This window comes from Arachis stenosperma, chromosome 9, assembly GCF_014773155.1.
Source record: "Arachis stenosperma cultivar V10309 chromosome 9, arast.V10309.gnm1.PFL2, whole genome shotgun sequence".
NCBI classification, from domain to species: Eukaryota; Viridiplantae; Streptophyta; class Magnoliopsida; order Fabales; family Fabaceae; genus Arachis; species Arachis stenosperma.
In genome coordinates this window covers 4,214,592-4,286,680 of record NC_080385.1, presented here as the reverse complement: position 1 = coordinate 4,286,680, position 72,089 = coordinate 4,214,592, and the positions used below count along the sequence as shown (strand labels likewise).

At 31.0% G+C, this 72,089-nt stretch overlaps 5 protein-coding genes across 8 annotated transcripts; 1 reads left to right on the top strand and 4 right to left on the bottom strand.

The window, feature by feature from the left end:
- Positions 1-526: 526 nt before the first annotated feature.
- LOC130948886 (uncharacterized) lies at positions 527-5,893 on the bottom strand. Its single transcript, XM_057877756.1, has 4 exons — positions 5,642-5,893; positions 2,925-3,303; positions 1,450-2,442; positions 527-1,350 (listed from the first exon to the last, which is right to left on the bottom strand). Exons 1-4 carry the CDS (start codon positions 5,891-5,893, stop codon positions 527-529), a joined length of 2,448 nt encoding a protein of 815 aa, XP_057733739.1.
- A 21,009-nt stretch (positions 5,894-26,902) lies between these two features.
- Positions 26,903-31,039, top strand: LOC130951861 (RNA-binding NOB1-like protein). Of its 3 annotated transcripts, none has more exons than XM_057880602.1 (6): positions 26,903-27,264; positions 28,227-28,590; positions 28,886-29,948; positions 30,124-30,292; positions 30,379-30,495; positions 30,654-31,039. In XM_057880602.1, the coding sequence occupies exons 2-6, from the start codon at positions 28,248-28,250 to the stop codon at positions 30,801-30,803; spliced, it is 1,842 nt and encodes a 613-aa protein (XP_057736585.1). In that variant the 5' UTR covers positions 26,903-27,264; positions 28,227-28,247; the 3' UTR covers positions 30,804-31,039. The 3 variants fall into 3 exon arrangements, with proteins under 3 accessions (XP_057736585.1, XP_057736587.1, XP_057736586.1); XM_057880604.1 differs by having other exon boundaries at positions 28,183-28,590; XM_057880603.1 differs by lacking the exon at positions 26,903-27,264 and having other exon boundaries at positions 28,159-28,590.
- Positions 31,040-32,667: 1,628 nt separating this feature from the next.
- LOC130947330 (transcription factor MYBS3-like) lies at positions 32,668-34,235 on the bottom strand. The gene is made up of 3 exons (XM_057875997.1): positions 33,953-34,235; positions 33,264-33,478; positions 32,668-33,120 (listed from the first exon to the last, which is right to left on the bottom strand). The coding sequence occupies exons 1-3, from the start codon at positions 34,224-34,226 to the stop codon at positions 32,875-32,877; spliced, it is 735 nt and encodes a 244-aa protein (XP_057731980.1). The 5' UTR covers positions 34,227-34,235; the 3' UTR covers positions 32,668-32,874.
- A 6,578-nt stretch (positions 34,236-40,813) lies between these two features.
- On the bottom strand, positions 40,814-48,141 carry LOC130950587 (NADP-dependent malic enzyme 4, chloroplastic). The gene is made up of 19 exons (XM_057879133.1): positions 48,024-48,141; positions 47,703-47,823; positions 46,865-46,939; positions 46,584-46,735; positions 46,314-46,419; positions 46,028-46,093; positions 45,853-45,948; positions 45,679-45,750; positions 45,466-45,549; positions 45,282-45,380; positions 45,126-45,173; positions 44,689-44,742; positions 44,506-44,604; positions 44,156-44,245; positions 43,926-44,003; positions 43,445-43,519; positions 43,253-43,343; positions 42,131-42,259; positions 40,814-40,983 (listed from the first exon to the last, which is right to left on the bottom strand). The coding sequence occupies exons 1-19, from the start codon at positions 48,119-48,121 to the stop codon at positions 40,895-40,897; spliced, it is 1,722 nt and encodes a 573-aa protein (XP_057735116.1). The 5' UTR covers positions 48,122-48,141; the 3' UTR covers positions 40,814-40,894.
- A 1,318-nt stretch (positions 48,142-49,459) lies between these two features.
- LOC130950424 (ABC transporter G family member 36-like) lies at positions 49,460-58,703 on the bottom strand. Of its 2 annotated transcripts, none has more exons than XM_057878910.1 (22): positions 58,491-58,703; positions 57,843-58,230; positions 57,149-57,358; positions 56,941-57,025; positions 56,699-56,858; positions 56,534-56,610; positions 56,390-56,443; positions 55,963-56,053; positions 54,769-55,070; positions 53,428-54,026; positions 53,188-53,348; positions 52,991-53,097; positions 52,757-52,913; positions 52,516-52,659; positions 52,269-52,441; positions 51,824-52,156; positions 51,431-51,721; positions 51,123-51,340; positions 50,796-51,023; positions 50,523-50,694; positions 50,151-50,405; positions 49,460-50,057 (listed from the first exon to the last, which is right to left on the bottom strand). In XM_057878910.1, the coding sequence occupies exons 2-22, from the start codon at positions 58,199-58,201 to the stop codon at positions 49,785-49,787; spliced, it is 4,449 nt and encodes a 1,482-aa protein (XP_057734893.1). In that variant the 5' UTR covers positions 58,202-58,230; positions 58,491-58,703; the 3' UTR covers positions 49,460-49,784. The 2 variants fall into 2 exon arrangements, with proteins under 2 accessions (XP_057734893.1, XP_057734894.1); XM_057878911.1 differs by having other exon boundaries at positions 57,843-58,227; positions 58,491-58,675.
- Positions 58,704-72,089: the final 13,386 nt, after the last annotated feature.

The window sequence follows — 72,089 nt, the reverse complement described above, 5'->3', positions numbered from 1 at the left end:
CAAGAGCTTTGTGAATGATGTAAAGTGGAAATTGAGAAAATAGTTCTTTTCTTTTGTTTAGGGTTATTTGTATTTGTTAAACTTTATGTATTGATGACTTTATGTAATTTTATGGGTTATATGTATTTGTTAGACATTATGTAGTTATATGTATTTGTTAGACATTATGTACTGATGACTTTATGTAGTGTTTATAGTTATTTGTATTGGTTAGACATTATGTAACGATGAAAATATTTTATCGTTTATACTTATTTGTATGTGTTGGACCTTGTATAGAGTACTTAATATGTGTTGGACATTATTGATGTATTAGCCATCTGGAGCATGTAATAATGTCTCTTAAAACCTTAATATGATACTACAGATATTTCTCAATTGATGTATTAACCATCATATTATATAATGCTACAGATATGTCATAATACTAGAGTGTCATTAATGATAAGGTTACATATAGCAGGTCATGTTACCTCAATTTGCTCAGTCAGGTTTTATTATACAATATCATATTAAAACTGTGAACCTAGGGGGCTTCTCTGTTGGTATTTGATCCAACAGACCGACGGCATCTGCTTCGACTATGTCCCTCAGCACCACATAGAGTACATCGCCTAGGACGACGTAACATCCTCGTGTCCATCTCATTCAGAAAACGCGTCATCCTGGGCCGACCTTTTGACACCCATCGCATGTACGGATTCGGTATGAACCGAGGTCCGTTGTAAGCAGGCCATGTAGTGGGATTACCCAGTGGCCTAAACCGTGCTCGGTACACCCGTCGCACTTGATCCATCTTATACACATCATGAACATAAAGTCGCCAATCAAGTCGCTGGTTGGCACAACATGCAAATACATGTCGACAGGGGATTCGGTCCACTTGGAACTCACCACAGTCACATCGAAGGCTACGTAGATCAACTGCAAACTCTAGCCCACTTGGCATCTCACGAACCTCAAAGACCTCATTCTGGCGGTCAAAGCAACTAACCTGTATGTTTCCTGACGCAAGTTGGTTTGCATGCAACTTCGATGTCACTATCTCAGAAAACACATGGCCAGCATTGATCCGGGCTTCCGCATCCGCTCTTTTACGGGTGAACAACTCATTTAGTCTGTAGAATGTTGCCTTCACAAGAGCAGTAATGGGAAGATTGCGGGCACCCTTCAATACTGAGTTGATGCATTCCACTAGATTCGTCGTCATGTGACCCCATCGGTACCCGCCATCAAAGGCCAGTGCGTACTGTTCGCGAGGAATTCGGTCTAACCAGTTTGTGTATGCCTCGCCGCGGTCCCTTAAACGCTGGTAACGCACTTCGTACTCCCGCACCGTCCTCGAATATCCTAGCAGATCAAAGCATGTAGAAAGCAAAGTAATTAAAATCAATAGATTTATTTAAGGCACATCTATTAATAATTTGCTTAAATTTAGTAAATGTTTACCGATGTTAACGACCAATTTTTGTAGGTAAGGTGCCTTGAATTTTCTGAGAAAATTCGACTCTATATGCCTGATGCAAAACATATGAAAAGCTCTAGGAGGTGACCAAGCTCCGTTACTTCGTTCGACAGCTGCATTGATGGACTCGTGCCTGTCAGATATTAGACCCACTCCATCCCGAGTAACAACATGTTGACGGAGGTTACTTAGGAAAAAATGCCATGCATCAGAAGTCTCTCCCTCAACAATAGCAAACGCAATCGGAACGATATTGTTGTTTCCATCCTGGGAAACTGCCACAAGCAGACAACCCTTATACTTTTCGTACAAGTGAGTACCATCCACCTGGACAATTGGTTTACAATGTCTGAATGCCCTAATGCAAGGGTAATAACTCCAGAATACACGATGCAGTACCCGAATATCACCCACCAAGTCATCACCTTGATATGCAGGCATAGTCTCAAAATGGACAACAGCTGATGGCTCCTTGTGACACATGGCCTCAAACCATATAGGCAAGGCTTCATACGATGCTTCCCAACCTCCAAATATTTTTTCTATTGCCCTCTTCTTAGCCAACCATGCTTTTCGGTAACTGACGGTGTAGTTGAATTTCGATTGCACTTCTGCTATTACCGATTTTACCTTTAAGGAGGGGTCAACTTCAACCAGTGGCTTTATTGCTTCTGCAATTATGATAGAGTCCAGTTTTGAATGATCCTGTGAAATGGTGGCTGTGGTACAGGTGTGGCTACCATTATACCTCCTTATAACCCAACAGTACTTCCTGCTGATCAAGCTAACCCTGATAAGCCAATCACACCCTGACCCATACTGTGTACACTTGGCATAAAATGTCAACGGCTCAGACTCATAAACTCGGTAGTCTACACTTCGTCGTATGGTATACTCCTTAACCGCCTTAATAACAGCTTCCCTGGAACTGAACTCCATCCCAACGACGAATTCACCATCTGCGACCATAGGAATTTCTGCTGGGACAAATGCCATAAGATAAATTTCATTAATACGCAGCAAATGTAATAAACCAGTATGCTTTAAATAAAAAATTATCAACATTTTATGATATCACACTAAACAACATAAGCACATCAGCAGCAAATGTAAAAAACCGGACCGGACCGGCCGGTTTGACTGAAAAACCAAACGAACCGTGCCGGTCCGGTCCGGTTCATGCCATTTGAACCGTACAATAGATCGAAGCTGTGCCGATAATTGTTACAAACTCATGTAATTTGCTACAACCATATCTTATACAACATAAATATTATTTCCTAATAAACACATGAAGCATATAAAAGAAAAAAATAAATTCCTTAACGGGTCGAGGACCGGTTAGATCCTGACAACTACGACACAGAACGCATGATTAAATAATGCTAAAAAAAAGGGTAAAATCTTCATAACTCAATCAATGTCTAACTACAAAAACACTTATACCACGATTACGTACCTGCAGTCATATATTCCGGAAATTCAGGAACATGCATGGCTTCCAAGTCTAAAACTCGCATGAATGATGGCTCCTCAAACGGCACTTCGTTTGCAAGTGCATTTGCCACTTCTGTCACATCTGGGCACATGGTTCTCTCACCTTGATCTTCATCACCATCTGGAACAGCAAATTCATAGTTGCTTTCGAACTCTTCTTCACTGTCACTATTATAATCTTCCTGTAGAATATTCCGGTCAGCCTCAGATTGTTCGAACTCAACATACAACTCGATGAACGAGATCTGAGACCGGTTTTCAATATACATTGAAAACATCTCCTGCATGCTTGCATCGTCCGTCACATATTTGGATTGATATTGTACGAATCCACCAAACACCTGTATGGGATATCTGTATAGAATACATGATATATTTCTTGCCCTCTCAGAACCAATTTTTTCACAGATTACTCCTTTTAGCTCCTCAAGTGAAATAATAAAAGGAATAACAATATCTACTGGGCTTTCACAAATAAAGTTTACTCCTTCAGCCGTTTCTAACAAAATCTGACCAAAATAAAATAATTTTAGCAATACTCTGTCACTCATTTTTTTCACTCACTATAACAGAAACATAATCTTAGATACTACATTATCAAAATCAAAACTGAAAAAAAGAGAGAGTTTTGAAGAAGAAGAAAGATGCAGCCGTCGAAGAAGAAGGAATACCCAGTTGCTTTCCCACCTACCAGTTCACTTCACCCTTTTATATCACAACCTTTGAGGAACTCGAACCCTACGACTAGGTTAACTTGAACCGAAAAAATTCATTTCTAAGACAGAACTCGGACCATCCGATTTCTTTGTTTCCTTGCCACAAAACGGAGGGTCCGAGTTCATTGATCACCATTTCATTCTCTCAGCTAAGAACTCGGACCCTGCGACTTTCATACCCATTCCTAAGATGTCAACTCGTTAGGTCCGATTCCTTATACTTGAAGTTCTATATGGTTGCCTAACAAATCGGACCGTGCGATTTGTTTATAAAATTTTCAAATCCTATGAACTCGCACGGTCCGAGTTCCTTCGTCTCAAACTGACAAAAATCTGTCCCACATATATGTGTATTCTCCCCTAACTCCATATCCAAGCATAGCACACACATGCCCTCCATAACGATAAAATTGAGCCCAAGTTGAATGTGACTGCAACGGTGAAAAGTGACCTTAAATTTAACCATGTTTTGTGGATATTATTTGTTACATACTTTGTAATTTTTTCGATAATATTAGAGAGAAAAAATAAAAAAATGTAATAATAGTTTTTTGCTCTTTTAAAATATATCATCTATTTGACATTATTTATTCTTATTTAATCAAATTATATTTTTGTTAGATATATGATTAGTTATATCTTTTTTAGTCGCTTGATGAATTTTTAAAAAAAAATTATTTATGATGACATGTTATTAGAATTTTAATTATGATTAAAAGGACGAATACTAATGTGTTTTTGAAAAAGTAATCAAGGAGTACAACGTTTATTGATATTAAAGATACAAAAAAAATTAAAAAATAAGATATTTAATTTTAAAGTTTAAATTTTAAACTCTATTAAATTCTAAATTTTAAATATAAATTATTAGTATAAAATATAATAACTAGAGTTAAGAAATATGGAATATTTAAGAATAAACTAAAAGCTTGAATCTTTTTTAATGCGAGTGAAATTTGGGAAATGGATATTGGTTAATGAAGTGGTAAATCTAAACCGCTAGCCAAGTCTACCCTAATTAATAATCTATAACGTAATTAACTTAGGTTGGTTAACAAGTAAGTTAATTAATTCTATGAATAAATGATGAAATTAGCCCCTTAAAGATGATACGATCTTTAATTTGATTCTCGAAAAAAAATTTTAATCAAATTTATTCCAAAAAAAAAATTTAATTTAGTCACGTTAGTTTTTTTGTCACTTTCTACGTTAATGGTGTTAAAAGAAGCTAACGTGAAACGTTAAATTACATGTCAGCACACTCTTTTATATCTTAATTGATAGGCAACATAATATTTTTATAAAATTTGGTCAAATTAATCCCTAAATAGCAAACTCTAATTCCAAAATATTGCATATATATCCCTTTCTTATAGAGTGTAGTGGCAGTAGTTCAGACGACAATATTTAATGTCGCTGGCATGATAGTTGGTGAAGATGGAGGCCGCGCGGTGGTGGAACTAATCAACTTTGAGTTATTGAAAATGTTTAATCAACTAGAACGAATCCCTAACCCCAAAAACAATTTTTAATTTCAACCAAAAAACACCAACAAAAAACAGAATTTAACAATGGTACAATCCTAACATGAAGTTCAGTAACAAAAATAAATAAATAAATAAAACTTCATTTCCACAAAAACGAATTCCACGAAGAAAATGCGAATCTTGAAACTAAACAACAAAACAAACACTAAACATAAACAATGATAAGAGAAATTGGTAACTACTGCTCTTTTAATATTCAAAAAAATAGAACCTTGATCAACTTTCATGAATCAACAAAGAGTAAAATCCCAACCATACAATCGGTTTTCAGTTCCAACAAAAAATAAATTTTATCAATGGAACAATATAAACAAAAAATTAGTAACTAGAGCAAAATAAAACATTAAACAACGACAATAATGACCGTTGGTCATGTCTTCAATCACTGCGCTGAAACCATTCCTCATTGGGCGAACTTGCAAACACGTTGTGTCGGATATTTCAATCGGTGACGATAATGAAGGCTTGTTCGTCTTCTCCTCAGCGACGTCAAAAATGAAGTGAAACAGAGACGTTGCACTGGATGCTTCAATTGGTGATGATGATGAAGGCTTCTTCGTCTTCTCCTCAGCAATATCGAAAAGAAAGTGAGAGGGAGAGTCTTGTGAGAGAAACACGGACGCCACACCGGATGCTTCAATCGACGACAAGGATGAAAACTTCTTCATCTTCTCAGCGACGTGAAAAAGGGAGTGAAAGAGAGACTCTTATAAGAGAAACAGGGTCTTGTGTGTGACTGTGAATGAATAGAAATGAGAGAGATCAAAACGACGTAATTTCAATCACTATCCCTCATCCTTAAAAACAACATCATTTTAATTCTTAACGTGCCACGTTAGTTTTCGTTAACGCCGTCAACGTAAAAAATAACAGAAGGACTAATGTGACTAAACTGAAATTTCTTAAAGATGAATTGATTAAAAAAGTCTTTCGAAAATTAAATTAAAAATCGTATGATTTTGCAGGGACCAATTTGACTATTTACTCTTAATTCTATCTACTAATAACTGCTAAGTACTTATTAACTTACTAATTTAGCAAACTGATGACTAACTTAATTGCCAGTTAACATATACACTCATGATGAGGCTACAACCCTCCCCAAGTTAAGCAATCCCTAAAAAGGTTTTTCTTTCTTTATTTATTTTTTTTAAAGGAAATTAGCTTCAAAAAAAAATAGTCATAATTATTCTGGGTTTAATGTTTGTAAAATCATTTAATATTTAAAAATACTTTTACATTTAGAGATATTTAGAGATGGTGAAAACTCAGGTGCAGTCGACTTCACGTGAAATTGATAGCTGATAGCCGTTAGATGAAAACTTAGTCAAAATAGTCAAACTATCTAACGACTCTCAACTATCAACTTCACATGAAGTCGATTACACCTGAGTTTTTACTTTTAGAGATACTTAAATATAAATTACATTACAAATATAGGTCTCTCAACCGACCACATACTATTAATCTTGCAATAATATTTGAAAAATAAAAAAAATTCAACTAAAACTATTTAAATTTATCTTATTTAATATTTATTAATTATCGTTACAATTAATAAATACTAATTATATATATACACACTCCTAACAAATGCTTTTGTTTTCTACTGTTATATGGAAATGCAAAATTCAGCATAATTAGGAAATCAGAAAATTACGCAATACTGTTGTAAATTATGGTGCACAGAGAATAACATAACAATTAAGGGAATAATCAAGTGACCATAAAAAGAGGGAAAAAATAAAAACATTAATTAAGAGGGGAAAATAAAATTCCCAATGATTGACATACAAGAATTTTGGCATGCATATAATGCATCTATGTGGTCCTCTTGATTTCCTAACACTGCAATTCTAGAAATGCAACATGTTTAAAAGAGAAATAAGTGTTAAAAGAAGAGATTCTCTCATTATTCTTTCTTTATTCCTCTGCCACAGACACTCAATTCAAGTGAAAAGACAATATATATATATATATATATATATATATATATATATATATAAAAGGAAGTATATATATGTAGATGATTTAACAGTAAAATTCCTATCTACTAAAACATTATGTTATATGGCTATATTGTAGATATGATTATATATTCCTTTTTTAAAAAATAATTTTAAATTTTTTAGACCAAAATAAACTTAACATATTTTGCAATTTAAGCATTATTTTATGACTCAAGAGAAGAATATAATTAATTAATTTAGTTTTCTTTTCATGTCACCCCTTTAATTTTTTCCCATTCCTCCAATGGTGCAGGTTCTTTAGGTTGAATTGTCACATCAGTATGTTTGTAAAGATTATTTGAAAAAGGCTTAATGTTTTGAGTGGGTGGAAAGGGATCAGAATCTAGTTTCTATGTCTTTTATTTTCTTGTCTACCAGATTGTGAATTTCTATTTTTTATTATTTTTTTTATTATTATCTCCAATATTGATAAGGATACCACCCTGGAAAATGATAAATTCCAACATGAATATTTTGCATCAGCAAGCTAGACAAGAACTAGTTCTAAGGTATTATACTATAGAATTTTTTTTCTTTTTAAAAAATACTTGTTTCCAGACAATTGTTGAAATAAATGCTCTTATTATGTAATAATGTTCTAACTGCATAAAATTATGTTTTACAAATTAAAAAACAATTTAGATACTAAATATTTTTTAGAATACTACTATATATAGTCAGTAAATATTATTATTTTTTGTCAGTATTTAGTCAATAATAATTTATACTCATATTTACAAGAATTTTAATTTGCACATAAAAAACATATAGTTTGTACCTGTATTTACCATAAAATTTTACATACATGAATAAATCAATACAGTTTGCACCCATAAACTAGTAAAATTTATTTGTTAAAGATAATTTAGTATTTATGTTAGTCAAAGATGACAAAAAATACTAAAAATTATTAATTCTAAAATTTTTTTCTTTTCCAAAAATTCATTATTAATCAGATAGTTAAATATAATTTAAATGGTATTTTAAGAGAATTATCAACAAGTTAGTTTAATTACCTGTAAAAAATAATTACCACATTAAGTATTGGTAATGTTATAATATAGTGTTTGAAAAAGAATGATTGTTTAATTAGTAGTAGAGTATAAATAAGAGTAATAAAGACTGCTTCTTTCAAATAATAATAATAAAAAAATAATGTAGATTACTACTTGAAAGAAATGTAAATAAAATGTGGCTTAATAACCAAGCAAAATAATATTGTAAGCTGAAAAAGTTTTACTAAAGAGTAAATAGTAATACTGCAACTAATAATACTTGATATAAATATATATAACAATATAATTTGTACCACCCCAAATAGGTAGAAAGGAGAAAAATATCATGTGCCGCAATTCCATTGTTATTCCTAAATAGAGAAATGTAACTTTCACAAGCTGTAAATGATGCATGAGCATCATAAATGCTTTTCTTGGATATTTTTAGAGAGAATTGATAATTTTTGTTTGATAATTATGTGTTTTTATATATTATTCAATTAGTATTTTGAGTGTTTTAATTTTTTGATAATTATAGGTAAATAATAATAAAAAAGGAGCAATGCATGAATAAAGAGAGTTAAAAAAAATATCTTTCAAAAAGCAGAAAAATTGGCGTGCAACACAGAGTAAAAGAGCGTGTCACACGCCTAAATGATTGAAATAACTAGGAGAAGTTGACGTGCCACACACCAGTTCTAAAGCATGGTACGCTGGGCCAACTTCTCAAAGGTCCCCAAAATACACAATTCAAGATTAAAATTAGTATGCAACACGCCAGACATGGGCACACCACACGCCAGGGGGCGTGCCACATGCCAGGCATAGAGCGTGCCACTGATGATTAGATTTTTGACGGTTTAGAATTTTACAAATGAAATCTCGTTGCAAGTATAGTTTCTAAACCAATCAATAATCCTTTCATACAAAAAAGTTGTTTGTCACTAGTACAAACCCCTAAAATTTATAAACCGAAGTATTCAAACCTCGGGTCGTTCTCCCTAAGAATTACAATAAAGTGTCTTGTTATTGGTTGTGAGTTATTTTGGGGTTTTGATATGAAGCATGAAAGATAAATAGCAAGAAAGTAAACTAATGACTAAAAAGGTCTTGGCGAGGGTTGGTGATCAAGGATCTCTATGCTAATCACTAACCACAATATGAGAATTGGCAATGATTAATCTCATTAAATCATCCTCTAACTAGTAGTAAAGGAAAGTCAAATGAGCTATATCAATCCTAGTCCATAATTCCTAACTCTCCACTAATTCAATTAGTGAGAACTAGAGTCAATGGATCCCAATCATCAATCACTTGGACACTAGTAACTCAAGAGTTCCTAAGTTACCTTTCCAAGCCAAGAGTATAAAATTCTACTCTAAAATCCAACCAAGCATTTCATCAAACACTTGGAAGGTATAAAAGAAAAGCATAGTAAAATTGCAAGAAAAGTAAATCTACACTACTCAATTGTAAGGGATTAAACAACAACAAATCAAATGAACATAATTATTATGAATTACCTTGAATTGAATTGAAAGAGAAAGGAAGGAACAAAAGTAGATCTACAATAAAGTATGAGAACAACATAAAGGAAATTACAAGAAAAGAATAGAGGAAGATGAATGTAACAACAAGGAATTGAAAGGTAGAAGTAGAAGAAAGCAAAGATTAAAACCTAGATCTAAGAACTAATCCTAATCCTAATCCTAAAGAGAAGTGAGAGCTTCTCTCTCTAGAAACTACTTCTCAAACTAAATTAAAACTAATGGTAACTAACATATGTTTTCCTCTTCACTCCTTGGGTTAAATAGCATCAGAAATGAGTTGGATTGGGCCCACAAGGCTTTAGAATTCGCTGGCCACGTTTTGCTTTAAGTGAACCAGGTGGCAGCAACGGCGCGTGCGCGCCACCATACATGTAGTAACTATGGCAAATCTTATATCGTTTCGAAGCCCCGGATGTTAGCTTTCTAACCCAACTGGAACCGCATCATTTGGACCTTTGTAGCTCAAGTTATGGTCGTTTAAGTGCGAAAAGGTCGGCTTGACAGCTTTCCGGTTCTTTCATTTCTTCATGAGTTCTCCAACTTTTCATGCTTCTTTCTTCATTCTCTTGATCCAATCTTTGCCTCCTAAACCTTAAATCACTTAACAAACATATCAAGGCATCTAATGGAATCAAGGAGAATTAGATTTAGCTATTTTAAGACCTAAAAAGCATGTTTTCACTCTTAAGCACAATTAAAGGAGAAGTTATAAAACCATGCTATTTCAATGGATAAATGTGGGTAAAAGGTTATAAAATTCCCTAAAATCAATACAAGATAAACCCTACAAATGGGGTTTATCAACCTCCCCACACTTAAACCAAGCATGTCCTCATGCTAAAATCAAGAGAAAGCAAAGGGATCAACATTTATTCAATGAAAACTAACTAAACGCAATCTACCTATATGCAACTATCTACATGAATGCAATTGCTTGGTCAAAATAAATTAATTCCCAAGAAGCATATATAAGCACAAGGGCAAAAGGTATTAACAACCATGCCAAGGCACAATTGAATTGAGCTATTAAATATTTTTACAAACTTGCATGAAAGGAGATGATCATTGGTGGAAACATGTAATTGAGCATCAAACCCTCACCGGATGTATTTGCACTCTATTCGCTCAAGTGTTTAGGGTTGATTCACTCAATTCTCTCCTAATCATGCTTTCTAAGATTTGTTTTTCTTCTAACAATCGACATATATTTCATGCATGCATACAAGTATCATGAGGTCTTTTCTTTAGGTTGTAATGGGGCTAGGGTCAAGGTAGGATGCATATTTGGTTAAGTGAGTTTGAAATTTGAATCTTTGATAAGCTTAAACTTCCCACCTAACCTATGACATCCTATACAATTAAATTCCAACCTAACTACCCATTTTTCACTCTTTCACATACTCATGTATTTCTTTTTAATTTCACAACACTTATGCATTGGTTTTATTGGACTATACTTTGATTTAGGGCATTTTGTCCCCTTTTTATTCCTTTCTTTTTTTTTCTTCTTTTTCTTTCTTTTTCTATATATTTTTTTCCATATTATTTTTTTTCTTTTTCTTTTGTTTTTCTTATTTTTTTTCTATATACAAGAATCTCAATGCATAAGGTTTTACATTTGATCAATACATGAGTATGTATACAATTTCCAATATTTTCAATAACAATACAAAATTACCCTTTTATTCACCCAATGTCCCAAGGTTCCCACACTTGAATGATACTCACACACACTAGCCTAAGCTAATCAAAGATCCAAATTAAGGATATTTATTGTTTTTTGCTTTAAGGCTTGTAATGTGCTAAAATTAAGAACAAGTGGGGTTAATCGTAGGCTCAAATTGGCTAACAAAGGAATATAAAAGGGTTGGCTATTTGGATAAGTGAGCTAATGAAATGATGGCCTCAATCATATAAATGCATGTATACACAAAATAATGGACATAAAGAATCAAATAAATCAAAGATTACATTCATAGAAAGAGAATAATGCACACAAGAAGGAAAATAAGTGGTTATAGGATGTAACCACACCATTAGGCTCAAATCTCACTTGCTTGTGTTCTTAGCTCAAAAATATGATCCACATATATATATATATATATATATATATATATATATATATATATATATATATATATTTCAAGCAAGTTCTATGAAAAGTTTTCACTCAAATCAATTAAGGTGCCCTATAGATAGAAATCTTGAAAATTTTCATTATTTTGACTAAGCTTATTGTGTATACATATGCAAAAATCAAGAGAATGCAAGCAAAAATCCTAAAATCCTATAATGAAATGCAAAAGTGTTGGGATTAGAAACTTGTCACCCAAAATCGTCGAACGGTCGGACGACCTCTCCACACTTAAAAGTTTGCACCGTCCTCAGTGCACTCAAAGATGAGCAAGGGGGTACGACGACTCTCAGGATTGCTACGTGTTCTTAGTCTTGCTTCTGTTATTGCTTGTGGTGCATTCATCATGAAAAACAAAAATATAACACCATAAGGTAGGGTAATACAAAAGCAAGGAAGCATAATTGTTGGAATGAGGTAAATCACTAGAATTGAGTGAGTGAATTAGTGTGACATTAATGACAAATAAGTGTGTGAATTCTAAATTGCGCGGTTTAGAACACACATTAGCATAAAAGTTATGTCACAAAAGAAGCATGCACTTTACTCATTCTACTATGCTTGAGATGCTTTAAGTGAACTTGTAAGGTAAAACAAGCATTAAAGAAGCATGAAAGCATTCAAGCCAAACACATATGGATGCATATAATCATAAAATACAATGCATTAAGGTAAATGCACAACATCATCCATCAAGAGGTTGCCTACTCACAAAATAAGGCTCAAATCATATGGTGGCCAAATCATGTAATTCAAGAAGAGTTACAAGTTCGAAGGCAATTCTCATCACTTGGTATTTTTCAAAAGATAAGCATGAAAAACTCAAGACCAAGTAGCAAAATATAACCTCAATTATAGGATCCAACAAAGATTATCTAAAAACATTAACGCTGAATTAGCATTTAGGCAATAAGGGGGAAGCAATGCATAGTAAACAAAGTCAATAATCCAACACTTATGATGAAAAGAGAGAAAATAAAATGAAAACTAAACTAAAACTAACTAACAAACTAACCGACTAACTAATTAACTAACTAAAATAAATGGTTATCCATGGTGTTTGGAAGTGTTGGATGAGGGGTAGGAGGAGGGAAAAAGAAAGGAGGAGGAAAGAAATAGAAAGAGGAGAAGAAAAGAAATGTGGTGAAGGAAGAAAATCCACGCGTACGCGCGCATGCCGCGCGCGCGCGGATGGTTTATTTCGAGAGTGGCGCGTACGCGTCATGTGCGCATGCGCGCAAGTGGGGTTGTGCCAAAGGCACAACGTTGGCGTGGCGTAGGCATAACTCTCTGGAAAATGTATGGAATGTGAAACTTCTCAATCCACGCGTACGCACGCATGGCGCGCGTGCGTGGCTGGTCCAAAATGCATGATGTGCGCGTACGCGTGAAGTGCGCGTACGCGTGGATGGTGCTCTGTTTTTCAAAAATTTTTTGCTATGTTTTTGCACCAATCCAAGCATTCTAAACCTCCAAGCATCTACCAAAATACCATAAAACCTTATTTGACATGATAAAATACTAATTAAACTCAACCAACTAATCTAAACATGAAATTAAGCTAGTTCTACCAATATGTACAAAAAAAGAAAATGAAAGGATTTTACCATGGTGGGTTGTCTCCCACCTACCACTTTTGTTTATTGTCCTTAAGTTGGACTTATGGGGAGCTCCTCTCAAGGTGGCTTGTGCTTGTATTCATCTTGGAACTTCCACCAATACTTGGACTTCCAATAAGCTTCATTATTCAAGATTAATATCTCCAAGCTTTGATGGAGTTCTTCACAAACCATAGGCTCCCAATGTTGATCCTCATGTGTTTCCGGATCCCATATTTTGTCTTCACACCCATCTCCAAGTTGATTATCATTAATCCATGTGGGTGGTGAGCAAGGTGAATTCTCAACAAAGTGACCAAACATCCTTCTAGGCCCATGTATTCTAGTTATACACCAACCTTTACAATTAATAAGCTTTGAGCATGCAACCATAATGAACCTAGAATGATATTTCAAACCACTAACCATCTCCTTTTTATTCTTAAAGCCACAAATATGTCTTAGTTGACCATCCGTCTTAAGCAAACCATATTCAAGGGGAATAATAAAGCTTGAGCATAAGGAATTTACCCACTTGAATGAGAGAATGGATGGTGGTGGCTTGGGGAGAGGTATCTCCAATGTGCTTGCAAGCTCTACTCCCTTGTTTGCTTCCTTGTCAATCACTACCTCTTCATAAACTTCTTCATTCTCAATCCTTTGTTCATCAACTTCATCTAAATCCTCTCCATCACTCAAGTCATAATTGGGAGGTTGAGAGAAATCTACCTCCACATCACTTTCAAATTCATTGGGAGAAGGTTCTTCAAGTTCAAAGGATTCACCACCAAGAAGATTGGATGCATGATCTTCATCACCACGGAAACTCAACTCTTGCTCCATTCCTTCCAAGTCTTCATATGGAATATGCCTTGGAGGTTGTGCACATTCCTCCTCAACATCAACCTCAATCTTCTTGGAGGGGTTTTGTTCAACTCTAGGTTCCCATGGAGGTTCCGCATCTCCTAAGTCTTCAACCACTTCTTCCTTTTCTTCAATAGTCATAGGCTTCTCCAATTGTTCTAATACAAAGTGGTATTCCTCATTTTCCACCGGAGTTTCCAATCTCTCCTTCATACTATGCTCTTTAATTGATTCTCCACATGTGACCATGGGAGTGCTTTGAGTGCTCAAGCATTGGGAGGCTAAAGTGCTTACTACCTTGGTCAAGGTAGCCATAGATTCTAGTATTGCCCTTTGCATTTCTCCTTGCCCTTGAAGTATAAGGCTAAGGATTTCATCCATTGAGGATTGGAGTGGATAAGAGGGTTCATTGTCTTGGAGAAAGGGTTCATTATAGGAAGGTGGTTCTTCTTGGTAAGGTGGTGGTGTGTATTGAGGTGGTTCTTGGGAGTAGTAATCTTGAAATTGTGGTTCCATGTATGGCTCATATGGTTCAAAAGGAGGTTGGTATGGTGGGTAAGGATCATGGTCATATGGAGGTGTTTGTTGAAAATAGGCTTGTGAGTGTGGTTGAGGCTCATGTTGAGGATATGACTCATAGGCATATGGTGGTGGTTCTTGAAAGTCACAAGGAGATTCACCATAGCCATTGGATTGGTATGCATCATGGAATGGCTATTCTTCATAGTGCATTGGTGGGGGTTGTTGCCATGAGAATTGATCATAAGCATATGGTTCCTCCCACCTTTGGTTATCCCATTCTTGATACACATTCTCATTATAGTTCTCATCACCTACAACATAGTTGTAATTACACTCATAGCCAAAGTGAGAATTCATGGTAGCAAGAGAAAATAAGAAACAAAAATTAGTAAGAAATAATGAAACAAAATACTAAGACTAGCAAAAACTAACAAGTAATCCAAAAATCAAGCTATTCACAATATTCACATATATACAATAACCAATAACACAACACCATTGCAAATCCCCGGCAACGGCGCCATTTTGATGATTAGATTTTTGACGGTTTAGAATTTTACAAATGAAATCTCGTTGCAAGTATAGTTTCTAAACCAATTAATAATCCTTTCATACAAAAAGTTGTTTGTCACTAGTACAAACCCCTAAAATTTATAAACCGAAGTATTCAAACCTCGGGTCGTTCTCCCTAGGAATTACAATAAAGTGTCTTGTTATTGGTTGAGTTATTTTGGGGTTTTGATATGAATCATGAAAGATAAATGGCAAGAAAGTAAACTAATGACTAAAAAGGTCTTGGCAAGGGTTGGTGATCAAGGATCTCTATCCTAATCACTAACCACAATATGAGAATTGGCAAGGATTAATCTCATTAAATCATCCTCTAACTAGTAGTAAAGGAAAGTCAAATGAGCTATATCAATCCTAGTCCATAAGTCCTAACTCTCCACTAATTCAATTAGTGAGAACTAGAGTCAATGGATCCCAATCATCAATCATTTGGACACTAGTAACTCAAGAGTTCCTAAGTTACCTTTTCAAGCCAAGAGTATAAAATTCTACTCTAAAATCCAACCAAGCATTTCATCAAACACTTGGAAGGCATAAAAGAAAAGCATAGTAAAATTGCAAGAAAAGTAAATCTACACTACTCAATTGCAAGGGATTAAACAACAACAAATCAAATGAACACAATTATTATGAATTACCTTGAATTGAATTGAAAGAGAAAGGAAGGAACAAAAGTAGATCTACAACAAAGTATGAGAACAACATAAAGGAAATTACAAGAAAAGAATAGAGGAAGATGAATGTAACAACAAGGAATTGAAAGATAGAAGTAGAAGAAAGCAAAGATTAAAACCTAGATCTAAGAACTAATCCTAATCCTAATCCTAGAGAGAAGTGAGAGCTTCTCTCTCTAGAAACTACTTCTCAAACTAAATTAAAACTAATGGTAACTAACATATGTTTCCCTCTTCACACATTGGGTTAAATAGCATCAGAAATGAGTTGGATTGGGCCCACAAGGCTTTAGAATTCGCTGGCCACGTTTTGCTTTAAGTGAACCAGGTGGTAGCAACGGCGCATGCGCGTACTTTGCGCGTGCGCGCCACCATACGTATAGTAACTATGGCAAATCTTATATCGTTTCAAAGCCCCGGATGTTAGCTTTCTAACCCAACTGGAACCGCATCATTTGGACCTCTGTAGCTCAAGTTATGGTCGTTTAAGTGTGAAGAGGTCGGCTTGACAGCTTTCCGGTTCTTTCATTTCTTCATGAGTTCTCCAACTTTTCATGCTTCTTTCTTCATTCCCTTGATCCAATCTTTGCCTCATAAACCTTAAATCACTTAACAAACATATCAAGGCATCTAATGGAATCAAGGAGAATTAGATTTAGCTATTTTAAGACCTAAAAAACATGTTTTCACTCTTAAGCACAATTAAATGAGAAGTTATAAAACCATGCTATTTCAATGGATAAATGTGGGTAAAAGGTTATAAAATCCCCTAAAATCAATACAAGATAAACCCTACAAATGGGGTTTATCAGCCACACGTCAAAAAGAAGCTTTCCATGACCAATGATAAAAGCTGGCATGCAACACGCCAGGCATGGGGCGTGCTACATGCCCAGTGAACAAACCTCCAGGACACCAATATATGGCATGCAACACGCTAGGTAATAGGGGCGTGTCAATTTTGCATGCGTTCGAAAAGTCATCCAAACTTAAAAGTTGGCATGCAACACGTCAAGCAAGGGGGTGCCACACGCCAAAGAAGACCTCTCAGGACCTTTGATTGAAGCTGGCGTGCAACACGCTTGGGCCAGGGCGTGTCACTCGCCCAAAGAGAAAGCAAACCAAGAGTTGGCGTGCCACACGCCAATACAAAGGAGTGGCACGCTAGGCCAACTCTCCAGAGACTTAATTCAAGGCATTTTAAGCTAGCAAAGTTAGCGTACAACATGCCAAAGCCAAGACATGCTACATGCCAAGTATGCACCTCCAGGATCAAGCAATCTTCATAGTGTGTCACACGCCAATTAACAAGGACGTGCTGTTTCTACACACCTTCGAAGTCTCATCCAATGTTAAAAGTTGGCATGTAGCGCACCAAGATTGAGCTTGCCACACACCCAAAATTATTGCTCCTAGGAACTCAAAGAAAATTGGCATGCAACACTCCAAGATATGGGCATGCCACACCTCCAAGAAGGATGGTCCAGGGCTTGTCAAAACTAGTGGCGCGCCCAAGACCATGAACTCACAAGCATCAATTGTCACTCCAAATTCACATTGCATTATTGAAGGATTGGATCACTAAGTCTTGAACCGGAATCACAATAAGGATTGAATTGAAGATTAATCGTGAAAGATTTGATTTGATTTAATTTTTGTTTTAATGAATATTTTAATTTTGAATTTGATTTCTTAGGTTTCGTTTTATTATTGAGTATAAAAGTTTTTCAAAACTTTGATGGAGGACCTTTGAAACTTTTTTGCCGTTTTTTATACTTTGTTTTTTATTTCAAAGCTTCGCATGACTCACTAATCTCCTTGATTAAGGTTAGGAGCTCTATTGATGCTAATAGACTGATGTTATAACTTTTTTTACTTTTGATTAATGCATTGATATTTTTTCAAAAAAGAGTTTTCGTTCTTCATCACAAGGGTTTGAATCTATTGGGAAATAGTTCTAATCTCAATTGAATTCTAATTATCATATTGAAAAACTTGGTTTTTGGAATCTAGCTTAAAAACTTTTTCTCACAATTTTTTAAGTTTTGAAATTAGACTTGATAAGTGACATTTAATCAACTAGGATAAATTCATGGAAATTGTGTGGCTTCTAAAATCAGTAAATGCACTTCACCTCTTTTCGTAATCAATTAATCAAAGAATTGGTAATTTATTAAGTTAAGAGAAATTGAATTACTAAGGAATTGGAGTTTGATTTCTAATAATTTGCCATATATACATCTTGCATAATTAAAATAGAAAGTAAAAAACATTATTCTAGAATTTTAACATCTCTAAAACCTTAACTCTTTTTATCGTATTACTTTCTCAATAATTACTGCTTGTTATTTAATTCAGGTTTTATGTTAAAAATTTTTAAAATTCTAAATTCTTATTGTCTGATTAGATCCATCAATTAATCATTACTTACTTAATTCTTTAATTTTCGTAAGAACGATAATTTACTCATCCTAATATTACTTTATACTATTTAGTACATGTCCATAATTTGTGGTTTTATAAAAATTTGCATCAGTAAAATAAAACATATACAAATTAAATAATTAATAATCGTAATAAATAAAAGAATATTTAAATAAATTAGCAAACAGAACAAATAGAAAATTAAAGTTAGAATCTAAAGATGTTAGAAGTGGTGGGCTTCATCTTTATTGGCAAAAAAAAAAAAACATTGATTGCACCTAACAAGTATTTTCCTAAAGCATAATAAGGAAGATCCAATTAAGGGTTGAAATAAAAGGGACATGAACATGAACAACAACATGCAAAAGAAGCACTTAGCATCCCAAGAAACGTTGCCACGTATGTGAAAGAATTAGCTTCTGATAGGGTTTCCACGTTGATAGCTTTAACTAGCTAGCAGCTCAATCAATAATAATAAAAATACCCTTTTCATAATTTCATTTCATATTTCATCATCAAGAATAATCCAATTATAAAGCTATAAGCTTGCATTGCGTGTTTGTGACATTTGATGCAATCATGGAAGAGGTTGCTTTCTCGGTGCCTTTAGGGAGGTTATTCTTTTTTTTCTCCTCTACTGGCAGCATCAATTCTATTGATCTTCTTCCCAAACAGAATCTCTGTTGTAAAGACAGAATTATATTGTTTTTGTATATATTTAATTAAACAAAATTATTATGAGAATTATAAAGGCAGCTACCAAAATGAATTACTATATGTTCGTATATATATAAATATATATAATTTAACTTATTTTTAATATATATTTTATATTTTAATATATATTTTATAGTAATAACTAATTTTAATATATATTTATTATAATTGTTAATTAAGTATGTTTAACATATGTTTAAGAATAATTACAATTAGGTATTCATTTTTTATATGTTATGTAATCTTTAGTTGAAAAAAAATAAAAAATGAATAACAACTACAACAGTAATTATTTCCTAAAACATATGTTAAGTAAGGAACATATGTTAAGTAAGGGTGATAGGGGTGGCAATGGGTAGGGTAAAGTAGGGTTTAGAGTCAACCCTAATTCTACCGCGGGTTGAGATTTTTATATAAACCCTACCCTATTTGCGGGTTGAGAATATCTCAACCCTAACACTATCCGCTTTTAACCTGCGGGTACCCATAACTTAATGATAATTTAAAATAGAATTGACTTTTATGTAAAAAAAGTTTATTAAATTATCAATTAATGATCTTCTTTTAATAACTAAGGATCTTTTGTATTTAGTGAGAAGTCTTTAGTTCAACATCCACTTAAAATATATTTTTATATAAGTATATAACATATACATATATAGGGTGCGGGTTGGTCGGGTAGGGTTGAGGCTCAACCCACACCCTATTCGACCCGCACGAAAACCCTACCCGCACCCTACCATACCCGCTGCGGATCGGGTTGGTAACCCTACCCGATCGGGTGGGGTCGGGTTGGGTACCCGCTGATAGGGTACATATTGCCACCCCTAAAGGGTGACAATGAGTAGAGTGTTAGGATTTGGTTGAATTAGTCCCACATTGCTTAGGATAGCAAATGGAGTGGGTGGCCTAGGCTATAAATATGATGCTAAGTTCTCCATTTGTTTTTGCACCAGTCAGAAACACTTTAAGCTTGTATCTGATTTTTCTTTTCCTCTGTACTCTTTTATTAGAGAGTGTTGTGAGGTGTAGTTAGATATTTGCTTTGAGAGAGTGTGGGTGTACTGGGGTGCCGATGTTAGAGAGAAAGAAGTCTATGTGTTGTAACAATTTTCACATAGTGATATTCTCTGGTTGTCATTTGACAACGGCCGTAGTTTTTTCTCCGGTAATTGGAGTTTCCACGTTAAATTCTTGTGTTGTGATTGTGTCTATTTTATTTCGCTCTCAAAGGTGTTTTCTCAAGGGGGAATGGTGTCTTATACCCAACAAGTGGTATCAGAGCTTCGATTCGGTGGGATTTATTCTTAGTATGCTCTGTGGTTGCAGCCTAGTTTGACCTTCCACATCAGAAAAGAATTTTGTCCTGTGGCTTGAGGTTGATATTTGGTTGTTGTTGTTATTGCTGGAAGGCAGTGTGACACTGTGAGAGTGCAGTTTAGAAAGGTTCTGACTAAAGAAAGACCTGATATTTAAGTGTGTCAATTGTGACCCACCTCTCTTTTCTGGGGACCCTTCCTAGTGTACGGTCTACAGTTGAGTTATATTATTCCAGTATACGGTTGCAACAATATCAGGATATTCAAGTGCTGTGAAGCTTGAAATAGAGAAATTTGATGGAAGAATCAATTTTGGCTTGTGGCAAATACAAATCAAGGATGTGTTGATACAATCAGGTTTGCACAAGGTGTTGAAGGAGAAGATCTCTGGTTGCTCTCTCTATGAGAGAAGATGATGTTCTTTAGAAGACAAGAAGTATCCTCATGGTATTACCGCACTGCCATGGATAAGGATAAGTTGTGGCAATTGGGTCCACAATTGCACACGGGCATTGGTTGGCGTTGAGATGCAAGGTGTGTGGCAGAGTTAGGTCAATGGCTGAAGAACTTCCAGGAAAAGCCAATTTGGAAGTTGCACCATGAATTTTCAGTAAGGTTTCGATCTGTACCAAGGCGAAATGCTTGGAGTGGTCTAATTCCAAGTGAGTATACTTTCATGGTGGAGTATGATAGTTCTCTGAACTATGATTGTCGGTATAGACAATGGCAGCAAAGAATTGTCGGTGTTGACAATGGAAGCTGAAAATGTGTGACTATTTCAATCAAGGTGGAGATTGTTAGGATTTGGTTGAATTAGTCCCACATTGCTTAGGATAGCAAATGGAGTGGGTGGCCTAGGCTATAAATATGATGCTAAGTTTTCCATTTGTTTTTGCACCAGTCAGAAACACTTTAAGCTTGTATCTGATTTTTCTTTTCCTCTGTACTCTTTTATTAGAGAGTGTTGTGAGGTGTAGTTAGATATTTGCTTTGAGAGAGTGTGGGTGTACTGGGGTGCCGGTGTTAGAGAGAAAGAAGTTTATGTGTTGTAATAATTTTCACATAGTGATATTCTCTGGTTGTCATTTGACAACGGCCGTGATTTTTTCTCCGGTAATTAGAGTTTTCACGTTAAATTCTTGTGTTGTGATTGTGTCTATTTTATTTCTCTGTCAAAGGTGTTTTCTCAAGGAAAAATGGTGTCTTATTCCCAACATAGAGTAGAGTAAATTTTGGATCCAACCCTTAATTCTATTCGTAAGTTGAAATTTTTATATAAATTTAATTCTATTTTACCCGCAAGTTGAAAAGATTTAAACTTTAATCCTATTTATTCATTCTTTACCCGCAAGTTGAAAAGATTTAAACTTTAATCCTATTTATTCATTCTTTATCTGCAGGTATCGGACCTTCCATGCGGGTTATAAAAAAGATGTAACATTATTATATAATTTGATGATAATTTAAAATATAACTAATTTTTATGTAAAAAAAAAAACATATTGAATTATCAATTAATGATATTCTTTTATTGACTAAAGATCTTTTGCATTTAGTGAAAAATCTTTAGTTCAATATCCATTTGAAACATATTTTTATATAAGTATATAACATATACATATATAAGGTATGGGTTACCACTCCTAATGTTAACTATATTTTAAGAATATATAATATAGTTAAGGACTAATTTTTAGTTAGTTAATATTAATTAACTTTATGATTTAGGTTTATAATTTAGAATTGAATATTAAATATTTATAATTTAAAATTTATAATAAATAAAATAATTTTAAAAAAATTAATTAATATTAACTGAAAAAAATTAATTTTCTGTCATTATTTTTTTTATATAAGGCTTGCTCATTATTTTATTAGATTTCATTCTTTATTAAATGATAGAAAATTATATATTGACTACTATATGTAAAAAAAAATGAACATAAAATACATTTTTCTATATGTCGTCCATTTAAAAACATATGTCCAATTTTGAAAAATTAATATACTAGTAATTAATAAACATAACTGAATTATGAATTATTAATTTATTATAATGTGCTACATATCTAATGAAGAAATAGATATTTTAGAACACATATATAAAGAGTATATTTGATTATTGTTGAAAGCAGCTAGCATGCACACTAAAGACAAATTTTGCTGTGTCTTGCAAAGTTTTATCCAAATAAGATAAGATGAAGAAGGGAACAAGTCATGCTCATCCTAGTAAACTTATAAAAATAAATAAGAAAAAAAAAGGAGAATGAAGATAAGGGACCAAAAATTGATATCATCAGGGTCATATATATTGATAAGGTGATGATGATGAATAATCAGTCCTATTCAATAAGTAAATGAATAATAATAAATTTAAATAGGAAAAAAAAGGCAGTGAAGAAATCAATCATGTATTTGTGTTGTCACTTTCCAATAGACACATTACAATAAAAGGGTTTTCAATGTATATAACTGTGGATTCATATGACATTTTGTTATCACGAATAGTTTTTGTTCTTTTATTTAAATAAATAAATAAATCGTTGATTTTAATAATAAACGCAATGTAAACTAGTTATGAAAATAAATCTTTTACACCCCACTATAATTAGCATTAATCATCAGAAAACTATCTGACAAATGAGAATAATTAATTTTTTTAATGAAATGGAAGAACTTATATGGGCAGTGTAAATTAAATGAAGTGGTTAGCATTGAACATTTGTAGCGACATAATTAATATGTTTTGAGCGAAGAAGAAGAGAGTGTCATTTTTAGATATTTTCTATGAATAAAAATATAATTTTTTGTATATTATAATTGAAAAGTCTAATTTAATTTAAAAGTTAAATCAAAATGCAACTACAAATGACTTGGACAATTATGGAAAGTGTGTATATGCTTTGTTAGTTTTGAATTGAATGATATACATATGATCGTTTATATAGGAAGCTAAAAAGGTCACATAAAAAAGCTACACCTACACCTATTTGGTTACATAAAAGCCAGTGTATTTTGTGTTCATTATACAAAAAAAAATATAGAGATATTAATAAAAATTATAATTTATTTTTTATTATTATATATATTTTTTAATTTTTTGAATGAACAAAATAAAATAAATTAAATTTTTATAATATATTTTAGTTTATCATCAAACAAAATACAAAATATTAAATTTTGTATTTATGTCATTTGTGTTTTGTTTTCACTGTGTTATCTTATCTTATTCTCATAACCAAACGCATCCTCAATTCTATTAAATCATAACCCTTGGCATTTTTAAATTAAAGGGGTAAATATCAAATTCGTCCCTAAAAGATTATTCGTTATCCAAATTAGTCCCCAAAAGATTTTTTTTAATCAAATTCATCCTTCAAATATTTTAAATTAGTCGTGTTAATTCTTCTATCATTTTCTTTGTTGACGCTGCCAAAATTTGTTAAGTACACGTTAAGTAATATTGTAACACACACATAGGAGTCTGAAAGTTGTAGAAGGCTTAGAGAAGAGGGTTGAATGTATGACCTTCTTTTACTTTAATGAAATCATCATTTTAAAATAAACTTTCAGTCTGAATCTGTTTGAACTCAGCAGCAGAAAATTTATGAAACAATTTCATTTTGTCTCATGAATATCAAAAAATAAAAGTATAAAACAGAGTAGGGAAAAGAGAAGCTGACACCATCATGTATCCTGGTTCGGTTGCCTTGTGCAATACAACCTACATCTAGTCTCCACCACAATAGTGGTGGAATTTTCACTATAGTTAAAGTATTACATACACCAATTTCACAATATTAACACAATCCTTTCACACTCAAATTCTAACCTAACTTGACTTGGTTATGCTAATACCTAACTCTTCACTCTTAATGCTAACCCAACTAAAAAAGGGGTACCTCACAAGTACAAGATACAAGACACAGAATTAACCTAAAGAAATCTTAAATCACTTTAGCCTTTTCACTCATGTGTATCTTTCTGCCTCTTTCCACTCTTAGGCTCTTTCAATAACTCTCTCATTCAGTCTTTTACCTCAAGAAATTACAGAAAAATAAACATAAAAAAGTAAATTACAATCTGTAAAACATGAAGGAGATTGATGCTTCAACAGCCTCTTTGCTATGTGGTGAACCAGATTTGCTTGCTTCTGATTTAGTTCCTTATTCTGGCGGAATGCCCCTTTGACTAGGAAGCATTGTCCAAGTTGATGAACTTTTTCAGATAACTCTTCTCAGAACACAATTCACTAAACTCTGGTTATCTCTCCTTGGCTTCTGAATCATGAAAAATCTTCTTTTGTATCTCCTTGCATGTTGCTGAGTTACTCTCTCCTAGGTCAACTTCTTGAGTTGTGTGTTCCACAAACTCACCATCTTATTTTTCCAGTTAATCCTCAAAATAGGAACTTTGGTTCTGACCCTTTTTGTTGATCGAAAGTCACACGACAGTAAAAACAAATACTTTCAATGGTAAACACAAATCTTAGCCATTGAAACACTACTTGGTCCCCAAGATACACTTTTGACCGTAGATACACAGCAATGTTGAACAGAGATCATCTTTCCCAGGTAACCCAATTTGGAGTGACAGAGAGTTGAAGATGAAGAGAAGAAAATGAGATGCATGTAGAAGGAAATAAATTACCTTTAGCTTCTGATTTCTCTTGATACAGATTGATGTGGGTGATTTAGACTTCAACCTTTTTGCTAAACCTTCTCTTTCTTGCTTCTTTGGTGAATAGCTTAGGAACTAAGCTTGCTCTCACTTCTCTGATTTCTGACCAAGAGGAAAAAAGGTGAACGTTGCTTTTGGTGAAAGCAAATTGGAAGGATTTGAATGAGAGAAGCAATCGGGCTTGGATCGGTTATCATTCATGCAACCCGTTAGATTTCTTTGGCCCATCTGATTTCATTTGCTTTGATTCCTTTGGGCTTCCTTTGATTGTTCAACCCATCAGCTTTGATTTTCTTGTCTATTTTACTGGGCTGCTGCAACAATAAATTTTGGCCTGCAATACTCAATCAAAATAATCAAAACTAATTGGGTAATTAGCCCAATAATCTAATGTTTGTCATTATCATTTATATTAGTTAATTTATTAACTCAACAATCTTCCCTTGATGACAAACATAATTAGAACTACTAGGTGTGTGTTGTGGTGTCACTTAATGTGTTATATCAACAAATTTTGACGTCGTTAGTAATAGAAGTGACGAAATAACTAAAATGACTAATTTAAAATTTTTGAAGGACAAAATTAATTAATAAAAACTTTTGAGAACTAATTTGAAAAGTGAGTGATCTTTCAGAAACTAATTTAATCATTCACTCTTAAATTAAATCTGCATGGTCTGGACTATTGGAACGAAAAACTTCCAACTTTGGTAGGATGGTATAGGTGAACATCTTCCCATCTTTTAATCTATAAAGTAAGGAAAACAAAAACAAAAAGTAAAGGAAGAATTTTGTCAAATCAATGGCATAATTATCAGGTTGAACAAACAAGGAGTATTGCATTGGATTCACTCATCACCATCTGAATTTTGTGTCTTGTCATCGAAAGAGGAAGAAGCCCCTTATTTGTCAAAGACTGACGGCGACACAATGTAAACAAATCGAAAACAGTAAGAGATAGATACAATGGTAACTGGGAGAGACAGAAAGAAATTAAGAGACCTTGTTTGATAACAGCAACCATGGTTCTCTCTGTCGTTGCCCTCTCCTTTTCCCTTTCTTTTCTTTCTTTTTTCCATGCCTTCCTTGCTCCTGTGTCTCTTGTTCCCTTGTTTCTTCCTCTTTCTTCTTTGCTGCGCCAATGGCTCCCCGCCTCGCCAGTGTCGTCCTTCCTCCCTTTTCTTCTTTTCCTTTTTCCTCCATCTTCTCTATTGTTTTTTTATGATTTTTCTCTATTGAAAACTGTTGAATTGTCCAAAAATCGATCAATTGAATTGATTTTGGACCTAGTCGGTTGGACCAAATCAAAATTCAGCCGATTTTCAGAAAACAACGTCATTTAGTTGTTTTTTAGAAAATAATGGACTTCGAAATACGGGTTTGGTCTTCTCTTCTCTCATCATAGTTGTTAAAATCGAACTGATTCAGCTGGACAGACCAAAAAACCAGTGAACTAGCCATGGGATAGATCAAGGGACCGGATAAAAAAAGAACAAGTGAAAATCAGTTTCACCCAAAACCGGTGAACCAGCAGGTTTGGAAACACGAACCGGTTCAGATTTTTTTTTTTTTTAAGATAAACGGAAAAACCCTAGTTCAGTAACCCACCCTACCCCCCAGCGCTCTCGCTCTCGCTCTCGCTCACAGAGGCACAGCGCCGCCCCCTCCCCCAGCCATCTCACTCTCACCTCGGTTCGCCGCCTCCGCCGCCGCGCCTCTCGCCGCGTCTCCTCCGCTCGTCGTCCCTCGCGTGCTCGTCGCCAGCGTTCTTGCTCCCTCTGCCTCGTATTCCGCTCGTCCGCCATCACTGCACCCAACGCCTGGTGTGCTCCACTGCTCGCATCTTGCATCTCTTCCTGCAGCTGTGCTTCCTGGTGACTGCTCGCGTCTCGCCGCGCCTCCGTCCCTCCTTCACCTCTCTTCCGCGGGTGTTGCTGCCTGCACTACATTGCTCGATTCTGCCGCTGCAACAACAGTCAACATGTAAGTTTTTTTAGTTATTCTAATATTCTATATTAATTTTTAATAGTTGACATTGATGTTATTTCTGATAATTTTATTGTAGTATGATATATGAATCTGATTAGAATATGGTAGAGGTTGAAATTGAAATGTTGAAATGTAATTTTTGTTAATTGTTGAATAGGTTTATGAATTGGGTTTGCTGACTGAATATGCAGTGATTTTGTTGAGTGTTGAATTGGTTTATGAATTATTTTGCTGATTATGAATGATTTTGTTGATTGATGAATTGGTTTATGAATTGGTTTTGCTGATTATGAATACAAAGTGATTTTGTTGATTGTTGCTGCTGTAATGATGTTGAATTTCTTTAGATGCTCAGATTTTGAAATTATTCATTGCATATAGTTTACAGATTGTTATTCTTAATCTATCAAATTAAGATACTATCCTTAATGTTCAGAAATCATTTGTTGTTCTGTTTTTTTAATGGCTACTCTGAGTTTGTTCAGAAATCAATTTTTTGTGCTCAATGCTCATACTCTGAGTTTGTTCACTACTGTAATTTTTGTTTTTTTGTTTTTTTTGTTTTAAATTTTTGAAGCTGAAAATTTTGACAATCCTTGTTAATTTCTGGAAAAGCTTGTTAATCTTTGTTAAAATTGTGCTTAAAGCCTTGTTAAAATTATGATGGTGTATAGTTTGTTATTTTTCGTTTTAACTCAATGAAGAAAAGCATAAATTGGTCAGCTTTGTTAGAATAGGTTGTTCAACCTTGTTTTTAGTTCAACAAAGAAACAGATGAATAAAATTAAGTCAATTAACTAGATGAGAAGATATCGAATATTTGTTGCTGGTTTAGTTAATTCAATAAAATTTGCTTATTTCTTGTGACTTTTTTTATGAGTTCAATAGTGATATAATGAGTGATATAATTAGCGAACAAAACGAATAAGCCCACTGAGCTTGATTGCGCCTCTCAGTCCTGTATCTGAATCACAATCATGGAGGATCAACCTGCAACACCACCACCAGCATCATCATCATCATCATGCTGGAGCAGCGTGCTGAAGAATCAGGCAACTGCGAAGCCACCTCAGCAACAATCCATTCAGAATGGTCGAGGCTTGGTCGAGAGCTGCAAATCTGCCCATGGCGTTTCTGTGGCTGTTGTTGACGCCAACGCCGTCATTGACGGCGGCGAGAAGCTACACAGCCTTGCCGACAAGTTTGTGTCCGTCCCTGAAGTCATGGAAGAAATCCGTGACCCTGTTTCGCGCCACAAACTTTCCTTCCTTCCATTCACTATCGATACCATGGAGCCCACTCCTGAAGCTATCAACAAAGGTAATCTTTCAGAAACTATGAGTCTATCATTTGCATGTGGGTGTAAATAAGGACTCATTATGCATTAAGCATTAATCTGAGTGCGTTGTTAAATTGGACAATACAAGTGAATATGTTCCACAGAATTTAATTTGAAATTCTAGTGAAATTATCTTGGACATTAATTTAATGTTCAAAACTGCTGCTTTTTAATTCAATCTAGATGTTATATTATGATTGATAGCTTATGCATTTTTATTTGTGAACTGATAGTGTGTATTGGCTTCTAACTTGTACTACCAATGGAATGCTGTAGTTGTCAAGTTTGCTAGGGCTACTGGTGACCTGCAAACTCTTTCAGATGTTGATCTCAAACTCATAGCTTTGACTTACACTTTGGAGGCTCAAATCCACGGGACACAAAATCTCAGGGAAAGTCCACCTCCTGTTCAAACGGTGAACGTTCCGAGGTTGCCTGAGAAGGACATGCCTGGGTGGGGTTCTAATGTGCCTAATATGGAGGAGTGGGAAGCATTGGAGCATCAAGCTGAGGACAAGTCGAATTCCAATTCAAGGATCCTTCCTTTGAAGGACTTAAACCTGAATGTTGTTTCTCAAGAAGATCCTTCAGAAGATGGTTCAGGGGAACATAAAAGCGAAACTTCCTCATATATTCAACAGCATCTTGAGTTAGGATCAAGTAAGCCTAAGAAATATCAACCTAAGAAAAAGGAGATAAATATTGAAGGCAAGATCATGGTGGCTGCTGGAATTGATGCATCTCAAGGACAAGTTGATGGCGACGAGGGTGATTGGATGCCTGCTGTCAGCCGAAGTACTCATAGGAGATTTCTACGAAGGAAAGCTAGACGTGAGTTGTATGACACATTATCCAGTAATCAAGATCAGCAAGATTTGGAAGAAAATGTCGATGATGTTACTGAAGATGCTGGAGCTTTGTCTCAGCACATTCATCAAAATAATGACGGAAACCATATTCGAAGTGGTGTTTCTGTGAATGATCAGATAATAGAAGAGAGTGAAAGTAATGAAATGCTCCCTGCACTTATGAAGCAAATGATGCTAGAAGGTTCACCTGAAGTTCTTGATGATGAACAAAACCCAGGTTTCTCTAAACCTTGTGAGACAGATACAGTCAACGGCGAATCAAACCACCTGGAGCATGCAAGCCAGACTAGTGAAGTTACTGATTTGTCATATGCAGATGATGATAGTAGTGAACAAAGTTGGATGGTTCGATCATTATCTGAATCAAGTGTAGCCTGTGTAACAGGTGACTTTGCAATGCAAAATGTTCTTCTCCAAATGGGTTTGCGCTTGCTGGCGCCTGGAGGTTCACAGATACACCAACTACACAGGTAATTTACTTAAGCTTCTTAAATGCTTATTTTGTCTTTACAAATTGCCAATAATCACTATTCGCAACTTACATAATGACTTATGACATCTGCTGTTTGCATGTAGTTTAATAATATATTCTTTGCATCACAATATGGCAATTCCTGTGTGCTTATGTCTCAATTGTTTGTCCAGATGGATACTCATGTGTCATGCCTGCCGCACTGTTACTGCTGATATTGGGAGGATTTTCTGTCCAAAATGTGGAAATGGTGGTACCCTACGTAAGGTAGCTGTTACTGTTGGTGAAAATGGTATAGTGATGGCAGCCCGTCGACCTCGAGTAACATTACGTGGTACAAAGGTGAGCTTGGTTTGTTTTCTAGAACTACATGTTTAATTTTTTTTTTTTAATAATGTATTGCATCTTTTACATGGATTTATTTGCAGTTTTCACTGCCTCTACCCAAAGGCGGCAGGGATGCAGTCACAAAGAACCTGATTCTCCGCGAAGATCAGCTTCCTCAACGGGTACTTTATCCCAAAACAAAGAAGGCTAACAAGAAGGTAGTTAATCTATACGTGCTGAAACTACTTATATAGCTGCTGATTCCGTTTCCAATTGAATTTGCTGCATCTTCCTGTCATCCTTCCCATTCGGAGACTTACCTTCATACTAACCATAGCTACTTTAATTTATTTTTTTTTCCCTTTTTTCTTCACAGGATGATGACATTTTCGCATCAGGCAGTGTCTTCACCCACCACACAGATAAGCGAGCTCCTTTCCAGCCTCCCATAAGGAAAGCATTAGCAGTTTTTAGTGGCAGGAGAAATCCCAATGACAATCACTACTCCGGTTCTAGACACAAGTAGTGGATATGTCTCAATTTTTTTTGGCTATTCTCTTCACCACAATTTTGTTTCACTTCTTTGTTTTGTGGAGTTAACATGGAAAGTTTGTTTAGTTATAAAACAATGATTAAGGGTTTGATGTTGTGTCCAGATCCCTTGATTACCCCTCTTATGATTGTGTTATGTGTGGATACAGCTGAAGAACTATTAACGTATAAAAACTAAAGTTTTGCCCTTCATTTCTTCCATATGTATATGATTCAAGCATATTAAAAACTTGGGAATTAGGATGTTTTACAAGACTTAAAGTTGTCTTATCCGGTAAAGATGTGGTGTGCACTTTCCCACCATAAAATACAGATATTTTTGTCATTTACAACCGTAAATTATTTTTTATTCCGAAGGTACACACCCACATAAGTAAAAGACCAAAAAGTAGTTGTGTTATAAATCCATGTACTTTGGATAAACATGTTTTTGTTTCCTATCTTTGATGGATTTGGATCTTCTAAATTTTGAATTTTTACTTTAAAAAGTAAAGTGTGATCTTCTATCTTTGAATGGTTTCTCTCTCATATTTATTCTTGGTCCTACCTATAAAATAAATGGTGAGAGATCACATTTTATTCTTTAAAGTGAAATTCAAACTTTAGAGCATCCAAATCCATCTTTGATTATGGGTTCATTGGATTTTCCTATCTTTGGATTCAGATTCTTAAATACTGCCAAGTAGAAGTTTCACCACAACGAGCAATTGACATTTCATCTACTATTCTATTGTAAATTTTTTCTTTAACTTGTAATTTTATAGATTTTTGAATTTTTTTATTTGTCTCTCTTAATTCAATGACTTTCAGTAGCATTATTTTCTAACTAATATTAATAATAAATTTAATAAATAACCTCCATTAACATTATCTTCTAAATAGTGAATTTAATATTATTATTATTACGTTATTTTTTAAGAAAAAGTTATCATTAATTTTGTTTATTAAAATATTTTATTTATATATATTTTATGTTATAGATAAAATAGTTTATATATTATATTCTTTTAATAAATTTTTCAAATAACCTATGTATTATATTATTCCTTGGATTTGTTTTAATTTGCATAATTTTATTTTCTTTAACTTACATAAATGATTGTAGAATTTTATTCGACGATAAAAAATATTTTTATGAAATAGAATTTACATGAATCAAATTTTATTTGAGTGTTAGGATATTATTTTTGCATTTATATGTTCATTTTTTAGTTAAAATAAATCTAATTTATTTATCAAATCAAATAGGAAAGAAGTTGATTCACTTTTTTATACTTTATCAAAAGTTCAACTTAAGCAAATACTGGGTTGAGCTTAAATTCTGATTTTCTTTAAAAAAATAAAAAAATTATTATATTTGGTTTTTTTTGGGTCTGAACTTTATCATATTTAGTTTAATTAAAAAAAAAATAGATATCGAGGCTGAAGTGTCAGTGTTTTGACGCTAACACTGCATTTGGGCTTCAATTCGACACCAAACATTGGGCTTATATTGTAAACGTTAGAATCGGACTTGAAATAAACCCTATTAACCAAGTTGGATTGGTCTAGTGATTAGCTCACTAGTCCGCTTAAACAAGTGTCGGAGGGTTTAAATCCTGCGACAAACCCTTAAATGAAGCTCAGTACCGTGGCGGATTAGTCCTTGACCTGCTGAATTGGGGGATACCGTAGAAAATCAAAAAATAAAAAAATAAAAAATTAAACCCTATTGGACAGAAAATACATATGACCCTTCATATTTAAAAGATTACTGAAAAACATACTAAATTCAGCATTCATCATCACTAAATTTAGAAAAAAAAAGTCAAACATCTTGACTTACACTGATAATACTATTGTTTCAAACAAGAATTTCTAACTAAAGTAGTCTTGCCGTGTTGATATGGAAGACACTAAGACATTCTTGTAAATTCAGACGAATGCTTATATATTTTAAAGTTTACGATTTAAATAACATTTTCAAAATTAATTCTGATTTTTTTTTTAAATTTCTTAATCCCGCCTCATTTTGTTCCCTTTCACATATTACTAAATGCCAACACCTAATGCAATGGCCTTCCATCTAAGATTAGGGTAGCTTCTCCAAAGGAACATGCACTTGATGGCCATGAGGAAAATGGGAGAGCCGGATAAGGCGGCCGCAAGAATCCGGGAAGCGGTGACGCTGGTGTCGCTTCATTCGATCCCATTATAGTTTCATTGAGCTCTTCTTCCACATTGCTAAGTTGTGAGTTCTTAGAAGGTTGAAGTAACACTTGTTCTTCTTTTAGTGAAGGCGAATTTGAAGCCTAATACAAAGAAATAATGTTTTCAACAATGAGCTTATAGCTCAAGAAATTCTCACAACTCATATATAAGTAGTATAAAGAATTAGTCCTACACCGGAAAAAATTAGAAAGAAGTGAAGAGTTTATTATAAACAAAGACTAACCATATTTTGAAACATGTCGAAAAGACTTGATCGTCGTTTTCGCGGCGTGGCGTTGCTCTGCCGCAGCCGGATAAAGTATTTCTGAGCATGACTTGCTACCTGAGTTGGAGTTCTTGATACAACGTAATTTCGAGATATTCCACGCCAGTCTCCTTTTCCTAATTTCTCCAATCCAATTAAGAACAATCGATGTTCTTCTTGGCTCCATGGAATGCCTAAAATATAGTAATCTTAATCAACATGTAATTAACTACATTCTCTCTACCTCCTCCTTGCTTAAGACACTTAATTTTCTTTTTTTTTTTTTTCATACTGCAGTTATTTGATTATTTCATGTGAAATTCACAATAAAAAATATTTAAATAATTTAATATATTTAATTAAATTATTATCTAATAATTTTTTTACATTTAAAATATATAGATTACAAAAATTTTAGTAATGTAATACAATTATTTAAATCTATAATTATTTATTGACGTGTTTATATAAATTTTAAAATAAATAGTTTTATTACATTTAATCCAAGTCTAAAATTCAAATATTGATATTTTTATAAGAATTGTAATATAAGACAAATAAAAAATAATAAAAAATAAATTCAATCTTAATATTTTTATACGTATATTTATTAATAAAAATATACGTGTAAATCAGTATCAAAATTAAACTCTAAGGCGGTTACAAACCTTTGTTTATGGTAGGAGGAGGATGGTGGCAGTTGATGGTGGCGGCAGGGGTTGATGGCTCACTATCCAACACGTAACCGTCAGAGTAGTGTGAGAAAGGAGAGTTATGATTGGGTGATGCGGCGGAGCATGATCCTGATCCGTGGGTCATGGAGAGCCGCACCCCAAAGAGCTTCACTGTAGTAACGGTGGTGCGAGACGCAGAGGATGAGTAGTAAGGGCATGTTCTGGAGTTGTGACCATTTTTGCTGCACCCGGAGCACCTCCGATTCATGATGTGAAATTATTGAATGAATCACTTTGTTTTAGTTTTATATGTAGCTACCTACCCTCATCAATAATGTAGCAACAAAATATATGGTGTATTATTTAATTATATTATTTTGGAATTAATTTGTAATTGCTTAATAAAAAGTAGAGGTATGGAGTCAAAGGTTGTTTGCATGTGATGATGATGTGTATAAATTGTAGTTAGATCGGAAAATGTGATGCATGTGTTGTAATGTGGGGAGCGACTAGAAATGACAGAGACAGAATATATGTCTATATATAGACAACACAAGATGGTACTATGTTGTGGATATGGATAATGTATATGGATTTGGATATATATACACCTTGATTTAGAGGATAAAGCTTCTCTCTAACCCCACTTTTGAAGGAATAATTAAAAATAAAGTAAAAGATTATTATTAAGTACTCTTTTTCTTGTCACAATTTGTTAGTACGATAGAAGGTGGAATTTCAGGTGCGGTCGATTTGACGTGAAATTAATAGTTGAGGGTCGTTAAATAATTTAATTAATTTAATTAAATTTTTATTTAACAGCTCTCAATTATTAACTTCATGTGAAATCGACCGCACCTGAATTTTCATTATAATAGAATTATACAAACATTTAATAATGTGTATTTCACATTAATATATTAGAATAATATTTGAAATGTAATAAAAAAATTTTAAACAATTTAAAATTATTTTATATTTTTAATTATTATTTATTTTATTTTATATTATGTAATTATATGCTATAGTAATTAAATAATGTTCTATATAATAAATATGTGATTATAAATATTATATATAAAAAATTATAAATATTAAATAAAATAAAATAAAATTGGCTTGTGAGCTTGAACTATAAAAAAAAAGTTATTTAGGATCTCTATCATTACCGTTAATAGTGTTGTAAACTTGTAACGTATAATCATGCATAAATCCTATTATAATTAGTAGAAGTTTGGAAGTGCCATGCATCGGATTCGATGTTAAGGATAGTTTATGTAACAAATTTTGTGATTAATTTTTTACACACTAAAAAGTAGGGGTACACATGAGTCGGGTAAAGTCGGATTTGATGGGATTTAGGCTCGACCCGAAATATATACCGGATCTATTTATTAGATTCGAATCCGACCTTAGACCCGATGAAATCAATACACTTTCGGGCCACAATTATATCGGGTGAAAACCGGGCCGTTAACATTACATTACGTTGATACTTTCTTGTAAGCTAGCATGTAAAAATATCCAAATTTCTAAGACTCCAACCATTATTTAACATAGTAAAATTCACTTAGAAAAATATAACAAGAACCAACCCTTCTTTAAAATTAAAGCATAACCACAATCAATACTAAAGCAAAACTACAATCAATACTAATATTGTATAATAATACCAAATATTTAAATTAATACAAATAACACAATATTATGCATTAGTCTAAAGTCTTATGCATTTTAAACATAAAACATTAACTTATAGTCTTATAATGACTAATAACACAAAATATTAAGGTTTACAATACTTAAATTCCACATAAGAATAGTCATGATCCATCACTAATAATACAAAATATTAATTGTGTATGATGACCGGATCACCGGGCCCACTTCGGGTGACCCGAGCTATGGTCTGGACTCGATCCAAAATAATGATCGGGTCTATTTTTGAGATTCTTACCCAATCTTAAACCCAATGAAATCACACCAAATTAGTCTTTAAAGTGTTTGAAATCAAGCAAGGCCTTCAAATCGGACCGGGTCTGTGCACCCCTACTAAAAAAATAAGATTTATTGAAATTAGAGGTTAATCGTATAAAATAAATAAATATAAATATCAAGTAGTGTTGTTATTTATCTATTTATCTACGTAAACATTATTTATTATCCCAAGGCAACAAAGTTTCTTACGCTAACCCTTCCTTTTTTTTTCTTTTTTGATTTATTTATTTATAAAACTCAAATCTAGAATCTTCATTAAGCCGTTGGCTATGTGCTTGGATACTTATGATTTCCTCTTAAATAAGATTTTGAGTTAGTTAACTTGAACAAAATTAATTATAGTAAATTTCATGTATTATCATAAAGACTATCTCTAAAATCTATACGATGATGTGGCAGAATTTAAATCTTTTAAATTTTATTTAAAAAAATGCAATTTTTTATTATTTATTTTATAAATAAAATAAAAAAAATATGAGAGAACAATTATTTAAAAATAAAAGATTATATTTTATCTTCTAGAACAAAAATAAAAATTTAAAAAATTTAAATTTCTGCAAATTAGTTGGTGACCTATCTAAGAATTTATAATTTAAATAATATAATTTCTTTATATTTACTTAAGGATTGTATATTCGAGTCTCACTCCTAATTTTTTTTTTTTAAATTACTTCTTGACCTAATCTAGAAGGAATATTTCTTTTCAGTCATCATATTAATTCCTTTGTTTAGTATATATCCTATTTCGTCATTTCCTCTCAGTGTTACATCTCATCTTATGACTGTTTGACTATTAGCTTCACCAATCTTATAAATTATTAACGCCAATACATATCCAGAACACGAAAAATAAACCCAAAAATAGAACGTGCTTATCTTTATGGCGAGAAAAATATGCTTATTTTGGATTCGTTTGTATTGGTTTTTTAGAAATAATATTTATTTTTTATTTTTAAAAATTTCTTTTTAATATAATAGATAAAAGTTATTTTATATTTAAATATTTTTTAAAAAAAATCAAATATTAAAAATATTTTTTATTTTTATTTTTTAATAAAATATTATTAACTTAAAAAAAATTAAATAATTTGTTTTTTAATAAAAATATTTTTTTAAATGTATTTAAATAAATAAAAAAATATTTTATTTAAAAAACACTTGTTTTACTTAAAAAAACAAATTCAAACCAATAGGACAATACTTAATAGTTGTTGAAGAGGTGTTTATGTTTATGTTTGGTAAATAAAATTTAAAGCAATCAAACCCTAAATCGCCAAATACTTGGAGACTATATATCTAGACACCCCACTATCAAATTATTTCTCTCATTCACGAGCCAAAAGTTCCATTCTAATTAAAAAAATTAATCATCGTTAATCATTCCTTATAGTGTAATCAACTAGAAAAAAAAAGTGTTCATTGGACCGAAGACCCCGTGTTTAAGTTTAGACATAAAGAAGAAAAACGTACCAATAATTAATAATTAGAATCTTCCTAGCTATTAAGTCTTTTAGTGTTTTAATTTCAGAATATGTATGTGAGAGAATATTTCAAGAATGCATCGTCTTTGAATTGAGCTTCATGTGCATAGTGTAAAAATTTAAAGAAATTCCAAATGTTTGGATTGTTTTATATTATTCCATTCATAGAGTGCTTTAATTTACATTGAACTCTAACCTGACTAATTAAAAAAATCTTCCAATAATTGGCCTTTTTTTATGCTTAGGAGACAATACTATTAGTGAAAAAATAGAGAGTTGATATATATATATATATATATATATATATGGGGTAAAAATAGAAAAAAAGTGTTGATCCCAAGAAAATATATAAATTGCATTGAGGGATGACAATGAAATGAGATAGAAATAGGAGAGAATTTATTTTCCATTTCTGCACTTTTAAAATTTTTTTATTTATTTTTATTTTGGTGAAAACTCAGGTGCAGTCGATTTCATGTGAAGTTGATAATTGAGAACTATTAGATGAAAATTTAGTCAAATTAGTCAAATCATCTGACGACTCTCAATTATCAACTTTACCTAAAGTCGACTACACATGAATTTCCACCTTTCATTTTTCATATAACTAAAGGTGTTTATGGTTCGGCTCGATCTAAAAATTTGACTAATATTTGATTAATTTCAGTAAAATTTAGTTCAATTTTATTTAAATCTCAAATTCAAAAAAAAAATCTAATTTAGTTAAATTATTCAACCGGATTAACTATTAAAAACGTCAAAACTCGAATCATCTGGCTCGATTCAGTTGAATCAAAAATTAAAAAACCTTTATTAAATGTCAATTGGTAAATTTTTATTAATTGGTTGTTAATTATTGATTAAAGGACTTCAAATTAAAGTGATATTTCATCGTGTGGCTTTGCATATATGTGTTGGGAAACTGTTTAGTAGCTACTCATCATAAATTCCAAGAGCATGATACAAAATAGAAAAAAGAAAAAAAAAAGAAAGAAAAAAAAAGAAGAAAAACTATAGATTGGACGTAACGTTACATTACATTGGTATGTAACAATCATGTACGTAATAGTTATTCCAGAAAAAAGCAAGGTATGGCTTGAACTTCATATTCCAAGGTCAATACGAAGGACATGATATATGGGGTAAAAAATTGACATGTCAAGAACAATAATTTTATGATTTGTACAATAATGTGAACAGAGAATTGATAACACACACGTGATATATAGTGTGATGATCATAATAATAATGCATGTAACTATTTAATTGTGTCTCTCTATTTGTTCAGTCACAAACATGTAAATTTGATGCTTTGTACCCTCCAAAAATAGACAACATAACAAAATATATGATGACATGTGACTTAGGGCAAGGTTGTATTCAATATTTAGGTCTTCAATAATGCAAAGATGATGAATATTGAGCGGTAAATAATACAAATAAAATGGTTTCATCTATCACTATTTATGATAGAACGAAAATCTGCACATACATGATGCATGTATATAGATGATGTAGCCCATAATAGAGACCTACGAATCTATCAATTCAAATTGCTGACATAGCCGTATGTATGTATGTGATCATTAATACATATACCTAATATGAGGACTTGATCATCAGGGTGTCTCATCTTCTTTCATGATACTAAATTTTAGGGTTTGGTTTTGCTTGTATTAGTGTTTTTTTTTTTAAGTAGTGGAATAAGAATTATTCTTATTTAGGTGAAAATTCAAATAAAGTCGACTTTCCGTAAAGTTGATATCTGAGAGCTGTTAGATAATTAAAAATTTAGTCACATAAATTAAATCATCTAACGATTCTCAGATATCAACTTCACATGAAGTCGACTACGTCTAAGTTTTTACCTTTATTATATTACTACCGTGAACTCTTCGCACTTAATAAGTAGCATTCATGATCATATTTGCAAAAGATACATGTTATATCTTTCAATTATGATTTTATATAAAAAATGATGTGTATGTGTTTATTCAAAATCAGTTATATATCAAATTAATTATTATATATTTTTGTATAAATATATGTATGTATTATTAATTTTTTAAATATATATTTTGTATTTTAATATATTATTTTATATTGATGATTAATTTGATAGTTATTTTATGTAATATTATGAGCATTTCATTTTTAAAATGATAAAAAGATTCATACTTGATAGACATTTTTTATTTATGTATCCATAAAATAACACTTTTCTGTATTTAACTCAAAATATTAAAAATAAATTATATTAGCTTTTTTGAGTGTTATATATCTATCTATCTATTTATACATGTATAATTTATAAAAATATACACTGGCCTTTCCTTCAACATTTAAGAAATTTTATACTCCATGTTATATTTTTATGATGAGGATAACCATTATGTTAAGATATATAAATTTTAGGATGTTAAATTTAATAGTGTTTATATAATATTCTAGAATGTTTATGAATGTTTTGGATGATTTTGAAATGTTCTAAAAAGATTTCAAAAGATCCTAAAAAAATTTACAAGTTTGTGGAAGATCATGGACCATTTTAAAAAAAATGTGTGAATATGTATAGAAGCATGAAAAGTAATATAAAATAATTTAGAATAATTAAAAAAATAATGTAGTAAGTTATATATTTGTAACGAAAATTTTAGATAATTAATCTAAACTATTGATTAGTTTAAATTCTAATAGTCCATTAAAAAGGTGAATAACTTTAAATAGAGATGAATGTTTAGTATTGTGTAAGAGTCATTTATAAATAAATATTCATATAGCGAAAGATTCTTTTTATTATTTTTTTTATATTCTTAATTTTTTTGTTAAATATTAAAAATTAGACTGATTTAATCTTAAGTCAAAGTCTCAAGAAATTGAATAAAACACAATAATATTAAAGTGTGTCCAAAATTGTGACACTTATATAGATTGTAATGAATAATTCAAATTTGTACTATATATAATATATATGATGAGCCTAGGCAGCTAGTGGTACAATGATACTTATTACTTATTATACACATAATATTTATTGAATTAAATTCAGATAAGATCACAGTACATACATAGTGGCTTCACATGCCAAAAATCTAGGGATCAGAGCTAGCTAGTACTATACAATATATGATGCATAATAATCATATATTATTCCATCTACACATCTATCAACATATATGAGATTCTGTGGGGAGCATTGTATAAATATTTTTCGTTTTCTATTTAATTAATTTGAAGCCAAATAAAGTGTATAACAAAAATGTCAAAATTTTAAAGCTATAATATTATCTCACTATCACTACTACCAACTACATACATTATATTTCTATTGCATCCAAAACAATATATAACTTAGAAGAACCAAAGTGAAAAAAAATGGGAAAAAATTAATTAAGAAAATAATACACTTGTTTCATATATATGAAAAAAAATATAATGGCAAAAAATTGAAGTGACTTCATCTGTAGCTTCTATAGGTTGGAGTATACATGCAGCTCTCAGCAAACTTCACCAAATCTTTTGGTTGAGGAAGTCGAGTGGCCAACCCTGAGTTTAATGGAAATTCAATTTCATCAACAACCTAAAACTATTTCTAATATTTTGATAAAAAGTTTGTCTTTTATGTCATAACAAAATATTAAACTTTATGTTGTCTAAAATTAAAAATATTATAGTTTTTATAAATATAAGACAATCTTTATCTTTTAAATTAATTTTTGGAATAAATTAAGCTAGCTTAATTTTTTATATGATATTAAAATCTGATTAAAAATTGTTATTAGACCACCTCCATATCACACAAAAATTCAAGTCATCCTTAAATTTCTTCGTCCAGTCTTAAATGTGAGGAGTACTGTATTAAATCTCACATTACCTAAAATTAAAAGTCTAACCGTCCTTATATATGTGAGACAATACTTATTTCTTGAGCTAGTTTTTTAGGTAAATTAGGCCCATTTAATTTTGTATAAAAAATATAAAAAAATAAAGTATATTTTTTATCTTTAAAATTTGTTAAAAGTTTTAAAAATATCTATAAATTTTATTTTGTTTTAATTTTATCCAAAAAAATTTTTATTTGCATCAAATATACCCCCAATAAATTTTTCAAAAAAGAACCAATTCAGCAACAATTTTATAAGAACAACCATCAACACAAACAAACTAAAGGCCCGTTTGAAAAATTTTAGAAGTAATTTTTTTGAACTTTTGACTTGTGAAAAGTAGTAGTATTAATGTCTTGTGCAATTTTCAAAACCAAATTGTAGCTTTCTAAGAAGTTATTTAGGAACTTATAGAGAAGTTAAAAAAAATAACCTCTCTCATAATGCTACTACTTTTTATCATATTTCTATAAAATAAGTACTTTTAGAACTAAAAACTCAAACACAAAATAACTTATTTATAAACTACTTTTAATATAGTCATTTATTGTTTAAGTTATTTTTTCAAAAGTAACTTAATTAAGTTGTTTAGCCAAACTGGACCTAAAGATAGTTGTCAACTTGTCATGCATTATTGTGGATTAGTCCTAAAATTTTTTGAAAAATTAGCTGTCAGAAGTATATTAGGACAAATAAAATTTTTTTAGAACAAAACTAAAACAAAATAAAATTTAAAAATATTTTTAAAATTTTTGACAAATTTTAAAAACAAAAAAAATTACAAATATGATAGTGAAAAGAAGGCTTACCAAGCTCATAGGCCTTAGCAGCCACATTTGCAGCTATATTTGCTGAAATCTTTCTAATGTTAGTGAAGGGAGGATATATAAGCCCCTTTTCATAGTCCTCTTTGCTCACCTGTGAAGCCAATGCCTCAGCTGTTCCAAACAAACCAACCATCACAACTTTAATAATCTTTCCATACTCTACTTATCTTCATTCTAAAAACAATTACAACCATTTATGCTAATTTATAATCCTTAAAAATTATATGGAAAAACAAAGATCAACTCCTTGTAGATGCATCTTTTTAGCAATATTATAAAAATCGAATTGAATCGACCGGTTCAACTAAATTAACTTTGAACCGGTTACTTACCCACTTCAATTTAATTTAACCAAAAAACCATTTGCATGAAAACTAGTAAAAAATCGGTAAATTAATCATGATTTTTATTTATTGTTAATCAGTTCAAACAATTGATTAAAAAGATTGTTTTAAATATATATTATCTATTTATTTAGTTATAACTAGTTGAATATTTAAACCTTTAAATTTTTTTTATCTTACCATTGATTTGATTTTTAAAACCTTGTTTCTATAGCACATGTTAAATGATTTTTCATTAGCACACAAGAATTTCTCTCTTCTTTTTATGAAATAAAAGCAAATTTTTTTAAAAGGTGTACGTTAATGAAACAATTTAATTTTTAACTATGGTCAACACTAGACAAAATAAGGAAACTACCTGTCCCTTCTTCACGGTTTTGTGTTCCACTCTTGATAAGGCAAAAAAAAAAAAAAAAAAACTCTTGGAGACCGCCATTTTTTATATTTTTTATTATTATTTAATTAATATAAATACTAATTTTTTTTAATAAACAAATTTTATTAATTTATACGTACAAATTCTAAAAAAATATAAATATAAATTATATTAATTTATGTGTATAAAATTCTGATAAATATAAATATAAATATAAATTATATATATTTTTTGTATATAAAATATCTATAAATATAAATATAGATTATTATTGACTAAGTACTGATAAAAAATAATAATATTTATTAACTATAATTACTCAAAAAAAGAAGAAAAGAAAAAATGTAAAAATTAATAAAGCAATGTTAATAATAATGCACTTACAAGCTGCTAGAAGCATGTCATCATGAACTCGGATTGTTCCAGACATTATCAAACCGAGACCGAATCCAGGAAAAATGTATGCATTATTGGCCTGATCAACAACAATAACATTTTTTAAATCAAAACCTTTAATTTTCTTATATATATTAAATTTTTTTTAAGCATCTCTAAATGTTCAATTAAGCTTTAGACCTGGCCAGGCACATGTTTCTTTCCATCAATTTCAACCGGGTCAAATGGGCTTCCACTAGCAAAAATTACACGTCCCTGATCAAAATCCAATTAGTACCAATTTAATAATTAATATAAAACTGAAATCTTACTTGCAGTTAATTTTAACAGTGAGATAACAATTTAGTCAAATATATTAAATTATTTAATAATTTTTAACTATCAATTTTATATAAAAATAATTACATTTAAATCTCTACTTAATATAAATCAGGGATTAGAATTTTTAAGTGTTTGTTGGAGCACGATTCTGTCGGATTATGAAAAAAATAGATACAAAAATTTAATTAGACGTTAGGAATTTTAAGAATAGTCAATGATATTATGATAGTACGTGACTTTCTCATAACATGAGATAATTGTGGTCAAAGCAGATATGAAAGAATGATATAAAGAAACTTAAATTATAAAGAATTAAGTTGTGTATTCATATTATTATTACCTTAGTCCAATTATAAGCTTGTTCAGCAGTACATTCTGATTGTGATGTTGGGTTGGAAAGAGCTAGGATAATAGGTTTCTGCAAAAATTGTCACATATTTAACACACATTATTAATTAGCTTATGTCAACATGACATTGCATATTTAGTGAAAGGAAAATAGTAGATAACTATGAATTTTCTTCAGAATTTTAATGAAACTAAATTAGACAAATAAAATTGACAAGGTACCTCATTATTGGAGGCCATAGCCTCAACCACTGCTTGAGTGAAAGTTTGGCCTTGTCCTGATGTTCCAATCAATACTGTTGGCTTAATTTTCTGAGTTGAAAAACCATTAAATATGATAAGCAACTTGAAAATTAAAATAAAATGTTCTCAATATTAATAAAAAGACAAGAAAAAAATAGATGAAAATTCAGATACAGTTAACTTCATGTGAAGTTGACAGTTTAGAGTGATATGAGAAGTTTGACTAAATTGTCATATTCTCTCAGCTATGAATTTCACATGAAATTAACTGCACTTGAATTTTTACAAAAAAAAAAATATATTTCTATCTTGTTACACGGAAAAAGTACATTAACTGCTTTGACCAGATCCGATATAGGTTCATGTTCATGAGCCCAAGGCTTCTTGAAATGTTGAAGTGATTCCTTTCTGGAACTAACAATCAATCCCTACAAGATTAGAGTAAAATATTAACAACATAGAAGATGTGAATTTTACAAGATTTTAGAGCTGAATTGAATTCTATGGATAACCTTTGAATCCACCAACCAAATGTTCTTGCGAGCTTTTTCCACTTCAATATTTGTCTGCATACACAATAATAGTTTGTTGGGTAATCTAAATTGTTTATGCAATGTTCTTCTCATCTTAAAACCTTAAAAACAGTACTTCCTTTGTTATTTTTATGATTAACAATCAAAATAGTCTCTCAATTTTAATCATATAATAAAAGTACTCTCCCATCTTTAAACTAATCAAAATGACTCTCAGTAATTAACAGAAGTCCTACTATTAACTTCTACGGTAAAGACTCACGTATAATTGTCTTCATGTGAAGTTAATATTTGTCAAATTATCTCACGATTTTCAAATATTAAATTCACATAAAAACAACTGCATGTGAGTTTTTACGAACTTTCACTCTGACATAACATCAGAAGAAAAAATAAGTCTAAATTCGGCTACAAACCCGTTTTGATATTTCAAGGGCTATGAGTTCTGCTATTCCGGTGCCAGCCTGTAACCACAAAGAACACAATTCAAAAGATAGTTAAAGCGAATGTCGACACAAAATACGATAATTTAAACTAAAAAAAAAGAGGTAATCTCATAATTAAACTTTTACCTCTCCCGCCCCAACGAAGAGGAACTTGTGATCAGCTAAGTTTCCTCCGACCAATTTCAAGGCCGCGACAAGTCCGGCGAGGACCACCGACGCTGTTCCCTGCAACAAAGCAGAGGGAATTATAAGAGATAATCATTGGTTAACAATGTAACTAAATTCATCACTGAAGATAAAAACCTCAAACCTGAATATCATCATTGAAAACAAGATGTGTTGACCTATATCTTTCAAGTAGATCAAAAGCATTGTGGTTTGCAAAGTCTTCAAACTGATAAAAACAAAATTCAGAAAACAGAAAAACATTAGTAGATATATCCCATTTAGATTCCAAACAAGATATTCTAATCATTCTTGAATTCTTAGTACTTCAAAGCAGACAGAAAAGAGTTTTGACAACCTGAACAAGGATTTTTTCTCCATAATTTTGTTTTACTGCAGTCATGAATTCATGCAGAAGTTCATCATATTCCTGGAATCCGAATATTCAAATCAAATTCATTATCATGGAACATTAGATGACAAGAATAATGCCTAATTTGATCCAATATAGTATGAGAAGTGAATCAGAAACCTTGCCAGTTGCTCTTTTATGCCTTAGACCAATGTATAATTCATCATTCAACAGCTTCTCATTGTTTGTACCCACATCAATGGTAATAGGCAAGCACTGAAACAATCTTATAAGTGATTACCATAAATGTATCATATCAACTACTTCTTTGTGACATAGATAGTAAGCTACTTACAGCAGAAGGACGAACTCCTCCAAGTGCTGTATACAAAGAAAGTTTCCCAACTGGTATTCCCATTCCCTAATAATCCATCACAAGTTACCAAAGTGAAAATCATCAGTGAAGTTATGTTATCTCTTTAAGTTCAATGTCATTTACCCTCTGTGAAGATGATAGTTAAGATGTCGAGATGTATTATGTTAAGCAGTTTAGTCAAATATGTCAAATCATCTAACAGTTCTCAACTGTCATCTTCACGTTAAGATATGTTATACATGTGATCAAGTATAATCAAAGTTACCTGACAACCAAGGTCCCCTAGACCTAAGATCCTTTCTCCATCAGTTACAACTATGACTTGAATGTTCATCTCAGGCCAATTCCTTAGAACTTCAAGAATCCTCCCTCTTAAACACACAATTGCTTCAAAGGTTAATAACACAGAAAGAATTCATTCGGATCCTTCAACTGATATGCCACGTGTCACTTAACGTAAATCCATATATTCATTCTCAGAGACCAAAATGAACAAATGAACAATTTTTACTTGTGCAGATTTAGTGAAACTTACTTCTCTTTCAAGCTTATAAAAAGACCTTGAGGATTTGAGAAGATGCTGCCATATTTCTGGCAAGCTTCACCAACTGTTGGAGTGTAGACAACAGGAAGTAACTCCTCAACATGATCAATAAGAAGCCTATAAAACAACCTTTCATTGCTCTCCTGAAATCCATCATCATCATCATCACATATCAAACTGAAAAACATTAGAATCAAGTACCAAACTTTGCCAATTTATATGTGATTTCAAGCTAAAGATGCATTTCAAAGTTTAGGACAAGAAAAGGGCACCTGAAGATCCATCATTGCCACATACTTCAGCAATGGTACTTGATACTGCCGTATTAGTTGAATGAGTCTCTTCACCTGCATCAATGAAACTGCAATAGTAAGAATCACTTTGACAAACTCAAAATAATCTCTTAGTACCACAAATTTATTTAATTCTTTTAGTGGCTAAATTGTTCATTGTATTGAATTTTGTAAGGACAAAGTTCTAGAACTTAGGACACACTATATATTTATATGGTACACAATCTAAAGAAAAAATTGTAAGGAATGAAATAATTAATTAAGAATAAGGTGATTCCTTGAGGATTTCGACTTCAGACTAATTAGCCTTGAAGAAAAAAAAAAGACTAATTAGATCCTCCTTGATAGCAAATAGTAAACACATTATGTCCTTCTGTCTATAGATAGTGTGAAATGAAACGGAGTTTTCTATGTATTCCGTTATCTACAGTGACATGTCTTGTTGCTGTCACGTGAGTATGGAAACAATGTCATTTTGGATAGTAAAACATTCCTTATTTTCTGAATTTCCATATAACCCTCGTCAACTATTCTTTATTTACGATGAAATTTTAACGAAACAGATGAAATTTCGCTCCAAAAATAATTATCTCCACAACGATCTTTGATACTATAGTTAACGGTACATATAAGCATTGTTATTAAGTTTTACATGATGAATTCATAGAAGGACGTAACATATCCACCACTTGCTATCATAAAAGACCTAGTTGATATTTTTTTCTGACTAATTAGTCCGGGATGGAAACTCGAACACCTAATTGTCACTTTACTCATTGATTAATTAGAAGATAAGGCAAGCTAGAATTGAAGTAACCTGAGTTTCTTGAGAAATAACTGATGGAGGAAGAAGACCACGCAAGTAATGTGCATCCCTTTCTTGTTCAGTGAATGCCAATCCTTTATTGAAGTGAGGATCTCGCAACAATGTATACCCACTACAATGCAACAAATAAACCATCATATCATAGCATGGTGTTCTTCTTCTAGGAAGATCTTCATAAGTCTTTGTTCCTGAGTTCAACTCTTGCCACATTCTCTTCTTTTCTTTGTTGTTTTATGAGTCAAGCCAACATTTATTTATATCCTGTTTCATATTATAATTATAAGAAGCTTTTTATAAAGCTTGATAACTTACCTAGCAACAGAAACACTCCATGGTGTCACAAACTGATCCTCTGTGGCTCTATCCTCGCCGTACACGTCCTTAACACCGCCACCCGTGAAACTTTCCATTCAAACGTTGTCGTTTTCCTTTTAACTCTTCCTTACTTGAAGCACAAGAAACCACTCTTTGAGCACACCAACCCTCTTCTCTTTTGGGAAGAGAAGTTTTTTCCAACACAAAAAATTAGTCACCCACCTAAGCTTTAGTTGAACTTTTCATAAATCCAACACAAAAATCGTAACAACATAACAAATTATTAATACCCAGATAACCAATTTTTCTTGTCTCATGATAATTATTAGAAAGTTCTTTTCTTTATTTAGATGAAAACAGAGTAAAACAGAGCAGCTCTGTGATTTTGTATGAAAAGATAAATCATATCTAAGAAGTTTAAATTTTAGAATAACAGTGAAAACATGCCTGAGTAAAAATGAAGTATTTGTATATCATAAGATTACCAAGTTTTGAATAGAAAGAGTAAGAGCTTGTTATTGTGGTTCAAGGTAGATCTTTGTGTGTTGTGTGTTGTGAATGTGGATTGAAAAATTGTTTTTGAGTTTATTGTGTTGTCATGAAAGGTGCATCTAGTGCAAGAGAGATCATGGTGATGAAACAAGTGTGTGATTGAGAGATAGTTTCGGTAGAAAAGAAAAGAAATGAGACACATAAGTTGTAGCAAACATAGAAAGACAGAGTCTTCAGGGATTAATCCCTTGCTTTTCTCTCCCATGTAATAGTACAAATTTTATGCACATATTATTAATCAAGGAAATTCATTCAAATTTCTTGTGTAATGATGAAAAATCAAGATAGAGATGAGAGAATTACAGAAATATAGACATGTTTTATGTCAGTTAAGTCATCTGTTAAAATATAAATAAATAACTAAAAAAAATACTGAGCTCCATTTAAGGGTTTGTCGCTGGCTAATGAGTTGCTGCATACACAAGGCGGGATTTGAAGTCCTAACTACTAGACCAACCCAACTTGGTTTTGTTTCCACCTATTCCATCTTTTGTGGTGATTTAATTTTTGGTCAAAATCACAACAAAATGTCCTCAGAAAAAAAAATATGGAAGTCCAATATTGCAAATCCAAAATATTTTGGTTCTGCATTTTTGTGTTACTATTGGTTCAGAAGTTTCAAGCATAACCTTATATATTAAATGTCAACTCCTATCAAGTACAATGCTAGATTCTGTATGTTTGAAAGTGCAAATAGACATTTTATTCTAACAATGTAGATATGAATATGATGAGACTATATATATATATATATATATATATATATATATATAAGCTTAGTACCTAATAACCATTACAGCAGACAAGGGTAGGTTGCAAAATTTGGACTTAAGATGCAAGAGCTTACTTGTTATCAAATTAAATTTGGGAGACAAAGAAAGTGAAGGTGGTAAAAGAATAAATTTTTATTCACCACAATAAGGTAATATCATTACAAAGAGAAAAAAAACTAATTTCTTCTATGCAGCAAAGCAAACTAACAATAATACCAACATTCATATGATTTACATTTACTGGCTACTTCAAAACCCTCAAAGAACTGCTATCAAAAATATTGTTGTCACCGACCATATGCTGCATAAAATCTTTCTGGAGTGCTGGCTACAGCATCAGTTATATATATATATACACATACAAATCACTAGGACTTCTAGAATTTTTTCCAGTACATAACTTCATCATATTTTGTTACAATGCAGCTCTCTTTTATCTTGTTTGGAAGTTCAGTGCCCTGATGCATACGGCAAACACAAAGGCGAAGAAGACAGCGAAAAGCACCAAAACTGCAGCAACTGGTCCCATGAAGTCTGGTTTGAAACCATAATGGTGGTTAATATAATCTTTGACAGTGTAGTTCCTATTTTCGCTGGCTATAAACATTTCGGTGGTGATATCTCTGTACTGCGAAACGATTAGTCCATACACTGTCCATGCCACAGGACAAATCCAGTAGTACCAAACCCACCATTTAGGAATTTTCTGAAATGCCAAAGTTGGTAGAGAAATTATGTTAGCATATAGATGATAAAGGCCTAAAGGGTATAAAGAAGAAAGAAGGTGAATGTTACTCACAGGTCTTGGGATAAAGAAACCAGAGAAGAGATTGAAGAGTCCATAGAATGCTGCTGCGAAGATCGATGCAACTTGATGGTTTGGTGTGATGGAAACAGTCATCATGCCATAGTATGTGAAGTACAAGAAGGAGAAGAAGCTGACAAAGAAGAACCAAAAGAACTTCTCCACCTTCCAGTCAAAGGACACCATTGCATACACTATGAGTGAGTAATACACAGCTTGGATGAAGACATAAGGAATCTCAGTTAGAACCTGAAATTGAAAAGAGATTCAATGGAGGTAAGGTTAGCATAACAAGCAAACAGAACTAGGATTCTGTGTTTGTCACTCATAGCTGATCAAGTATTAACATCTGGTTTGTAAGCTTACCTGTGCAATAGCATAAGGCATAGGAGCATACATTCCGGCTGCTCTTTCTCGATAGAATACAGTTCGTTCAATGGCTACTACCGGTTGGACAGTTTGGCAGTTGTTAATTCCAACGAAAATAACTGCAGCATACATTGCTCCAATTACCATGGTCAAGCTAGATGTGGTCAACCTGCAAAAAGATAACAAGAAGAGAGAAAATTAGTTCAAAGTTGATCATGATTAATGAATGATTGAAGAATAAAGCAGTTAAGATTTATTTTGTAATCTTACGTGTGCTTGCCAACTCTCCAGAACACTGTCCCAATCATGAGAGCACTTGCTAAGGTGAAGAAGAATCTAACAAGATTGTAATCTGGACTTCTCCAATATGTCAGCCATTGCTTCCATAAACAAGATGTGAACTGACCCCATGCATTTTGAGAGTACTTGGTGGGGAAATATAAATCCTTTGCGCCAGGAGGTGGCGTGCTTAGCTCCTTCACAAGAGTTTTGTTGCGCCTGCGCGAGCAATAAGAGATTGCTTTAGCTTCAAGCAACAAAAAAAAGAGGTATTGAAAATGTGTTAAGTACTCAAATTGTTTTATTTTATCAACTTACTGGAACAAAGCAGAGTTCTTGTAGTATTCAGCAAAGTCCATTCCAAGCCGGACTTCGGCTGCAATGGAACTTACTTCAAGCATCCATGTTGCAGGGTTGTACATTTCCTTGATCTTTGGGACACCTGGAATTGCCTCAAAGTATTCTACAATCTTGTGCGAGTTCCGGCCTAAAGGTCCTGAGTAGATCACTTGCCCTCCTCTTTTCATCAGCAAGAGCTGGTGCAAAAGGACATATTTAGTACCAAACAAATTCTACAAAGTTCGCCATGTTTAAGGTTTATGGTTTAGGGTTTTTTTGTTGTTTACCTCGTCAAAAGCTTCAAAGATATCTATGCTAGGCTGGTGAATTGTGCAGACAACTGTTCTTCCAGTGTCCACAGTGTTCCTCACTGTTCTCATAACAATGGCTGCTGCTCTTGCATCAAGACCTGAGGTTGGTTCATCCATGAAAATGATTGAAGGATTAGCAACAAGCTCGACAGCGATTGTCAGCCTCTTTCGCTGTTCAGTCGACAGCCCTGTAACTCCTGGAAGCCCAACTATAGCATCCTTGAGACTGTCCAACTCTACCAAGTCCATAACTTGGTCCACAAATTGCTGAGATGATTAACAAAAGAAGAACAAGAAGAAATGTTATATCAGTCCTTCTATGAACCTTTACCAACAGAACAATCTAGAATCAAAGTATATGGTGCTTACTGTCTTTTCTTCGCGGCTAACTTCCTTAGGCAAGCGAAGGAATGCCGAGTAAAGCAAAGATTCTCGGATAGTAACTTGTGGCGAATGAATATCGGTCTGTTCGCAGTAACCTGAAACTCTAGCAAAGGTTTCTTGCTTCTTAGGGAACCCGGAGATTCTAATATCTCCTTCAATGTAACCACCGGTTTTTCTTCCGGCCAAAACATCCATCAAAGTTGTCTTCCCAGCTCCACTGACTCCCATCAGAGCAGTCAAGACTCCAGGCCTAAAGGCACTTGTTACTTCCCTCAGAAGTTGCAGCCTATCCTCTGCCACTCCTTGCTCTTTCATTTCCTGTTGAATGCAGCCGAGTTAGGAACAAGTCTCCTTCATAGATTCCATGGATTCTTAAGAGGGAAAGAAAGATATATAAGCATTGTATTCAACAAGTGAATGTGATTCTTACTGCAGGCATGTCCACATAGTAATTAACACTGTCAAAGGACATTGCAAGTGGCTGGAAAGGTAGAATCATTCCTCTCTTTGGGGCTACACCAGTGGCCGAATCAAGTGTCGAATCAGAATTTCTTGTTCCATTGGGATTAGCCCGGCTGCTCATTCGCTGCATCGCAACTTCACCTATACAAGCATAATTAGCAACCATCCATAACTGCATCAAGAAGAACACAACACATTTCTTCATTGATACTTACTTGAGTTATTTCCATCAGCCTTAGACAATGACCGGCGCATTGATTCTCGGTTGGTTTCTGGTGGCCTAATGAGTCTTGGTTCTTCGCCTACCTCCATTTCGCTCGCATCTTCTTCAGTTATAATTGCTTGTTTCTTTCCAAGAGCTATTGCAACAAAACAAGAGAATACAAAATCCTTGTCAAGACAAAACAATTGAAGAACTAATTCAACTAAAAGATTGATGAGTATGTGAGATCTTACGATTTAGGTACATAAGTGCAAGAGTAAACAGAACATTGTACAAAATAGTGAAGGCTAAAAGTGATCCTGCACCAATCCAGTACCAATTCTTGTTGGCAAAAGCATCAAAGTTTCTTAATGTAGACACACCTAATGTCAAATTTGCCTGTGTAGGAGACTGCATTCAAAGAAAAAAAAATTGAGAAAACCAATCACTTATTTGAAATATGCAAATTAAAAGCTTCTGCTACTTACTGGTTTGTTCCATCTTGGTGCATATAATTCATTCACAGCAAGGGCATTGAAGGCATATGATAGTGGTGAAACCCAGTATCCCCACACCCACCAATTTGGAATTTCACCTGTGATCATTTAAGAATCCATGTTAGCATTTTCATTGAACAGATGATAACCAATGTAATGTAAGGTGTTGATGATTCGATTCGACTCACGTTTCGGAAGGATGAAACCACCAAGAAGGAAAACAAGAAGAAGCATGAGTGCACCACCAGTGTTTGCTATGATCATTGTTCTGCAGACTCCAGAAATGAACCTAAACATTCCAGCAGCCATTTGTTGAACAAGGAACACCAACAAAAGTTGCTTGAAGAACCTGAAAAGTTTCACAATTAGTACTATAAACAATATGAATAAATAAGATAACTTGAGCAACAAGTTATCATCTTTTTTACCTCTCAGCTTCAGGAGCAAATCCTATAGTGTAGTAGGTAACAAGCACCCAAACAAGAGACTCGAATATCGAAATTGGAATCCTCAAGAGGAAATTGGGAAGAGTGTAAGTCCAAGCAGGGTGGAAAAGATGATCCCTCTGCTTGTAAAACACAGGAAGCCTTTGAATGGTGAGTGCAAGCTCAGCAAAACCATTGAACATGTTCATGATCATGCTAAACAAGATTGCGCCGACGTAGAGGGCTGCATCGTCCTCATTTCGCCGGTGCATTCTCGTCCTTATAAACATGGTGGCGGCGATGAAGGCGATAATGATGATCTGGACAGTCTTGAAGATGTAGACAAATGAGTTCCTCTTGATGAGGAGCCACTCTTTGTCCCAACATGCTCTTAGAAGGTCCATTTTGGGAACTGACCATTTGTTGTATACAAGTGCTGCTTTGTGTGCTCTTGATCTGTCAAATGGCACTCTTAGCTCATTTTCCAGTTCCATTCCAACATGGAATCTTTTGAACTTGTTTGCAAATTCTGTTACAGTTACATAACGGTATGGTATGTTTCTGTCTGCCCAATATTGTTCTTGATCCTTTCTTGAGGTAACCTGTTACAAATTTGATTCTGTTTTAGAAACATTCAAAACTAATAGTTTAGATTGTGATACTTATTGTTTTAAAAAAATATTATTCGTACACCAAGATCAGTCACAAATGTATTTGTATTTCAATATGTATTTTATATTGGTAGCCGACTTTGGTATACACGTAATATAGTTATTTATTTTAAGTAGTTTAGTCGAATATATCAAATCATTTAGGTAGCGTTTGGTAGAGAGACAAAGATTGAAAGACTGAGACTGAGAGACAGAGACTAAAAGATTAAGAGACAAGAATCGAAATAAATTTCAGTATTCGATTTGGTGCAAAGTGAAAGACAGAAATTGAAACAAGAATAAAATTCTAATTTAATTTGCACAAAAATAAAATTAGAATTAATTAATTGAAATGAGGATATTTTATGTATAAAATGTTATTAAAATTTCAGTCTCTATCTCTAAAAATTTCAGTCTCCTGTGTCTCCTACTTTTTGAAGGTACTAAAATACTGAAATTTTAGGGACAAAAACAGAAATTTTAATATCAATCTCTGAGCCAACAAACATAATACTGTATCACAGTCTCTCCGTCTCTGTCCTAGTAACTAACTTCATTTACCAGAGGCCCGCATTAGTTTTTATTGGGCCTAAAGAGGCCCATATTAGTTAACATTGTGGCAAGGTCAATATTGTAATTAACAAGATGATACTATGATGTCAATGAATATGTATTCATGTTATACAATTGTTACCTCTTGTAAAAAGTCAGCAATGCCCTTTCTCTCAGGGCATTTGAACCCACATAATTCAAAGAACTCAACAATGTGCTCACGTGGACCCTGGTAGACAATTTGGCCCTCAGAAATGAGAATGATGTCATCAAAGAGATTGAATGTCTCAGGAGCTGGTTGGAGAAGGGACATTAGTATTGTTCCTTCAGTGAGATGCACAATTTGTTGCAAGCATTTCACTATTTGATATGTTGTGGAGCTATCAAGACCAGTGGATATCTCATCCATAAACAGTGTTTTTGTAGGCCCAACAATCATCTCACCTATACAGTAAAACACCAAAAAAGCCCATTTAGTTTTATGAACATGTTTGTTAAGTGGGACAAAAAAATATAAAAAAAAATACTAAATAATTAAATATCATATTTTATCAAACAATTAAAAAAAATTGAAAGAATCTACTCCCTGTGACTAAAATGTATATTATAATGAACATAAGGTAATTAATTTATTAAAAGCCCATAACTACATGAAAATGATTGAAAGGTACAGGACATAGTGAGAGCATAACAGAAGGTATTAAAGAATTCAAGTATGGAGACTTGAAAGTCTTAATGGATTGAAAATGAGGTATATTAATTTATAATTTATTCTATTTAGTGACAATAACAAATTATATTTTATATATTTTTATATATATATTGGCAGGTGAAGGAGAAAGAAAACAAGTCCAACTAAACAACTTGAGTTAGGTGACTAAGAGAAATGGATCCTCTCCATTTTTTTTAACATTTGAGAGAATAAAGTGTGATCTCTCACCTTTAATTCTATAAGTGGGACTAAAATTAAATAAGAGAGAGAGAACAATGAAAGGTGAGATCCTACACTGGACACTATCCAGTTTTTATTCCACTGGAGAGGATCCACTCCCGGTGACTAAGAATTGGTTTGGCCACACTTTTCTTAATCTTTTGGAAAAGAAAATTTGTCAATTTTTTTGTTTTTGTTCACAAGTGTTAGTGGCCGCCATAGGAGGGGGGGGGGTCCATGAACGAAAGCTTCTTCAAAATAGAAGCCCAAGGTTGAAATTAAAATAATAAAATAATGTCAGAAATATGACGTGGATGTTGACAATAATTTGGACTTTTGGGTCCAATCCAATAAGATAGGAAAAAGACATTTAATTTAATAATAAAAAATTTAAAACAAACTAACCAGTTGTGACACGCTTCTTTTGGCCACCGGATACGCCTCTATGCATTTCATCTCCAACAATAGTATCCTTGCAAATATCAAGGCCTAAAATCTGTTTCATGAACATTGATTTGTTAGAACAAAATGACATCATTGGACATGCTAATTTAGAATTTAATTTAATAATGTGAGGGTAGTTTAGGTAATTCATGTAACAAATGTGGTTATCCTGCTGGGGCCTCCTATGTGGGACCATGAAATATAAATCAGACAAGCAATGTAGGGTAGTTGAGTTGACAATTTTGTCAAGTAGATCAGAGTAGGTGCTTAGAATCTAATTTAGAATCTCAAAGTTATAAACTATAAAGTGAAGAAAAAACATTCTAGTTTATGTCCACATTCATCTCAACTTAAAAAAAATTAAAGGGCTAAATATGTAATTACTCACTTTAAGAGTATAATCAGTGATGAGACTGCTTTCTGTTCCTCCCATTGCAGTTGCCTAAAATAAATAAATAAATAAAATAAAATAAAATAAAATAACCAAATGGAAAATTAAATAAAATAAAATTAAATTAATGAAAATAACTACCTTCATGAAAAGGTCAAGTTCTGCCTCTGGAAATATGCCAGCTTCCTTTTCTCTTCTAGCAACCTCAGCTAATAGATCTATAATAACATTAAAAAAATAATATATTATAAATTACTTTACATAAATAATAATAATAATAATAGTAATAATTTGAATTGAATTTACCATATCTAGTTCCAACTCCTTGGCACCTAGCTGAGAAATCAAGTGTCTCCTTAACTGTCATTTCTCCAACATGAACATCATTTTGGCTAATGTATGCTGAAGTCTTTCTTGGCACAAATTCATTAGGCCTATGCCCATTATAACTAATTTCTCCGGTTACCTATTTCATCAAAACCAGTCACATTTATTTAATAATTCTTATGCATCATTAATTTCATTATAATGATTGTGTATGAATCTACCTTCAATTCAGAGTCCAATTTTCCAGCCAATGCCAACAAAAGAGTTGTTTTTCCTGAAGAAGGTGGGCCAAGTAAAAGGGCCATCCTGCAAAAAATTACGAAAATTACTACGATTTTCTATAAAATTATAAGATATCAGTATTTTCTGTTTTCTGGATTTCGGGTTTAATTTTACGAATGGTAAAAACTTTGATCGATGTTATGGTACCTCGAGGGTTTAACAATTCCGGAGGCATTCTTAAGAATTGTGAGCTTTGTTCTTTTAGTAGTACTAATCCCACACATGCCAAGTGCTGATTCTAGAATGTTCAATGCAGTGTTTGGAAGTGTTGGCAAAGCTCTGCTTCCAACATAGGAATTAGCCTCAACTGTCAAATTCTGAAACCTTACTTCAACTGTTGGAAGTTTGATTCCAACCCTGCAATTTGGAACAATCTCTAATAATTTAGATCAAAGTCTTAGATGATTTAATTACAATTGTTGTACTAATAATAATAATAATGTACTATTTACACTATTCATTGCAGCAAGAGATTAAGTCTCTTAATTATTATTAATTGTAAGCCAAAAAAATTAAGTGAACAATAAAGTTTTCATTCATTCCTAATTCAATCTTAACAATACTAAGTTTCAAAATTAATTAAGGGTTAAAGGGTAAATCAGATTCCTCTCTTCTTCTTCCATGAAACTGTTCTTTTTGTCTTTTTGTTAGTTTTCAGCAGATGATAAAGACAAATTTATCTTATCATGTAAGATATGAGAAAACATAAAAAAGACATATAGTAGCCACATAAAAGTATATATAAATTATCTATAAAGTTGTCTTTTTAAATTCAATAAAATTAACAAGTTAATCATTCATCATAATAATGGTTTTGATTTGAGAATTGATGAGAACTCACTTGTCAATTCTGTTTCTGAACTTGGTCAAGAACTTCTCATTATCCTCTTCAGCCACCTTGAAGATTTGATCAATGATTTGTTGCCTCTCATTCATATCAAGCTTCCTAACATCAACTTCTCTATGCTGAGCCTTGGCATCATGATGATGATGATCACCTTCACCAAAATTCTGAATGATACTTGTTCTCAACCTATCATAGGTTGGAAGCTTCTCAATTGCAGCCCATTTCAAAGCCTCTTCATCTTCATCAACATGTGAGGTTCTCCTTGAATATCTCCCACTTGCAAATACCTCTTCCATTTTCCAACTTGATCTGCTTAAGCTCCTGCTTATGCTTCTGCTTAAATTTGAATCCATCTTTGGATTCTTTTGCCACCACCCCTCTTCTGATTTTCAATCAAAAATCACTCATATGAATCAAACAACAAATGGGGTGCTTTTGATCATGCTTAAAAATTAAAATACACCAAAAAAATCATCTCTTTTTTAAGAATATAATGTTATGTCATGAACATAACAAAACAGAACAAATGGCCTAGTTTTTATGAGACAAGCATTGTTAAGTATAAGAATTGAGAAGTCTAATTCCCATTAATTAACATAAAAATGAACAAAACAAAACCAAAACAGAAAAAAAAAAACTTACTTTAATTTCTTCTAAGCTTCACTCTTGTTTGATTTATGTACTTGTGTCATAAAATTCTTGTTAGGCTTCTGAACTGAGCTTTGTCTCAGTTCTGAAGAGAAGCTAAGTGGTGTTGCATGTAATGTTATGTAGCATACATTTATATGAGTGAGTGAAGGGGTTTGGTGTGTTGTAGGAAGACTCTTTTTTTTTTTTTTGTCTTAAATCTTAATTAGTTAATTGGTTATTGGTTAAATAATCCTATTTTCTAGTTAGAATTGGAAATTTGGCGTGTAACAACTTTACTAATATGAAAATATTTTATATAAAAATTGATGTGTTGAATTACTATGCAAGTTGGGCAAAATCCGAAAAAGTGGTGAGAGTGTGAGAGAGTCAAACATGACCAGCGTTTCCGATTTCTTTGCACCTTCCTACTACAAATGCGTTCTTTTGAACAAGCCAAAATTATTCATTTAATTTAATTAAATTATATATTTATATCTATACCTAATAGTAGGTACTTTGTAATAATTTTTCTTTTGGTGTTTTTTTTTATTTATATTTCAAGAATAAATTATTATTATTTTTATCAATAAAAATTTAGAATATCGACAAATTATTTATGAAAAATGAAATTAATTTTGTACTGGTAAAAATTAAATAAATTATTATTTTTATTTATAAATGTTAGAGAACGTTGATAAATTTATACACGAATAAAATTAATATTTGGATACTTTTAGTATTTTAGTTATACTTTTGTAGATATAAAGTTAATTTAATTCATTCATTGATAAATTTATTAGTGTCGTTAATTTTGATGGGTAAAATAATAATTTTTTTATTACTTTTTTTACTTGTACTGGTTAACTAAGTTTTCAAAATGTGTTTGTTTTTTGCTGTTAATAATTATATATGTATTATGTAGTAAATTATGTTAATATACAAAAGAAATAAGAAAAGGCCCAACAATAAATTAAATTATGCTTGAGTGTTGAATACTTGAATCACCTTAAATATGTTTGTGTTTTATATATTTGGTCCTCTTATCACATTTGTGTTGTTAGTTTTTATATATTTTTTCACTTAATTAGACTGTTTAATATTATAAATAAGTAATATGCTACATATGTACGAGTAAAAATCATACAAGGAGCTAGTAACAAATATCTAAAATAGTTTATCATAAAATTAATTTTTTTTAATTTAAGTTGATAGAAGAAGACACATAAATAATTATATTTCTAACACATTTTTTAAATAAAAATCTCTTTTAAATTTGTTTAAATTTTTTCATAAGCTTTCTTTCTCTTTTTAATCTGCCTTATACTTAATTCTTTTTCTTTTAGGATCTTACAAGGGTCGAATTTTAAATATTTCGGTCATAAAATAATTAATAATATCATTTCAAAAAATAAATTCTTCCAAAAACTTAAGACAATAAAAAGAGGTACATGAAGAATTATATATCTAACAAGTTTATTAATTTTATTTCTTCATTTGAAGATGAGTATTGATTTTAAATGATATAGTTTTACCTTTTAATAATAATAATAATAATAATAATAATAATACCTTGAAAAAAGAAATGTACGGTACGGTGATAGAAATGTTTTTTGGTCACGTTTAATGTTTGGACGTGTAATAAGTTTCACTGTTCTCACTTACCTTCTCATCAGACCAATTCCAGAATTAACTGAATAGAAGGTATATAGGAAAACATGAGTGAATCACCAATATAATCAATTTTGTATAATTACAAATTCAGTACGTAATTATTCAATTCAGTAGATATGTAAAATTGCAAATTCAATACGTAATTCATGATGACATGTAAATCAAGCTTTCATCAGAAACTATCAATAAGCATCTGATTATTATGTCCCTTAAATTAATATGACCTATGTTATTGGCATGAGTTTGACCAAGTTCTTTCCTCATTTACATTTCATTTAATTTATATATAAAAAAATAGATATGGACATACTTGCAATAATTGGTAAAGAGAAATAGCAAAGTCTTCTATGGCAGCTTAAGTGGGGGTTGAAATGTCCCCACCAAGTTCTTTTCCCTTCTACCTACTTCAAATAATATAATCCACTATATATTTTAATTTTTACTCTCCTTTTCTACTTGATTATTGTCTTAAATCTTTTTTAATTTGTGTAATTAGTATATAGCTTTGATTAAAGAAATATTATTTACATTATGGTAAGGTTAATTTTTGTAGGCAGACAACTTTTTTTTTTTTTCCAAAAAATGAAATTTGAACTACCTAAACTAATTGAATTGTTCAAGACTTTAGTCGAAGGAAAAATGATGGCCATGCATGTACCCCATAAATAGTCATTCTCTGTTGGTAAATGATTCTCTCAAATATAATATATACATCACAAATCTTATCAGAAAAAAAAAATGCATTCTTCCACATTTTTTGGGTGTTCAATATGTAGACACAAAAGTATATTCAATTCACACTCACATGGACAGACAAAATAAAATAATAATAATGATAATAATCAAGTAATATCAAATTAACGTCACAGTAGTACATAATACGGTCACCAACCCCATGGTTCACTTTTATGAAAAAGATATACGGAAAAATCGGTTCTTAATCTTTCCGTTTACAAATATTTAAATTTTTTAAAATTTAAAAATATATTTAAAGTTTTAATTTTTTTAAAATTTAGATACATTAATTTTTATATTTAAATTTTTTATTTTAAAAAATTTTTTACATGTACATTCATATCAACTATAACAAAAATTATGTTTGATTTTTTCGTTGAATCTATAACAAACTCAAGTAAACATGAAGGATCGATAAATCTAAATTTTAAAAATATCAAAAATTTAAATATATTTTAAAATTTTAAAAAACTTAAATATATGCAGATCAAAAAGTCAAGGTCTCAAGAATTTTTTTTATAAAATAATGTGTTGAGAAAATATAAAAGATATGTATGCACACAGAGTCAAAATTTTCTGATTTTATATTCAAATATTATTATCTTTATTATAGATTGTTTTCCTTGTTCATTTGACTATGGTCAGAGTATATTAGAGAGCAAAATAGAAACTACTATTGCATCTGGATTATAAAAGTTGACACTATTTGTTTCTGGCCCCATATATTAGTTGGGTAAGATGAGAATTCTCCACACAAAATAAAATATTTTAAATTAACCTGGTCTTTTTTATTTGTTTATTTTGTTGTATGTAAGATTTGTTGTCTAGTTATTTGAAATTAATGCGACATTATCCAACAACAAAAAACTAATCAATTAAGTATTGTTATCAGCTATGGGCTCAAAGCACTTGGGATTTGGGAACTTGGAGAGAGATATAAAAAAAATAAAATTATATTTAATAGATAATATATGAATAAAAAGAATATTTAAGAATATTAAATTAATATATTTTATATTTTTTGATAAAAAATAATAAAAAATATTAATAAATTTTTTTGTTTTTTATTATTTTTATCAAATTTTTATAAATATATTTTTTATTATTATATTTTTTATAAAAAATTAAAAATCAATTAAATTTTTATAATTTATTTAAATTTATCATTAAATAAAATACAATAACACTAAAATTTATGTATGTGTTTTTTGTGTCTTATTTTATTTTAAAAATCAAATCCAATCTAAGTTACGGTTGTAATATATATAAAGAATATCTTATTTAACTATCTAAATTATAAAAGTATTGTTCAATATCAGTTAATTTTTTATTTTAAATTTTAATCTTAATTTTTAAATCCTAAAAAAATATAAAATAATTTTACAACCAAAAAAAGGGATTAATGTTGATTTTTATATAATATTAAATGTTTGGTTTCATTGTTATTATTTAGAGTATTTGGTTGAAAATAAATAACAAAATCTTCATGAATCAATAATCAGGTATTGCATGGATAGTTAATAGATCGATTAAAAACTATAAAAAAATAGAATAATATTTAATTTTTTAGGTGTTGATGTCTTTTATCGAATATGATTAAAAATTAGTTTATTTTATTTATTTAATATTTTTTCGTTGATACTCTATCTTATTGTATGGAATTTTTTGTTTCAAAAAAAATGTTTGGGGACGCGGTTGTCATATCAAAATTTTGCCCTTGAGGAACCCCAAAAGGAAAATATACCTTACAGGTTTGAACAAACAAATGAAGAGAATATTTGAAGTTGAAGAATATGGTTTAGTTTGGAGAGATACATGGTGTTGCTCCATTGAATATGATTGGTTAAAGTCATTATTAAGTATTAACACGTTCAAAGTTTTGTACTATCTCTGACAATTACTTCAATTCACTCGTTGTAATTTGTAAATGCCTCATCTTTTTTTTCTTTTTTGCTCCCTTAGCTTGTTAAAGACCAAGAGTCTTCATTTTTCATCAATGCATTCTAACTTCTAAGAAACGTTACGCAAACGCTACTATAATATTCATGCATTGTTCCCTTCTATTAGATCAAGTCAATTTAATTTTCTCAATGCAAAAATGGTTAGAAGCTCTTTTTAGTTGTCATTCAACATGTGATGTAATTGAGATTTTCTAGGATCAGGTCTTTATTGTTGCTCTTGACTTTGGAATTGGAATGCTATTGTCCATTTATTGGTCATTGGAATTTTTAGTAAGTTAATTAACTTATTATTGTAACAAACTTGAGTTGGTGGCGGAATGATCGATTCACTGTACTTGACATTTAAATAAATATAAAAAATTTAAATTTTATTTTGTATACGTGTTGGTCAATAAAAAATTTTTAAATATAACTTAAATTCGTAACAAACTAATACAAAATAAAAAATTAACTTAAATATAGAACGATTTGAATTAATAAGGAAGCTCCAAATTAAATTCTAGGAAAGGCAAATGGGTTTAATTTGTAGCTTTCTTTTTTTATCTTGTAATTTGATTCCGAAGCCAATATGCAATTTCTTAATTATTGTGGCGCGACATAAATTTATTTGGCTTTAAATTTTAAACAATGATATTTTTAGATAATATATTTGAGAAAAGTTTGAAAGTTAGGAATTTTAATTTATATTGACTAATATTTTTTGTTAAAAATCTAATATTTTTTGTTAAAAATCTAATATTTTTAATCTAATAATTTAAAATTATATTTTTACCAAATATTTTTAAAAAATAAAATATTATTTTTACTCACAAATATTTAAAAAGGTGACAACTTTAATAAAAAAATTATAATCATAAAAAATAGATTTTAATTGACAAAACTAATTAAATCTTAAAAGTTTATTCAAAATTTTTAAATTATTTTTTCGAGCTTAATCTATTTCATTACTTTTAATTCTGTCCTTAACCACTATCACCGCCACTTCAATCTCTAACCCTGTATCATTACTATCCAAAACTTTTTTTCATCCATAGCTATAATCATCACTGCTGTGGCCGCCATTACCAACACGACTACTGCCTCCTTCTCTTTCTCATATGGACAACAAAAGGCTAAAAAATTTTGATATAGAAGTAAAATGAGTGATATAGTTTAATATGGTAATTTTTGATTTTTTTTAAATTATGGGAGGATATAAATCGGACTCTCCAAATTTGTGTTTAAAAAATTGAAAAAAAATTCAGAGTACACAAATCGCAGGGTCCGATTTATGTTAAAAAATTAAAAAAAACTCACAGTACACAATTCGAACCATACGAGTTTTTTGGTGATGAAATTTTGCTTCACAAATCGTATGGTCCAATTTGCAGCTGATGGAATTTGAAATCTGAAACGTGGAATTTAGATCCTCCGTTTTTTTTATTTTGGGTAATTTTTTTTAACATTTTGAGGGACACAATTCGCATGGTCCGAATTCTGCTTCTTCTGATCCCACAACGAGGTGAAACACCCCTCCTCCCCATACGCGACTCCGACACTTCCTTTACTTCCATATTCAAGTTAAATTTCCACAACAAAATTTTGTTATATGGGCTTGAAGGATTATTATATGTTCATAATATGTAACGGAAAAAAATTTTAAAGATATATTCTGTACTTAAATTTTATTCTAGAAATAATATATAGATAAGATTTAAATACCTGTGTATGCTAATAAAAATTACCTTTTCTTTCGATGATACGATGACGTTATGTGTATCCACATCGAGATCAGCCTTTGTGGTCAACTCCTTGACCAATAGATATCTGATCTAAATTGAAAAATCTCTTTACACACTATAAAATTCTTTTTCCAAAAATTCGACTCACATACATATATGTATAGATGTAAAAAAATAAAACTCTTGCTATTAGTATGAATTTTCTTTACTCTTGTCATACATATATATAGTATGAGATTTGTCATTGATTTCAAATTTGAATCTCAATTCAAATTTAAATCATATTATATAATTTCAAATTTGAATATTTCAAATTTTATGAATCATATCCCAATAATTTAAAACAAAATCAGTTAAAAACTTAAAATTTCATCTAAACTTAGATTTTAAATTTAAAAATAAAATAAACAATTATTTTTAATTCTTATTTAATATTCTTAATTATCATATTATTATTATATTCTTAATTAGTGCTAGCAAAAAATATAATAATATTCTATTTAAATTAATATAATTATTTATTTGATCAAATAAAAATAATAATTAAATAATTCTTTAACAAAAATTAGAACACTCAATTATTAGTGTGTGATTTTATAGGTTCAACACTAAACAAGGTTGGTGAGCTAGCAACACTCCTTAACGATCTGATAGTATGAAGTAATATATTTTTACTAAATAGAACTCAAGAAGAACAAAGTATAATTTTTTTCTATCTTTCTAATTATTAGTTAACTCTTAAAGTATGGTTTAATTGTCAAATTCTAACATGTTACCATTATTATAATGAATTGTGAATTATCTAAAAGATTCACTTATTCATTCATTCAATTTGCTTGACTAAAATTCTATTAATCTCAGTCATTATAATAATAAAACTCAATTTTTTTACCAAGGATTCGGATGGTGCTGATAAAGGGTTGGGGATGAGAGTATAATAAAAGGTTGGTAAAAAGTTAAAATTTGGAATGATGTAGGTTAAATTAAAAAGAATAATTTAAAAATTTTAAATAATTTTTTAAAATTTAATTAATTTTGTCAATTAAATTTTATTTTTATAGATGCAAAATTAATTTTAATTTTTAAAATAAATTTATTAGTATTATAAATATTTATAAATAGAAATAATAATTTATTTTATTTTTAAATATTATTAACTAACTGATAACTAAAAATAATAAATTATGCTAATTTTGTAGCACTACTAATTTAAAAAATGTTTGTCTTTACTGGATCTTAGATAACACAATTTTAAACCTTTTTATTTAACTTCAATTTTAGCCAACATATTTTAGACAATGGTACATGTAAAGAGAGGTATAAAGAACATTTTATACAACAAAACTTCGTGTTTATAAATTGGACGATGTCATTTATTTAATTTTAAATTCTAAATCATAAATTATAAAACTAATTAAACACTAAATTTTTAAAAAATAAAAATTTTTAAATAGTTTGGAGTGATTTTTTAATTAATTAAAGGGTCAACTCGGTCAACATTGTAAAAGGGATAACTATCATAAATTTATTAAACAAAGTTATATACCAATTCAACGATACACACAGGTCACTATTTTTTTTTTAAAAGAGACTCGAACTCGTAATTTTTTAAATGAATATAAAAATATTATACCATTTGAACTATAGTTTGTTGAGACAATATAAAGGTGACTAACTTCGCATCAACAATAATGTTTAATTACCACGTGCTTGTTTGTTAGTAAATATTATACGAACCAAATAAATGCATAGACCCGGATTAGTTAATTTTTAAAACCCTAAATAAAAAGATTACGCAAGAAACGGTTGGAGATACAGATGGTTGGTGGTAACAACTAACGAATAAAAAACGACCAGTGTGTGTTAATTAGTACGTAACAAATACTAATTATATATTATTACAAGAGTGCAAATTCTTTATTTAATTTCCTTAACTAATTTTGTTATTGTTATATATGGATTGACGACACACTACTCCCCTCAATTATTATGTCGCAATTGAGTTTAGTTAAACGAATTTTAAAATACAATAACGATAACTAATTTGAATTGGTCGAATAATCAAATTTATTCGTTTATTTAAGTAAATATTTTTTGTTTTATTTATATAGTAATTTATTAATTAATAATAAATTTTTAAATAAAATTTAAATGTTTGACAGATAAATCTTTAACCTATTATTCAATTAAAAAATATGTGAATAACAAAAAAAAAATTATATAAGAATAGCGGATGACCTTTTATTATTGAATTTGGATTCTCTTAACTATAGATTTTTATTTTAAAAAATAAAATATAATCTTTTATTTTTAAATATTTTTTACTTATATTTTTTTATCTTATATATAAAATAAATAATAAAAAATCATACGTAAAATTTAAAATTTAAAAAATTTAATTCTTTTATTATTAATAGTATCATCATCCTACTAAGTATATGTGATAGCAACGGATAAATATACTAATCCGTAATTTATTGTATGTGTGACATTGATGTTAAGACAATGGACGTAAATGTAGGTGACGATCGTTTTTCATAATAATAAGATAACAATTCAACTAGGTATCCTTTAAAAATGGTACAATATTCAGCTTTTTATTACATTAATTTAAAAAAATTAAAACAAACACATTAAAATAGATTTCTTGTTTTCTTTTTTTAAATTTAAATACAAATCTACAAAAATCGGATTAACTAAAATTCAAATTTAAAATTTAAATTTAAAGCTTATAAATCCTAACAAATCTCAAATATTTCAAATCAGATTTTCATCACTAGTAAAATCTTCCTTCGTAAATATTCAGAACTGCAACGTTTACCCCTCTTCATATGTGACCGTTTTCGTCTTCTCCCGCGTTGCGCACCTCCTCTGCGAGGATCTTCTCCTTCGGCGAACGCGCTCCTCCTCGCGACGTGCACCTCCCTCGCGACGCGCACACACCTCCTCCATCGATGGACTCCTCCCCATCCCTGGTGTCCTCCCTCGCACCACGCACAACCGCCTCCTCCTCTTCCTGTGCTTCTCCTGTCTCCTCTTGTACATCGCACTTCTTCTCTGTCTCTGGCAAAATTTTAAAAAAATTTGGTTGAGTTCATTCATGGAGATATGTTATCCCTTTCTTTTCATTTAATAAAAGGTTATATTTTTTCAATTTTTGTATAATATTAAATATGTCTATGTTTTATTTTTTTAAATGTGTTTGTGATTTTAACTCATATATTTGATTTGGAAGTTGTAATATTAACTTAATTTATATGTGTCAATACTTAATTTTAGATGTGTTTATGTTGCTTATTATGTTCTTATGTATATATATAAAATTTTTTACGTGAGTTTTGGATGTGTTGATAAAATATTGAAAGTGCATTCTTATAATATTAGATGTGTTTACATTGTTTACTATGTTCTTATGTACATATATAAGTTTTTTTACGTGAGTTTTGGATGTGTTGATAAAATATTTAGAGTATATTCTTATAATTTTGGATGTGTATTTGAGTTTAACTTTTTCTGTGTTCAATATGTAATTTAGAACTACAATAACAATAATTTAGATGTGTTAATACATAATTTTAAATGTGTTTATGTTGTTTATTTAATTTTAGATGTGTTTTTGACATGAGTTTTAAATGTTTTAAATAAAAAAAATAATTGAAGTGAGTTTAATTAATTTTGAAAACTTCACTGATTTTTTTAAAAGAGAGAGAGTGTGAACGAGAAAGGGGGAGAAAATAAAGGAAATACTTTATTATAATGATAAGAACTTAGAGATTTTTTAGTTGATAAAGTTTAAAATAATAGTGGTTCCTTAAAAATAGGAAATATAATTAATTAAAAAATTAAAATAATAAAACATTAGATTAAAAGGCTGACTAAAGGCTGATTTATGTTGTACAAGTAGCATTTTCCATAAGATAATTAAGAATGTGCTTCTTTGTCGTTATGTGAGATGTGAGAATCTGTATTTATATTTTATAATCAATAAACGATAAAACCCGGTTTTCATGTAATGTAGTTGTAATTATTGCTTATGTAGAAGCATAAATGCTTATGTAACTTTATTACTTCAATGATTTTATATATGATATCAAAATATTTATAATTAAATATCTAAAATTTTATTTATATAATTTATTCTAAAATTTCATTTATATAATTTTAGCATAAAATAATTTATATACTTTTATCCATCCATTTAAATTTTTGTGATAATAATAATAATAACAACAATAATAATAATAATAAATAGTTATGTAAAAGTCTAATCTATTCGTTTGTGGATATTTTGTTTTGATATACGTCGGACTTCGTAATTTTATTATTTTTTATAATAGAGAATGACAAAGTCGTTCATATTCATCTATCAAAATATCTCCAAAAAAGATAAGTATATTTTTATATTTTTATAAGGCATGTATGTCTCATTTTCTTCTCAAACCGATGTGAAATTTCACATTTTTTTAGTTTTAAATTAACTTAAATTAATTTAGTGAAAGAACACAAAATAAAAAAATACTACATCAAATTTAAAATCTTAATATATTAAGTTTATAATATAAAAAATTTTTCGTCTTATAAATTCTTCACTTATTTTTTTCAGTTTGAGATCATTCAAGTATTTATCATATTTACTCCTTAACAAAATAGTAAAAATTTATTTGTCAACAATAAATCTTTAAATAAAATTTATATTTATAATGAATTAGTTATTAACTTATTTAGTGTTGCTATCAATTCTATACCATAAAAAAAAGACAAACAATATATATATACTAAATATTTTTTTATTTGTATAAAAGTATTCTAATTAATTGTGTATTTAATTGTTAAAAAAATACTAATATCAAAATCGTTTTTTATAATTAACGCCTACCACGACTTGCACGCATACTTGTTCATGATAATTATGATATGATCAATTTCCAAAATTGGAAGATACGTGCATGAAAAAAAATATATATATGATATATAGATGCAAATGCAGTGAATGCACCGGCTGACATGCAAATTGAGTATACAGAGAAATCAAACTCTTGTAATCATATTTTGAAAACGATTATTCTAAGTGGATACTAAAATTAATTATTAAAATTAATTTTTATTATAAAATATATATTAAAAATAATTTAAATTATATATATTTATATATAAATATATTAATAATTAATTTTAATAATTATTTTAATATATAAATAATATTTTTATTTGTAAAATATACATGATAATTTATATATTTTACGCTTTATGATAGATTAATTATTATTGGGCCCCGATATATATATATATATATATATATATATATATATATATATATATATATATATATTCATATTATCCAATCAAAGAAATTATTGACAAAATAATTGATGACACATTCATAGAGACAAACAGAAAATGTTTTTTTTTTGTAAAATATGATATTTTTATTATATATTTTTTAGATTAGGTAAAAATAATATGAAAAAAATGTCAAACAAAAAAAATATACTTTAAAAAAATAAAAAATATATTTTAAAAAATTTATATATTATAAAGCATATCTATATGCTTTAAAATGTGAAGACAAAATAATATTTGAATAGAGCCAATAGAAACATGCCACAGCTGTGGCGGCTATTAGTATCACCTTCAATCATGTTATTTTGTTTTTTTATCGAAAAAAATATCATTTAAAAAAAGTTAAACAGTACTTATATTATATAATAGAGATAAATTAAATTTAAAAATTGACAAGATAATTCGATAAATTTTATGCTAAATTATAAATTGAAAATAAATTTAACGTTTAATTAGAAAGAATCTTAACCAATAAAAACATAAATAAATTTGAATTTTTATGATTTTTAAATTAACACTAAAAATAATGCAACTAATATGTTAAAAAACTGTTTTTCTTTTTTGTTTAAAATCGAATCCTCCTCTAATCTGAAAATATTTTCATAAAGAACAAATAAACTTTAATGTATATTCCAACATATGATAGATCTGTACCAACGTATTCACACTATTTATAAAGAGAGGATGATAAACCACCACAAAAAATGACGCAAGAACAAATAGAGTTAGTAGGTTAATTATATTAGTTATTTGTAATAAGGAAATACAAGTTTCATATTACTTAGGATAATAAACGGTGTTATCTATTAGTTCCACATTACTTAAGTCATAAAGATTTTTTATTTTCTCATTAATATAAATAACTCATGTACCATTTATTTATAAAATGAAATTGAAGTTGATTTGAATATAAAATAAGTAGTTGTGTGCTTATTTTTTTTAGACTCTTTGAGACTAAGAAATGAATCCTTGGTTTAGCCAACTAAGGTGAATTTATGGACATTTTTACCATAGTGGGGTGAGAAGTAATGGAGGTAAAGAAGAGAGGGGTAGGAGATGAGACCAAGGTGAATTTATGGATATTTTCATCATAGCAGAGTAAGAAACAATGGAGGTAAAGAAGAGAGGGGTAGGAGATGAAAGAACAGGGAAAAGAATGGGGAAGGAAAGGAAGGTACAAAGAAAAACTGAGTTAAAGAAAAGAAAAACAACTCCGGGAGACAATGAAAAATCTAAACAATGTGAACAATGAGTTGTAGATTTAGTCCAATATATGTAAAAAATAAAAAACACTCCACAAATTACCTAAATAAAAAAATTCATCTAGTTATTCCAAAAAAACAACCATCACAAACCCTAATTTACCAATACATTTTACTCCAATATCCTCTTCTTTCCTAACCAGCTGCCACCCCCACCTTCATCAATAATCATCTCACTTCTCCATCGCTGCTTGGCTTGCCACACGTTGCCACCGGCATCGCTCACCCCGAGTAAAAATAACCATCCACTTAAGAATAAAAATAATCATCTGCATACCTAATGAATTAAACACCAACATATTTTAATTATATATAACTAAACCCAATCCAATCAAAATAATCATTTACATAAGAATTAAAATAACCATCTGCATACCTACTAAAATGACTATCCTAAACTGGCCAATGAAGTAGAAGAAGAAGGAGATAAATAAATAGAAGCAGCAACCATGATCAAGCTCCCTTAGCCGCGTACGTCCCTGTAAGTTGATCGGATCTGTCGTGGATGGTGACGCTGGGACGGTGAACGCAGTGGGCAGCGCAAAGGAGGTTGACCGGGCTAGTGTGGCGCAATCGGACGTCCGTGGAGAGGTTGGGCGGCGTCGACTGAAGGCTGAGCGGTGGTGGCTGGAGTCTGGGCAGCGTCAAACTGGAGAACGGGAAAGTGAAGCAGTGGCTGGTTTATTTTGTACACCGAAATTCACGAATGAAGTAGGAAAATTAGAGTGATATTAAGTGTAACTGCACCGTTTTTGATCTGGTTTAATTTAAAATCTTAATTTTTTAAATTTTAAAATAAACAATTATTAATAATTAATTAATCATCTAATTTATGATTTTAATTTTATTTTATTTTTTATTTTATTGTTCACATTGTTCATTACTCTTGTTATTTTCTTATACTTTTTTCAAAGAAAAATG

What these genes read in the sequence shown, in the direction of transcription:
- LOC130947330 (XM_057875997.1), bottom strand. Translation starts at nt 34,226, where the DNA reads ATGAATCGGAGGTGCTCCGGGTGCAGCAAAAATGGTCACAACTCCAGA. An exon ending in TCCTCCTACCATAAACAAAG is followed by an intron (nt 33,479 to 33,952) that starts GTTTGTAACCGC and finishes ACTATATTTTAG; the next exon opens with GCATTCCATGGAGCCAAGAA. An exon ending in TCGACATGTTTCAAAATATG is followed by an intron (nt 33,121 to 33,263) that starts GTTAGTCTTTGT and finishes TCTTTGTATTAG; the next exon opens with GCTTCAAATTCGCCTTCACT.
- LOC130950587 (XM_057879133.1), bottom strand. Translation starts at nt 48,121, where the DNA reads ATGGAAAGTTTCACGGGTGGCGGTGTTAAGGACGTGTACGGCGAGGAT. An exon ending in ATAAAAGAGCAACTGGCAAG is followed by an intron (nt 45,751 to 45,852) that starts GTTTCTGATTCA and finishes TTCGGATTCCAG; the next exon opens with GAATATGATGAACTTCTGCA. An exon ending in AGAAACATGTGCCTGGCCAG is followed by an intron (nt 43,344 to 43,444) that starts GTCTAAAGCTTA and finishes GTTGTTGATCAG; the next exon opens with GCCAATAATGCATACATTTT.
- LOC130951861 (XM_057880602.1), top strand. Translation starts at nt 28,248, where the DNA reads ATGGAGGATCAACCTGCAACACCACCACCAGCATCATCATCATCATCA. An exon ending in TCCTGAAGCTATCAACAAAG is followed by an intron (nt 28,591 to 28,885) that starts GTAATCTTTCAG and finishes GGAATGCTGTAG; the next exon opens with TTGTCAAGTTTGCTAGGGCT. An exon ending in TAACATTACGTGGTACAAAG is followed by an intron (nt 30,293 to 30,378) that starts GTGAGCTTGGTT and finishes ATTTATTTGCAG; the next exon opens with TTTTCACTGCCTCTACCCAA.
- LOC130948886 (XM_057877756.1), bottom strand. Translation starts at nt 5,893, where the DNA reads ATGAAGAAGTTTTCATCCTTGTCGTCGATTGAAGCATCCGGTGTGGCG. An exon ending in TCCGGAATATATGACTGCAG is followed by an intron (nt 2,443 to 2,924) that starts GTACGTAATCGT and finishes TTGTCCCAGCAG; the next exon opens with AAATTCCTATGGTCGCAGAT. An exon ending in AAAATTGGTCGTTAACATCG is followed by an intron (nt 1,351 to 1,449) that starts GTAAACATTTAC and finishes TTGATCTGCTAG; the next exon opens with GATATTCGAGGACGGTGCGG.
- LOC130950424 (XM_057878910.1), bottom strand. Translation starts at nt 58,201, where the DNA reads ATGGATTCAAATTTAAGCAGAAGCATAAGCAGGAGCTTAAGCAGATCA. An exon ending in TTCAGAAACAGAATTGACAA is followed by an intron (nt 57,359 to 57,842) that starts GTGAGTTCTCAT and finishes TCCAAATTGCAG; the next exon opens with GGTTGGAATCAAACTTCCAA. An exon ending in TGCACTTATGTACCTAAATC is followed by an intron (nt 52,660 to 52,756) that starts GTAAGATCTCAC and finishes TTGTTGCAATAG; the next exon opens with CTCTTGGAAAGAAACAAGCA.